The 72,089-nt window shown below is 39.3% G+C and overlaps 2 long non-coding RNA genes and 2 pseudogenes across 2 annotated transcripts in view; 2 read left to right on the plus strand and 2 right to left on the minus strand.

Annotated features, from left to right (window-relative positions):
• Positions 19,307-19,665, minus strand: LOC103694795 (60S ribosomal protein L35a pseudogene; annotated as a pseudogene).
• Positions 29,879-30,208, plus strand: LOC108353414 (glutaredoxin-1 pseudogene; annotated as a pseudogene).
• Positions 30,209-30,956: 748 nt separating this feature from the next.
• On the minus strand, positions 30,957-57,784 carry LOC134484348 (uncharacterized). The gene is made up of 2 exons (XR_010061756.1): positions 57,699-57,784; positions 30,957-31,092 (listed from the first exon to the last, which is right to left on the minus strand). It is a non-coding gene; the product is annotated as an uncharacterized LOC134484348 (long non-coding RNA).
• Positions 57,785-69,918: 12,134 nt separating this feature from the next.
• The window catches only part of LOC134484256 (uncharacterized), a 6,301-nt gene continuing 4,130 nt past the window's right edge, over positions 69,919-72,089 (plus strand). The window contains exon 1 of the long non-coding RNA XR_010061672.1: positions 69,919-70,056. This is a non-coding gene — a long non-coding RNA (uncharacterized LOC134484256). The remainder of the gene's footprint in view (positions 70,057-72,089) is intronic.

Genomic DNA, 72,089 nt, shown 5'->3' on the forward strand with positions numbered 1-72,089 from the left:
AACTCCTTTTGTAGATATTTCTCATCCCACAGTCTCTTTATTAGATAGAGTACTACTCAGAGAATCCTGCTCAGTTTTGGGAAATTCTAGCATCTCTCATGTATATGTGGAAAATTTTGGAGCCAATCTTTTCAGGACAGAATGACCTAGAATCCCCTGAGGAGGTAGGGGATATTTTATCTTCTCTGTACATTGTATAAATATGGAGTCTGCATGGCTCATTGAGTGTGCGGTGATAAACTTGTCACTTTTGGGACTGATGACAAGTCAGTAGAGTGCTTTTCAGTGGTAGAGAATATTTGAATAAATCTCCGTTGTATAGGGACATTGTAAGTACTGGGCTAGATGGTGAGTGTGGTAGAACATATATTTTATGTACAGAAGGCACAAGAGTTCCTTGGGTGGACTCAGAATTTTCTACCACATCCTGCGTGGGTGTGGAACTCTTAAGAGCCTCTTCTGAAACTGGCAGTGGTACTTCATCTAATGGTGTACATGCAGAAAGTTTTATCTCTACTTTGGCTGGTATGTGTGTTAGGAGGTTCACTTGGGGCTTTGTGACAGCATTTTGTCCCCTTGGACCACAAGTGTTTATTTAAGCCCATTTTTAATAGTGGAGGACTTTGAAGGTCCTCTTGGTTTAATAGGGAATTTCTGAAATCCCCTTTGTCAGCAATAATCAGTTTTCAAACTCATTTTACACGAAGCAGATTTATAAGGATCTTTGGTGGAGATGGGGGACATCTTTGATGTCTTTGTGAGTGGACATAGCTCTTTGCCCTGCTTTGGTAGTTGGAGAAGTTATTAAAGTCTCGTGTGGAGAGGGGTCAGGACTTAATCCATTTGTGGAATATGAGAAATCACTGGGAATACCTTTAAGAGAAGTCATGCTGCCCTCTTTATTTGAGGGGCTGGTTGTACCTCCCCTTGATCAAAGCGGTCTTATCCAACACACTTTGGAGGAGAATTAGAAAGATTGGAGACCTGTAGGATAGAGAATGAACATTTGAAACTCCTTTTGAAACTCTGTGGGACAGATCACCAGAAGAGTGGGCAATACTGAGACCCCAGGGAAGGAGAGACTGCCACTTATGCCCACCTGGGCCCACATCCCTAACCCAAGAGGAAACTGCATAATGCCTTTAGATAAATGTATATAGGAGCAGTCAAGCTGCAGGATTCCTGCAGTCCAAAGTGAATCTAGATCTGACCTGGTCCAAACCGCATCCTACTCCCAAATCTTGTGTAAGGTGGGGAAAACTTAGACCATCAGAGTGGCAGAAACCCCTGAGAACTATGCTAACATTCTGGACTCAAGAAAAAAAAATACCAAGCTCCATTTGAACCTTCTGTGCATAGGGACCTAGTAGCTGTAGGGGCTGGACATTTCTGGTTGCTGCCCTCGTGGAGAGCTGAAAGACAGCCCGAAGAGTGACTTCAGGCCTGAGAGCAGAGGTTAAACCAACTTTTCTGCTCCAAGTGTCCTGCCTGATGGACTCAGGACACAGAAAGGCAGAATTCACATTGGGACCAGGCACTTCCAGTTTCTAGTTGGAACCTGAACCTCACTGATCCTTGCCCAGAATTCCCTGCTCCTAGATGCTGTGGGAGAGAGAGCTGATCACCCAGGATTGTAGACTAAACTGAGACTACAGGGCAGGAGAAACTGACACTTATGCCCAACATTGCCCATATCTCTGGCCCAAGAGGAAACTGCATAGTGCCTTTGTACACAGGAATATAGGAGGAGTAAAGCTGCAGGACCACCATGTTCCAGACTGTTCCAGGATCTGAACAGAACTGGTCAAACAGCTCCCTGCACCCAAATCCTGAGGGTGGGGGAACTAGAACTTCAGAGGAGCAGACACTCTTTGGAAACCAGAGGAGACTATTCTCTGCCCAGATTCCTGACTCCACAGGAAAGCACTTTGTGCAATCTGTGTATCCCACTCACAGGGGAACCAAGGAGAATTAGGTGACGGTCGTGCTGGTTCCTACCCACAGGGACAGCTGAAAGCCAGTGGACAGGAGAAACTACACGCCTGAGAGAAGAATACTCTGTTTCCATAACTGGCTAAAATAAATCAGGAAAACAGGTCTACAATCGTCCTGACACACAGACCTACAGGACAGTCAAGCCACTGTCAAAAAGAGTCAGACAACCTAACTCCAGAGACAACCTGATGGCGAGAGGAATGCACAGGAAAGCAAGCAACAGAAATCAAGACTACTTGGGGTCATTAGAGCCCAATTCTCCCACCAAAGCAAACACTGGATATCCAAACACACCAGAAAAGGAAGATCTAGATTTAAAATCACATTTTATCATGACAATCAAGGATTATAAGAAGGTCATAAATAAATCCATTTAGAAAATAGAGGACAACAGAAGTAAACAACTAGAATCCCTTAAAGAGGAAACACAAAAATACCTTAAAAACTACTGGAAAAAACAACAAAACCGGAGAAGGAAATGTACAAAACCATCCAGGAGTTAAAAATGGAAATAAAAACAATAAAGAAAGCATGAAGGGAGACAACCCTTGAGATGGAAAACCAAGGGAAGAGACCAGGAGTCATAGATGCAAGAATCACCAACATGATACAAGAGATAGAAGACAGAATCTCAGAAGCAGAAGATTCTATAGAAAACATCCACACAACTGTCATAGATAATGCAAAACAGAAAAAGCTCCTAGCCCAAAACATACAGGAAATCCAGGAAACAATGAGAAGCTCAAACCTAAGGATAACAGGTATGGAAGAGATTGAAGACTGACAGCATCTAGGGACAGTAATATCTTCAACAAAATCATAGACAAAAACTCCCTAACCTAAAGAAAGAGATGCCCATGAAAACACAAGAAGGCTAAAGAACTCCAAATAGATTGGGCCAGTAAATAAAATTCTCCTGTCACATAATAGTAAAAACACCAAATGCACAGACCAAAGAAAAATATTAAAAGCAGTAGGGAAAAATGTCAAGTAACATATAAAGGCAGACCTATCAGAATCACACCATACTTTTCGCCAGAAACTATGAAAGCCAAAAGATCCTGGACAGATGTCATACAGATCCTAAGAGAACACAAAGGCCAGCCCAGGTTACTGTATCCTGAAAAACTCTCAATTAGCATAGATGGACAAACCAAGATATTCCATGACAAAACCAAATTTACACAATATCGTTGCACATATCCAGCTCTACAAAGGATAATAAATGGCAAAGCCCAACATAGGGAGGCAAGTAAAACCATAGATAAAGTAAGAAATTAAACTTTTTGCAACAAAACAGAGAAGAGAAGTACACAAATATAAACTAACCTCAAATTATGAAAAAAAAAAAAAACAGGAAGCAAACATCACTATTCCTAAATATAGCTCAACATCAAAGAACACAATTCCCCACTAAAAAGACACAGATTAACAAACTGGGTATGGAATGAGTAACCAGCATTTTCCAATACAGGGAACACAGCTCAGAGAAAAAGACAGATATTACCTCAGAGTGAAAGGCTGGAAAACAACTTTCCAAGAATATCGTCTGAAGAAGCAAAGTGGAGAAGTCTTTCTAATAACAAGTAAAATTGACTTTCAGCCAAAAGTCATCTAAAAAGATATGGAAGTACACCTCATATTCATCAATGGAAAAATTCACCAAGATAAACTCTAAATCATAAATATCTAAGCTCCAAATAAAAGGGCATCTACATACATAAAAGAAACCTTACTAAATCTCAAAGCACACATTGCACCTCACAAAATAAGACTAGGAGATTTAAACACCCCATTCTCATCAATGGACAGGTCATGGAAAGAGAAATTAAACAGAGACATAGACAAACTAAATGAAATCATGAACCAAATGGACTTAAAATATAATTATAGAAGATTCTATCCTAAGGCAAAAGGATATACATTCTTCTCACCACCTCATGGTACTTTCTCCAAAATAGGCCATATAATTGGTCATAAAACAGGCCTCACCAGATACAGAAAGATAGAAATAATCCCATGTATCATATCCATCCACCAAGGACTAAAGCTGGTCTTCAATGACAATAAGGGAAGAACGCATACATATACATGGAAGTTAAAGAATTCTCTACTCAATGATAACCTGGTCAAGGAAAAAAATAAAGAAAGAAATTAAAGACTTCTTAGAATTTAATGAAAATTTAGTACAACATACCCAAACTTATGGGACACAATGAAAGCTGTCCTAATAGGGAAACACACAGCTCTGAGTGCCTGCAAAAAGAAACAGGAGAGAGCATATGTCAGAATCTTGACAGCACACCTGAAAGTTCTACAACAAAAAAAGAAGGAAATACAACCAGGAAGAGAAGAAGGCAAGAAACAATCATACTCAGAGCTGAAAACAACCAAGTAGAATCAAAGAGGACCATAGAAAGAATCAACAGAACCAAAAGGTGGTTCTTAGAAAAATCAAGATAGATAAACCCTTGGGAAGACTAACTAGAGGCACAGAGGGTGTGTCCAAATTAACAAAGTCAGAAATGAAAAGGGAGAAATAACTACAAAATCAGAGGAAATAAAAAAACCATCAAGTCCTACTAAAAAGCCTATATTCAACAAAACTTAAAAATCTGCAGGAAATGGACTATTTCCTAGACAGATACCAGGTGCCAAAGTTAAATCAGGAACACATAAACCATTAAAAAAACCCATAACTCCTAAGGAAATAGAAGCAGTCATTACAGGTCCCCCAACCGAAAAGAGTCCTGGTCGAGATGTGTTTAGTGCAGAATTCCTTATTTATAATAGTCAGAAGCTGGAAAGAACCCAAATGTCCTTCAACATAGGAGTGGATGCAGAAAATGTGGTACATCTACACAATGGAATATTACTCAGCTATCAAAAATAATGACTTTATGAAGTTCATAATCAAATGGATGGACTCGAAAATATCATCCTGAGTGAGGTAACCCAATCACAGAAAAACACACATGGTATGCACTCATTGATAAGTGGCTATAAGGCCAAATTCCCTAATTACCCTAGAGGCACAGAACACATGAAACTCAAGAAGGATGACCAAAATGTTAATGCTTCACTCCTTCTTTAAAAGGGTAACAATAATACACTTGGGAGATAATAGGAGGCAAAGATTAGAACAGAAGCAGAAGGAACACCCATTCAGAGCCTGCCCCACATGTGGCCCATACATATTCAGCCACCAAACTAGATAAGATGGATGAAGCAAAGACGTGCATGCTGACAGGAGCAAGATGTAGATCTCTCCTGAGAGACACAGCCAGAATACAGCAAACACATAGGCGAATGCCAGCAGCCAGTCACTGAAGGAATCAGAGAAAGGACTGGAAGTGGCTCGGAACACCACATGAACAACAATGCCAACCAACCAGAGCTTCTAGGGACTAAGACACTACCCAAAGACTACATACACATGGACTGACCCTGGGCTCCATCCTCATAAGTAGCAATGAATAGCCTAGTAAGAGCAGCAGTGGAAGGGGAAGCCCTTGGTCCTGCCAAGGCTGAATCCCCAGTGAACGTAATTGTTGGGGGGAGGGCAGTAATGTGGGGAGGATGAGGAAGGGAACACCCACAAAGAAGTGGAGGGGGTGGGGTTAGGAGAATGTTTGCCTGGAAACCGGGAAGGGGAATAACAGTCGAAAAGTAAATAAGAAATACTCAAGTTAATAAAGATAAAAAAATGAATGTGAACAGATAAACACATACCAGTTTTCACTGCTTCATAATTTCAACAAGAACCTGAAATAAAATATATAATGTTCCAGAGACAAAATACGGGAATTTAAATTAGCCGGCATAAATATGTTGTTAAAATTTTCTGCCTTCTGTTATTTAATAATTCTGACTATTCCTGCTACGAATTAAAAAATGGTTGTGTAATGTCTACCAATCCCCAAAGCCTGAAACATTGTGAAAAACTGTCATATTTCTCTCTAATGTAGGTCTTTGATCACCATCCTTTTCATTGCCCATCTAAATTCTCTGTTTCTCTAGTAGATCAGAGGACTATGTGAGGGTGTCTCTCTCATGTAGAAGACCAAGGAACTTTCTGTACTTGCATGTATTTGCTCTTGTGAGCATGTAAATAAAACGTTCAGTTCCAAGAACAAATCATGGCTGTCCAATGGGAACCCTGTGAACCAAAATCTTTCTTTCTGCCATCAGTGAACTTTAGCACACTGGTAACAACGCAGACAATGATATAAAGGAATAATCCTGGAAAAAAATAATAATAATGGAATCATGCCCTCGAGGGATCACAGACAAAGGAAAGTAAATATTGAGCCGTGTATCCATGAACGCAAATTACCTCACACACGAAAATCACTCACCCTGTCACGGCTTCACAGAGAGAGTTGAGAACCAGATTGGTCTTTTCTAAGGACAAGAGAAAGATTCGCCAACCTTCCAAAAAGAAAACCAATCCAGATAGTCTGTGTGAGAATGGTTAGCTTATGCATGACTAACACACACACACACACACACACACCACACATCACACACACACCCACACCACACACATACACACACACACACACACCACAGACACACACACACACACACACACACACACACATCTCTGATATCTGCTTATTAGAGTGTCCAGGTGCACACCAGGTGTGAAAGGATGAAGTGGCCCCAGGAACCAATTGGTCCGCAGAATCTTGGTCTGCCTGCAAGTAAGTTAGTGGTTCCTCCAAGGAATTCAGTGTCACAGCTCTTTTAGAAGGTATTCGTGGATGCGCTATATGCATATATTTTACTCAGGGTGAACGAGGGCTACACAAACCTTGGAGAGCAGGAAGGGGTTTTCGGATGCATTTTCATTGATGGAGGCCTCATTTGGTTGAGCTTATTTATTCTCTGTCCCAGCCTCTTTCTGTGGTTCAGGGATCTCCATTTGACCTCCTCAGAAACCGACACCACTGAATGTGCCCCATCCCCACCCCGGAGGTTTTGCTTGCTCGATTTTAAAGGATTGCACGGTCAGACACTGCATTCTCCATCAAATAAAATTCTCAAGAAGGTCGCCCACTATATGCCATGAATTAACCAGTTCATCGAGTTTCTGCATTAGCCGTATGTCCCCTAATTCTGGCCGGTACTCTCTGCACCGCGCTATCCCTTCATCTTCCCCACCGACCCTCTGCTCCTGTCCTCAGTCGCTCTCACTCACCCACAAAATCTGTTCCACTTTACCTTTCAGAGAGGTCGATTCTTTCCCCCTCATGGGCCTTCTCCTTTCCTTGTCCTCTCTGCATTTGTACATTGTAGATAGAACATGATTTGTCTCACAAATGATACCATGCATAGGTAAACGCCCGCCATGTTTGTGTCTCTAGGTCTCAATTCGCTCTCGAGGTGATTTCTTTCTTCTAGTTTCATCTATCTTCTCTTAACCTTCATGATGTCATGCCCTACCCAATGGTGTCATACCCTGCCCCCATGATGTGATATCCCCGCCCCCATAATGTCATACCCCACCCCATGATATCATGCCCCGCCCCAATGATGTCACACCCCTGTCCCTGTGATGTCATGTCTCTGGTCTCCTCCTTGCCAGAATGGTTGTATAAACCAGGTAACATTCTGAATGCTGCCCTGGCATCCAGGCCCCCAAGATTTAGAGTACCTCCTTCTTTCCTCTCCCCTTCTTCTCTGAGAGAGTGGAGGATCCCTCCTCTGGCACATCAAGTCTCTTTAGGAATAGGTTCATTGTCTCCCACCAGGTCCTGAAAACGCAGCCCGGGTAGGAGAACAGGATCCACAGACAGGCGACGGGTTTAGTGACCAAACGTGAAGAACATTGTGCTCCTCTGCCTCTCTCAGCCCTTTCCTCTGCTCTTCAGTGAGACTCAATGAGCTCCGTCCGATATTTAGCCGTGTGGCTCTGCCTCAGTGTCAGTCGGCACAGAGCCTTGCAGAGGAAAATAATGCTACCCTCCTGTCTGCAAACATAAGAAAGGACCATTAATAATGTCAGGGTTTGACGTTTGCCCATGGGATAAGTCTCACATCTGGCAACTTATCCTGTCGCCATTTCCTCATTTCTTCTTCTATCTCTGTTCCTGTGTCTCTTATAGAGAGGGCAATTTCTGGGTCAAAATTTTGGGAGTGGGTGTGGGTCCTTATCTTTCCACCTTGGGTCTTCCGTGGCTATGGAAAGTGACCATTTCAGTATCTATCCCCACTGCTACGAGTCTCAGCTAAAGTCACCCTCATGGATGCCGGGGTAGCCTCAGCCATCCCAGATTGCAGGCAAATCATAGAGATAGCACCCACCCTGGACAGTCACTAATTTCTCTTTATTCTCTTGACCCTCTGTCCCTCTTGCTCGTCTCTCCCAAGAAATGATTCTCAAACCCCTTTTCCTGTCCCATCCCCTCAGGCACCCAATCCTTTCCTTCGACCTGCCTCCTCTCATTATTTTATTCCTCCTTCTGAGTGAATTTCAAGCATATTTCTTGGGTTTTTCTTCATGTTTAACATCTCTGTTTCCGTAGATCGTAGTGTGTGAATTCTGTACTTTATGGCTTATACCGTCTTTTAAGTGAGTATGTAAATGTTATTTTGGGTCTCAGTTACCTCATACAGAACAATACTTTCTCATTCCATATACTTCACAGCATCTTCATGATGTCCTTATTTTTCATAGCTGAGAATTACTCCATAGTGTAAATGAACCACATTTTCTGTAGCCATTCTTTGGTTGAGGGGCGTCTGTGTTATTTCTAGTTCCTTCTCATTATGAAGAAAGCAGTTAGGAACCTTATGGAGCACAAGTCCTTGAGGTATAGCAGAGGTCCTTTCAGATATAAGGCCAGGAGAAGTATAGCTTGGTCTTTAGGAAAAATATTCCCCATTTTCTCAGAATCCACTGGATAGTTATGCAAAGTGATTATTCAGATTTGATTTTCCCCCACCAAAAATTATTTGAATCCTGATATTTATCTGCTTCCTCAAAGGAGGTTACCCTTGACTAGACCTCTATCATGGATTAAGGAGATCACATGTGAACCTTCTGTCATTTTACCTGTTCAGTAAATGCTAGAGCCTATGACAGCGAGCCAGAGGGGAAAGATGATACTGGAGGGTTGAGGTTTGGAATAGGTAGAGAGGCAGAAGAGGGTAAGAGAGGTATAATATTATTACTTCATAATAATTTAATATACTAACATAATATCTTAATATTAATTATATTATTTCATGATAATAATATGTAATAATTTGATATATCAATACAATATATCTGTATTTTATTTATTATAATTATATAATTTAATATATTAATATGCTATATTGATATTTATATATATTATCAAAATATTGATATATAACAATTTAATATGTTAATATACTATATGAATATTAAGTATATTATCATAATGTTAGTACATAACAATTTAATATAGTAATTTATTATAATATTTTATATGTATATACACACACACACACACACACACACATATATTGTGTGATATGCAGCTTCCACAAATTTAACTCCAAGTGGAGCTCGCATGTTAATGGGAAATGCTGAGGGTAGAATATTTTTTTTCAGTTCAGTTTGCTTATATGGTGGATCACTTTGATGGGTTTTCATAGATTGATCCACTCCTGCAGCCTCAGGAGGAAGCCTATATGATGGCACTGAGTGATGATTTTCATATGCCCTTGGATATTATTTTTGAGCATTTTACCTAGTATTTTTTCCACCTATGTTCATAAGGGAAATTGGTCTGAAATTCTTTCTTTGTTGAGTCGTTTGTGATTTAGGTGTCAGGGCGACAGTGGTGTCATGGAATCTGTTTGGCAATTTTCCTCCTGTTTCTGTTTTTTGGAGTAGATTGAGAATTCTTTGAAAATCTGGTAGGAAAACACACTCAAACAATCTGGCTCTCGTGCTCTTTCAGTAGGGAAACTTAATTAATGTTTGTGTCTCTTTAGGTTTTGTAGAGCTATTTCCATAGTTTATCTAATCTGAATTTACCTGTGGTCAGTCTAATCAGTCTACACAATCATCCACTTCATTCAGAGCTTGTAATTTTGGAGACAGGATGTATTTGAAGTGAGACCTAAGGATTCTGTGACTTTCATCAGTGTCCATTGATACGGCTCCCTGTTCATTTCTGATTTTGTTATTTGGATGCTGTCTCTCCACCTATTACATTGTCTGTCTAATTGTTTGTCTGTCTGGTTGATATTCCCAAGGAACCAGCTCTTCTTTTTGTTGATCTTTGTATTCTCTTTGTTTCTAATGGATCACTTTCACCCTGAGTCTGATCATTTCTTGCTGTCTCCTCCTTTAATATGTATTTGCTTCTTTTTATTATAGAGATTTAGGGTGTGCTGGGAAGATGCTAGTGTGGGGGGTCTCCAGGTTCTTTATGAAGTGCCCTGTGCTGCATATGCATGTTCCACTTAGCCCTGCTTTCCTTATGTCCCTTAAGTTTGGAGAAACTGTGCCTTCATTTTCATTTACTTCTAGGAATACTTTTTCTTTTCATGTCTTGTCTGAGCTGATGGTTCTTCATTTTCGAGCTATTGAATTTAAATGAGTTTATAAACTTTTTCTTATTGTTGAAGGCCAGTTTTAATCCATGGTGATCTGAGCAGATCCAATTGTTTGCGCAGTCTTTATCTGTTGTGGCTCGTTTAGAGTGGGAGAACATATTCAGTTTAGGATAAGGTTCCATGAGGTACTGAAAATGGCATGTGTCGTTTTGTGTTCCTGTGAACTATTCTCTAGATATCAGTGAGGTCAATTTAATTGAACCGTGTATTAGTTACATCATTTATTTTTCTTAGTTTCTGTATCAATGGCCTGCCCTTTGTGAGAGAGGGAGATTGATGATCTCAACTATTAATATGTGAGGTTCGATGAGGTATTTAAGCTTCAGCAATATTTCTCTCACCAATGTTGCTGCTTTTGTCTTTGGAATATAGACATCCAGAATCGAGATGCCATTTTGGTGGATTTTTCCTCTGATGCATATGAAGTGTCCTTCCCCATCTCTTTTCATTACTTTTGGTTGAAAGTCTGATTTGCTGGATGTAAGAATGGCCACAACCAAGTTGTTTCTTGTGCCCATTTGCTTGGAAAACTTTTTTCAACCTCTTAGTCTGAATTGTGTCTATCTCGGTTGTTAGATTGTGTTTTTTGAGTGCAACAGAAGGATGGATCCTGTTTTTAAATCCATTGTGTTTACCTGTGTACTTTTACTGTTGAGTAGAGGCCATTAATGCTTAAAGGTATTAGTGAGAAGTGATATTTACTTCATGAAATTTTGAGGTTGCGGGAGCAGGGTTTTTTTTTTTTTTTTTTGCTTGCATGTTTTCTGGTTTTTGTTTTTTTGATTGGGATGTTTGAGTGTTTATGTGAGTATTAGATCTGATCTGTAGGGTGCATGGTTTTTTGGTTTGCATGTTTTTGTTTTTGTTGTTTGGGGGAGATGTTAGTGTATGCATGTGAATATAAGATCCCTTCTGTAGGTTATGCTATGTAATTATTAATTTCTAGTGGGAGGCAGGGATGGTTCAATTTCTGAAAATCCATCAATATAATCTTCTATATAATGAAATTGAAAGAAAAAAATCACATGATAATCTCATTAGATGCTGAAAAATTTGCAAAAATATTCCAACCCCCTTCATGTTAAAAGCATGAGAGTGATCAAGGATACCAGTCCAATGCAGAAACATAATAGAAGGAAAGGACAGCAAGTCGGTACCCAACCCAAACCTAAATGGAAAGAAATATAAATCAATTCAATTAATGTCTAGGAAAATGTAAGGCTGACTACTATCCTTATTCAGTATAGTATTTGAAATTCTATCAAGGGCAAAAGCATGGTTCCAATTTGGTTCTGACATGAAGTATGGCCAAGGCTTGTGAAGGAGGAATGGCACAGAGCTTTAGAACTCCTGGGGTATGGCCCACTCTTCAGCACATCCTCATTGGACCTTGGTAATTCATGAACCCACGAGGACTTCATGCAGAGTGTTGCTCAGTTATTGCACTCATATCTCTCTTAATCTAAGAAGTGCATGAAAATCCTCATGGAGCTTCCAACCACTCAGAGGGAAGCGCCATTGGCATTTGCAATAACAGTGGTATAGGTGTTTTAACAATTGCCTCTGGGGCAGATCAGTTTTTCCATCATTGTCCAAGGAAATGTAGAATGGTCAGCGACGACCACCAACATTAAAAAGCATTTGGAAAAAAAATGTTCGTGAAGCTGGCTAAGACCTATTGCCTACTGACTCTGATGTAAAAAACAATTTATGGAACAATTTGAAGTTCGGAAAGGCTGGGAACTTTAAGGTCAGGGATCAAGAACAATGGCAGTACAGGCTAATGGTGTGACTGTCACAAAGGCTGGACAGTTGATGACTGATTTATGACCCAGTTTTACCCTCAGCTTCGTGATAGGATTTAATAAGGATTGCCAATTACAGTTGTGAATTCTGATCATTTAAAGCAGATATGACATTTTTAAACAGATATTTACATTTCTGTTTTTCTAAAGATTCTTATGAGTACTTTTAAAGATAAATAATACAATACTTAAACATTTCTCTGTAAATTCAAATTGCTTATGTATGAAGATACATTGTCCTTGGGAGTAATTTGTTGTCTTTAGTGTAAAATGTAATATTTGTTCTAATACAGTATTGGGTATCACTTTTTTCAGCACAAAGCAAGAGAAGAAAACTAGAACATGATCACATTTGTGTAATACAATATTCAATAAATTAATGGTCTATAGGGAATATACTGCCTGTTGGGAAACAGAGAAAACCTAGAAAATTGAACTGTATGTTACAGGAATGAACTTAGGAATATAAATATCATCTAGAAGAATCTCCTATACTCCATGTTCCTAAATCTTTTCTACCCATGCTGAGCCCCTGACTAACTTTCTCCATTCAGAGCATCTAACCACTAATGAAGAAAAGAGAAGTCTCTAGATTTAGAGAGATGGAATACATAAAGGTTTCCATTGTGTCACAGGAGACTCTCCAGGAAAAGGCATTCTTGAAATTGGTCAATGTACGAAAAGCTGTTCAGCAGGTAGGCCATGAAGATCTCATAGACATCATCATTAGGCCTCCCTGAAAAATCCCTTGTAACCTGGAGAGCCCTAGCTCCTTCTGTGAGGTCACAAGTGTTTTTGTGACAGCACCTGCCTCTCAGATATTACTTCCGTACATCTAGGGCTTAATAGATGGCCTCTAATTCAGAGTAAACAGACATTTAGAAAGGAGAACAAATAAGATGAAGATATAAGAGATGGGGAGAAGGAAGCTGCCCTTCTGTCTTGGTATAAAAAAGAAGAAATATGTTGTCCATTGGAGAGTTCAGTGAGTCCTGAGTAGGTGTTTAGTGGGTTCCCTGAAGAGATACCCTTGATCTGAGCCTTCCACATATGGGAATCAGTAGATGGGAGCCTCTCAGAAGCATCTGGATTTCCCTGCTTGTTATGGTTACTGGAAGTGAGAGAGTTTATATCATTCATTTCTTTATTCCAAAACCAAAGTGTTGGGAAGTACACAGTTGTTTTCCTGAGAGCTCATGGTGTTTATTCTTTTTGTCAAGAGGAAAAAGGTCCTAAGGAAGAAGGGATGGAGGAGTATTGTGTCCTCAGCTCAGAGTAAACTCCTCCAGGATTTGGACCCCTATAGTGCAGTTTGTGTCTGACACTGATACCTGGGAGAGAGAAGTGCTTCTACTTGAGATTTCATCATCTCAGTCTTTCCAATATTATTCCTATGACTATCATTCCCTGACAGTGACCCATTAGATTTCTGTGTCAATAGCTCTGATTAGCTGTCAGTTTTCTTTTCTTTTATTTCTTATATATTTTTTTATTTTTTTACAAATTGTATTTGTTTTTTAATGTATATTTCTTTATTTACATTTATAATATTATTTCCTTTAAGAGTTTCCTCCCATAAGATCTGTAACAGGTCCCTCTTCTCTTCTTCTATAACCCCACTTACTGTCCCTTCAAATTCTCTTTAACTGTTAGTCAATCCAAGGGAGGACCAAGGGCTTCCTCTTCCATGGGTGCCCATCAAGGCCATCATCTGCTACATATGTAGTTGGAGACATAGGTCTGTTGACGTTCAGTCTTTCAATATTGGTCTCATAACAGAAAGCTTTGATCATTAGCATTGTTGTACTTATGGGGTTGAAAGCCCCTACAGCTCTTGCTAGCCTTTCTCAAAATCTACCAACAAGAGGTCCATTTTCAGTTCAATGGTTTGATACAAGCATTTACTTTGGTATTTGATATGCTCTAGCTGTGTCTCTCAAAACATATTTATATCCATTTTCTGCCAGAATGCACTTCTTAGCTTCATCAATCTTATGTATTTTTGGTGGCTGATACACACACACACACACACACACACACACACACACACACACACACACTTTTGGTGCCTCCTGCAGCTAATTGGTTAGGTGGAATGTGAACAGGGATTCTGTGCAACTATGTCAAGAATTTAGAATTTACAAAGGACAATGATAAATAGATTCCCTTCTGTACTTGAAGTTGAGGTTTCACTGTTCCTCAAGATTCCTTTTCCCTACCCATCCTCCTGTTTCTTATATTTGGGCTTAAGAAAGAATCATGGTAAAACATTTAAACCTTTCAAGTCTGGCAGTGGGAATACAGGAAGGTAAATAGTGTAGTACAGATATCAAATGGGACTAGAGAAGAGAATTGTATAGTAATTGTATAGGAAGTGGGAATAAAATTAATCACCAGAAGAATCTCCTTCACACCTTGTTCCTAGATCTTTTCTACCCATGCCAAGCCCCTGTAGAACTTTCTCCATTCAGAGCATGCAATCACTAATGAAGCAGAGAGAAGTCACTAGCTTTAGAGAGATGTAGCATGTAAAATTTCCACTGTGTCACAGGAGACTCTCCTGGAAAGGGCACCTACAAATCTGGTAAATGTAAGGAAATCTGTTCAGCAAGTAGGCTATGGCCCTCCCTGAAAATTCTCTTGTATCCTGGAGAGCCTTAGCTTCTTCTGTGATGTCACAAGTGTTGTTGTGGCTGCAAATGCCTCTCAGATATTCCTTCAGTACCTCTAGGTACATGGTTGTATGCCAGGATGTTTTTGTTGGGAATTAAACTCATGACCTATGGGAAAGCAGTCAGTGCTCTTAAATGATGAATCATCTTACCAGCCTAAATTACTTTTGAAGGTGATGGTGATTGTATTGATGATTATGATGGTGATGCTGATAATCATTATTATTAGTAGTAGTATTAGTATTAGTATTATACTGCAACTGTAAATGGATCAAGACTTACCCTCCTCTAATGCTCTTCCCCCTCTCCTGTCTCAAAATGAACCTACAATAAGGAAGACATCATCAGAGCTGCCCATCCTCCCCAGCAATAAAGAAAGAAAATATTTACTTTGTCTTGGTTATTGAGATTTACTTGTTGACTGGGCTCATAGCTTCAGACCTGAAGACAGGTAGAGTATGGAAATGGGAGCTCCTTTTGGAGGATTCTGCTTATCTTGGAGTAATGGAGAAATACTGAGGAAGCATAAGATGTTGGTCCACCACCTTATCCCTTGCTGAGAATAAAGTTTCCTTGGAACTGGATAAGCAGGGTAAGCAGGCATGGCGAACAAGTCAATCAAGGTGGGTAAACAATTGTCCATTAGGTATACAGGGGGAGCATTTCATTAACTAAGCTGACTGTATCTCCTCTCCACTGTGTTCTAATCCCATGTAAGGAAAGTTTTGTTGATTTTGTCTATCCTGTGGCCCAGCAAGTGTTTTTTCACATTCTGTATGCAGTTTCTTCACTGATATGAACCTTGCGAGAATGGAGGGAGCCAAGGAAAGCCACAGACAACAACATTCTACATTCTAGAAGATCTAGTCCAGAAAGACAATACCCAAAAGTATATTATTCTTTCTGCAGTACAGTGTTGCAACTACTTCACATCACACATTTGTATGTGAGGCTGAAATTAATGTTCTACATAGATGAAAGCATTCCCTCAATCCTTGTCTTAGTAATTTTTTTAATATAGAGAATGTCTGAGAATTCATCAGTTCCACACCTGAACTGAAGTAACTGTTCTTTTGACAGTAAACATAGAGGATATCTGGGTAGTAGTTGACATTTTTAGTCAGTGTAATCTCCTCATGGATCTGTTTGAGCCTGAATAAGAATGCATAGTCATATATTAGCTAAGGGAATCATGTAGTATCCAAAACATTACAGGATTCATCTGCTGTAAATATTTTTCTTTCACACAGGTGAAGGAATGTGCATAGAGGTCTGTATATCAAAGTTTGTAGATATTACACCATCCATAGATGAAAATATTTTCATTTACACAGGTGAAGGAAGGTGTATCAAAGGCAGTATATCAAAGGTTGTAGATATTACACCATCCATACATGAAAATCTATCAAGAAGAATTGCGTAAGGGCTACACAGAGTGATCTAAGTATCCTGAAACAATTCTAAGCCAGGAGGGACAAGAAATCACTTTACATGTAAATTTAAAATAATCTGATGATATGGTATGTAGACTGTTAATAGATAATGAAAAACAACCTAAACGCACATGCATTTATCCAAGATGCTATTCAAAAAATATCCAGAGGCAGTTTGCAACCTACGTCTAGCACAATGAGATTGATTCCCACTTTACAGCTTCTGATCAAATCCACTGTGTATTAAGAGAACTATATTAGAACTCATTTGCATATCATAAGACTATATAACTAGGTAGTCACAGAAAACATTACATTCGGGAAGCAGAGCATGAAATTGCCAAGAATGGAGGAAATGCATTTAACTTATGATTTCTGGCCATGAAACTCAAATGTCCAAAATACCAGCTGTATTTGCATTTACAGAACAATAAATACTTAATGAGTTTTAGGACAAAATTTGAATTTAAAGTCTCCAAAAATTATTTATCATTGAGCTCTGAATCCCTATGGATATTGTAGAATATTATGTGTTTAATCTGTGGCGCATAGGTATAAGTAAATGTTGCAATTTGAAGTGATTAGATATGTTAAAGAGTCATGCAAACAAAGGAGGCCATGGTATCTTTGAAGAAGTTTGCTTCTCCAACACGCAGCAGGAGTTACCATGGAGTGACACACACACACACACACACACACACACAAACAAACACACACACACACACACTCACACACACAGCCTACAGATAAGTGACATGCTCTGTGCTGTTGGGGCATGCTGGTGTGATCCAAGATATGAAGTGTACAATCCACAAGTAAGTCAAAGTCAATGTCAATGAAAGAATTCATAATTCCTCCTCCTTTCTTGAGAAAGAATTCTGTGCATGAGCATTGCTTACATTTTAAAGTTTAAGAGGAATGATTTGAAAACAGTAACAACTGAATCCCACTTTGAAAACAACATGTCAGAGAATTCTAGTGACTCAATTTTAATTTTATGGAACTCTAATTGCTCAGTTATCATGATTGTAGGATGGAACCAGGACATTACTACTCATAACTCTGTAGGGATAGTAAGAGCTTTGACAATTCTTCAAGTTGAAAAACCTAATAAACCATACTGGGAACTGCTTAATTCAAAAGGGAGAACTTGTGCTTGGGTAAATCCAGTACCTAAGACTGAGCAGCTGGTTCAAAGCCAAGGAGAAACATTGTATGTGAATAAGGCCTTCTTGATGCAGAACCTGCTACTAAAATGAGGAAAGCTAAGGGCTTCAGGAAATATGCATTAGGAAGAATTTGAATGGTAGAAATTATATGCTATTAATATAGTGGTACAAATTGAGAGAACGAATTTTTAAAATCTTTATCTCCTTGGGAGTGAAAATGTTTGAACTGGGTAAATGCTGTAGCCCAGGTAGGAAAGGGAAGTGAGTTTCCATTCAGATATTGGAATTCCCTTCACACTGAACTTGAACATGAGAGGGTTTCAAAGAAGTGTTGAAGCACATCAAATACTGCTAGGCATACAGGAGGTGTCTCATAGGGTTAATTCATTCTTGTTCTGAGGGATTTTCATGTTTATTATTGGAAATCAGTCAAGAGAAATTCAAAATCTAGAAACCAAACACTGTACATGTCTCATATTAGCCTTGGAAGTCCTTGACTTTTAAAGGCCCCAAAGAGGCATAATTAGATTCATCTTTAAAACTTTATTACAATTGGTGACTGACTGCCTTCCCACTATGTTGCCAAGGCCAGCCACAGGGTACAACGTTAATGCTAAATCTTCCACAAGAGAATGCTGATTAGCTTAGCTACTCTGTTTTGTTTTTGTTTTGAGTTTTGTTTTCTTCGAGTATTAGCTTTATTTGGTTTTGTTGGAAGTTTTGTTATTCATTCTTTTTTAATTTTTTTCTTCTGGTGAATTTTCATTTCAGTTAAGGTCATGAACTTTATATTATGATTGTATCATTTAAACAATTTTTGTAAATTTAATATATATTTATCAGAATAAATTGTGTTTTTCAACTCTTTTTTTTTTGGGTTTATATCATGACTCCCATGATAGATATAGATATATTTTGTGAGTTTTTTTCTTTTTCTGTTTTTTTTTAATTTTTTATTAGATATATGTCTTTACTTACATTTCAAAGGTTATTCCCCTTCCCTTCCTGTGCATAAGCCCCCATTCCCTCCCCTCCCCCTCACCCATACGGGTATTCCCCTTATACATCCCCCTTTTCGCCCCCCCATATTCCCTTGCTTTGGGGGTCCAACATGGGCAGGACCAAGGGCTTCCCCTTCCCTGATGCCCCAACAAGGCAATTCTCTGCTACATATGCAGTTGGAGCCCTGGGTCAGTCCATGTACAGTCTTTCAGTAGTGGTTTAGTCCCTGGAAGCTCTGGTTGGTTGGCATTGTTGTTTTTATGGGGTTGCAAGCTCCTTCAAGTCTTTCAATCCTTCCTCTAATCCCCCCCAGGGGGGTCCTATTCTCAGTTCGGTGGTTTGCTGCTAGCATTGACCTCTGTACTGGACATGCTCTGGATGTGTCTCTCAGGATAGATCTATATCCGGTGTCTTTCAGCATGCATTTTCTAGCTTCATCAATTTTATCTAGTTTTGGTGGCTGTAAATATATATATGGGCCACATGTGGGGCAGGCTCTGAATGGCCATTCCTTGAGTCACTGCTCTAAACTTTGCATCCTTATCCCCTCCTATGGATATTTTTCCACCTTTTAAGGAGTGGGAACATTCGCATTTTGGTCATCCTTTTTTTCTTTTCTTTTTTCTACTTTTATTTATTTACTCTCCACTAGTTTAAATCCGGGATGGGTACAGCATCACATGGATTCTGGGTCCGATGGCCTTTGCAGGAAGGTTGTCGGAATTTGGCACGAACCATGCCACTGTTTCCATGGGCCCAAGTTACTTTTCCCCAGATCACTCTGGTTTTGTTTGGTTTGCCTCCAGGAGTCACTGTATTACTTTTTGCTTTGTACACATAAGCACACCTCTTGCCTAAGTAGAACTCAGTTTCATCTCGGGCATAAACATTCAATTTTAAGAAGAGCCGTGTACTCTCTTTGGTTCCGGAGGCCTTGCTTGTAGCCAGCAAAAATGGCCTTGCACCACAGCCTTCCAAACATACTTGTTTTTGTTTTTGTTTTTGTTTTTTGTTTTTTTTTTGTTTTTGTTTTTTTTTTCTGGTGCATTTTTTTTGTTTTTTTTTTGTTTTTTTTTTTTTTTATTAACTTGAGTATTTCTTATATACATTTCGAGGGTTATTCCCTTTCCCGGTTTCCGGGCAAACATCCCCCTCCCCCATCCCCTTCCTTATGGGTGTTCCCCTCCCAACCCTCCCCCCATTGCCGCCCTCCCCCCATAGACTAGTTCACTGGGGGTTCAGTCTTAGCAGGACCCAGGGCTTCCCCTTCCACTGGTGCTCTTACTAGGATATTCATTGCTACCTATGGGGTCAGAGTCCAGGGTCAGTCCATGTATAGTCTTTAGGTAGTGGCTTAGTCCCTGGAAGCTCTTGTTGCCTGGCATTGTTGTACTTTTGGGGTCTCGAGCCCCTTCAAGCTCTTCCAGTTCTTTCTCTGATTCCTTCAATAGGGGACCTATTCTCAGTTCAGTGGTTTGCTGCTGGCATTCGCCTCTGTATTTGCTGTATTCTGGCTGTGTCTTTCAGGAGAGACCTACATCCGGCTCCTGTCGGTCTGCACTTCTTTGCTTCATCCATCTTGTCTAATTGGGTGGCTGTATATGTATGGGCCACATGTGGGGGAGGCTCTGAATGGGTGTTCCTTCAGTCTCTGTTTTAATCTTTGCCTCTCCCTTTCTTGCCAAGGGTATTCTTTTTCCTCATTTAAAGAAGGAGTGAAGCATTCACATTTTGATCATCCGTCTTGAGTTTCGTTTGTTCTCGGGATCTAGGGTAATTCAAGCATTTGGGCTAACAGCCACTTATCAATGGGTGCATACCATGTATCCCTTTCTGTGATTGGGTTAGCTCACTCAGGATGATATTTTCCAGTTCCAACCATTTGCCTACGAATTTCATAAACTCGTTGTTTTTGATAGCTGAGTAATATTCCATTGTGTAGATGTACCACATTTTCTGTATCCATTCCTCTGATGAAGGGCATCTGGGTTCTTTCCAGCTTCTGGCTATTATAAATAAGGCTGCGATGAACATAGTGGAGCACGTGTCTCTTTTATATGTTGAGGCATCTTTTGGGTATATGCCCAAGAGAGGTATAGCTGGATCCTCAGGCAGTTCAATGTCCAATTTTCTGAGGAACCTCCAGACTGATTTCCAGAATGGTTTTACCAGTCTGCAATCCCACCAACAATGGAGGAGTGTTCCTCTTTCTCCACATCCTCGCCAGCATCTGCTGTCACCTGAGTTTTTGATCTTAGCCATTCTCACTGGTGTGAGGTGAAATCTCAGTGTTGTTTTGATTTGCATTTCCCTTATGACTACAGATGTTGAACATTTCTTTAGGTGTTTCTCAGCCATTCGGCATTCCTCAGCTGTGAATTCTTTGTTTAGCTCTGAACCCCATTTTTTAATAGGGTTATTTGTTTCCCTGCGGTCTACCTTCTTGAGTTCTTTGTATATTTTGGATATAAGGCCTCTATCTGTTGTAGGATTGGTAAAGATCTTTTCCCAATCTGTTGGTTGCCGTTTTGTCCTAACCACAGTGTCCTTTGCCTTACAGAAGCTTTGCAGTTTTATGAGATCCCATTTGTCGATTCTTGATCTTAGAGCATAAGCCATTGGTGTTTTGTTCAGGAAATTTTTTCCAGTGCCCATGTGTTCCAGATGCTTCCCTAGTTTTTCTTCTATTAGTTTGATTGTGTCTGGTTTGATGTGGAAGTCCTTGATCCACCTGGACTTAAGCTTTGTAGAGGGTGATAAGCATGGATCGATCTGCATTCTTCTACATGTTGCCCTCCAGTTGAACCAGCACCATTTGCTGAAAATGCTATCTTTTTTCCATTGGATGGTTTTGGCTCCTTTGTCAAAAATCAAGTGACCATAGGTGTGTGGGTTCATTTCTGGGTCTTCAGTTCTATTCCATTGGTCTATCTGTCTGTCTCTGTACCAATACCATGCAGTTTTTATCACTATTGCTCTGTAATACTGCTTGAGTTCAGGGATAGTGATTCCCCCTGAAGTCCTTTTATTGTTGAGTATAGCTTTAGCTATCCTGGGTCTTTTGTTATTCCAGATGAATTTGCAAATTATTCTGTCTAAGTCTTTGAAGAATTGGATTGGTATTTTGATGGGGATTGCATTGAATCTGTAGATTGCTTTTGGTAAATGGCCATTTTTACTATATTAATCCTGCCAATCCATGAGCATGGGAGATCTTTCCATCTTCTGAGGTCTTCTTCAATTTCTTTCCTCAGTGTCTTGAAGTTCTTATTGTACAGATCTTTTACTTGCTTGGTTAAAGTCACACCGAGGTACTTTATATTATTTGGGTCTATTATGAAGGGTGTCGTTTCCCTAATTTCTTTCTCGGCTTGTTTCTCTTTTGTATAGATGAAGGCAACTGATTTATTTGAGTTAATTTTATACCCAGCCACTTTGCTGAAGTTGTTTATCAGCTTTAGTAGTTCTCTGGTGGAACTTTTGGGATCACTTAAATATACTATCATGTCATCTGCAAATAGTGATATTTTGACCTCTTCTTTTCCGATCTGTATCCCCTTGATCTCCTTTTGTTGTCTGATTGCTCTGGCTAGAACTTCAAGAACTATATTGAATAGGTAGGGAGAGAGTGGGCAGCCTTGTCTAGTCCCTGATTTTAGTGGGATTGCTTCAAGTTTCTCTCCATTTAGTTTAATGTTAGCAACTGGTTTGCTGTATATGGCTTTTACTATGTTTAGGTATGGGCCTTGAATTCCTTTTCTTTCCAGGATTTTATCATGAAGGGGTGTTGAATTTTGTCAAATGCTTTCTCCGCATCTAAGGAAATGATCATGTGGTTCTGTTCTTTCAGTTTGTTTATATAATGGATCACGTTGATGGTTTTCCGTATATTAAACCATCCCTGCATGCCTGGGATGAAGCCTACTTGATCATGGTGGATGATTGTTTTGATGTGCTCTTAAATTCGGTTTGCCAGAATTTTATTGAATATTTTTGCGTCGATATTCATAAGGAAATTGGTCTGAAGTTCTCTTTCTTTGTTGTGTCTTTGTGTGGTTTCGTTATAAGAGTAATTGTGGCTTCGTAGAAGGAATTCGGTAGGGCTCCATCTGTTTCAATTTTGTGGAATAGTTTGGATAATATTGGTATGAGGTCTTCTATGAAGGTTTGATAGAATTCTGCACTAAACCCGTCTGGACCTGGGCTCTTTTTGGTTGGGAGACCTTTAATGACTGCTTCTATTTCCTTAGGAGTTATGGGGTTGTTTAACTGGTTTATCTGTTCCTGATTTAACTTCGATACCTGGTATCTGTCTAGGAAATTGTCCATTTCCTGAAGATTTTCAAGTTTTGTTGAATATAGGTTTTTATAGTAAGATCTGATGATTTTTTGAATTACTTCTGAATCGTAGTTATGTCTCCCTTTTCATTTCTGATTTTGTTAATTTGGACGCACCCTCTGTGTCCTCTCGTTGGTCTGGCTAAGGGTTTATCTATCTTGTTGATTTTCTCAAAGAACCATCTTTGGTTCTGTTGATTCTTTCTATGGTCCTTTTTGTTTCTACTTGGTTGATTTCAGCTCTGAGTTTGATTATTTCCTGCCTTCTACTCCTCCTGGGTGTATTTGCTTCTTTTTGTTCTAGAGCTTTTAGGTGTGCTGTCAAGCTGCTGACATATGCTCTTTCCTGTTTCTTTCTGCAGGCACTCAGCGCTATGAGTTTTCCTCTTAGCACAGCTTTCATTGTGTCCCATAAGTTTGAGTATGTTGTATCTTCATTTCCATTAAATTCTAAAAAGTTTTTAATTTCTTTCTTTATTTCTTCCTTGACCAGGTTATCATTGAGTAGAGCATTGTTCAATTTCCACGTATATGTGGGCATTCTTCCCTTATTGTTATTGAAGACCCGTTTTAGGCCGTGGTGGTCCGATAGCACGCATGGGATTATTTCTATCTTTCTGTACCTGTTGAGGCCCGTTTTTTGACCAATTATATGGTCAATTTTGGAGAAAGTACCATGAGGAGCTGAGAAGAAGGTATATCCTTTTGCTTTAGGATAGAATGTTCTATAAATATCCGTTAAGTCCATTTGGCTCATGACTTCTCTTAGTCTGTCGACATCACTGTTTAATTTCTGTTTCCATGATCTGTCCATTGATGAGAGTGGGGTGTTGAAATCTCCCACTATTATTGTGTGAGGTGCAATGTGTGTTTTGAGCTTTAGTAAGGTTTCTTTTACGTATGTAGGTGCCCTTGTATTTGGGGCATAGATATTTAGGATTGAGAGTTCATCTTGGTGGATTTTTCCTTTGATGAATATGAGGTGTCCTTCCTTATCTTTTTTGATGACTTTTAGTTGAAAATTGATTTTATTTGATATTAGAATGGCTACTCCAGCTTGCTTTTTCTGACCATTTGCTTGGAAAGTTGTTTTCCAGCCTTTCACTCTAAGGTAGTGTCTGTCTTTGTCTCTGAGGTGTGTTTCCTGTAGGCAGCAGAATGCAGGGTCCCCGTTGCGTATCCAGTTTGTTAATCTATGTCTTTTTATTGGGGAGTTGAGGCCATTGATATTGAGAGATATTAAGGAATAGTGATTATTGTTTCCCTTTATATTCATATTTGGATGTGAGGTTATGTTTGTGTGCTTTCATTCTCTTTGTTTTGTTGCCAAGACGATTAGTTTCTTGCTACTTCTAGGGTATAGCTTGCCTCCTTATGTTGGGCTTTACCATTTATTATCCTTTGTAGTGCTGGATTTGTGGAAAGATATTGTGTAAATTTGGTTTTGTCATGTAATATCTTGGTTTCTCCATCAATGTTAATTGAGAGTTTTGCGGGATACAGTAACCTGGGCTGGCATTTGTGTTCTCTTAGGGTCTGTATGACACCAGTCCAGGATCTTCTGGCCTTCATATTTTCTGGCGAGAAGTCTGGTGTGATTCTGATAGGTTTGCTTTTATATGTTACTTGACCTTTTTCCCTTACTGCTTTTAATATTCCTTCTTTATTTTGTGCTTTTGGTGTTTTGACAATTATGTGACGGTAGGTGTTTCTTTTCTGGTCCAATCTATTTGGAGTTCTGTAGGCCTCTTGTATGTCTATGGGTATCTCGTTTTTTAGGTTAGGGAAGTTTTCTTCTATGATTTTGTTGAAGATATTTACTGGTCCTTTGAGCTGGGAGTCTTCACTCTCTTCTATACCTATTATCCTTAGGTTTGATCTTCTCATTGAGTCCTGGATTTCCTGTATGTTTTGGACCAGTAGCTTTTGCCGCTTTACATTATCTTTGACAGTTGTGTCAATGATTTCTATGGAATCTTCTGCTCCTGAGATTCTCTCTTCCATCTTTTGTATTCTGTTGGTGAAGCTTGTATCTACAGCTCCTTGTCTCTTCTTTTGGTTTTCTATATCCAGGGTTGTTTCCATGTGTTCTTTCATGATTGCTTCTATTTCCATTTTTAATTCCTTCAACTGTTTGATTGTGTTTTCCTGGAATTCTTTCAGGGATTTTTGTGTCTCCTCTCTATGGGCTTCTACTTGTTTATTTATGTTTTCCTGGAATTCTTTCAGGAATTTTTGCGATTCTTTCAGGCATTTTTGCGATTCCTCTCTGTAGGCTTCTACTTGTTCTCTAAGGGAGTTCTTAATGTCTTTCTTGAAGTCCTCCCGCATCATGATCAAATATGATTTTGAAACTAGATCTTGCTTTTCTGGTGTGTTTGGATATTCCGTGTTTCCTTTGGTGGGAGAATTGGGCTCCGATGATGCCATTTAGTCTTGGTTTCTGTTGCTTGTGTTCCTGCGCTTGCCTCTCGCCATCAGATTATCTCTAGTGTTACTTTGTTCTGCTATTTCTTTCAGTTGCTAGACTGTCCTATAAGCCTGTGTGTCAGGAGTGCTGTAGACCTGTTTTCCTCTCTTTCAGTCAGTTATGGGGACAGAGTGTTCTGCTTTCAGTCGTGTAGTTTTTCCTCTCTACAGGTCTTCAGCTGTTCCTGTGGGCCTGTGTCTTGAGTTCACCAGGCAGCTTTCTTGCAGCAGAAAATTTGGTCTTACCTGTGGTCCTGAGGCTCAAGTTCGCTTGTGGGGTGCTGCCCACGGGCTCTCTGCAGCGGCAGCAACCAGGAATACCTGTGCCGCCCCTTCCGGGAGCTTCAGTGCACCAGGGTTCCAGATGGTCTTTGGCTTTTTCCTCTGGCGTCCGAGATGTGTGTGCAGGGAGCAGTCTCTTCTGGTTTCCCAGGCTTGTCTGCCTCTCTGAAGGTTTAGCTCTCCCTCCCACGGGATTTGGGTGCAGAGAACTGTTTATCCGGTCTGTTTCTTTCAGGTTCCTGCGGTGTCTCAGGCCGGGGTCCTGCCGCTCCTGGGCCCTCCCCCACGGGAGCCCAGAAGCCTTATACATTTTCCTCTTGGGCCAGGGATGTGGGCAGGGGTGAGCAGTGTTGGTGGTCTCTTCCGCTCTGCAGCCTCAGGAGTGCCCACTTGACCAGGCGGTTGGGTCTCTCTCTCACCGTGTCTGGGAGCAGAGAGCTGCTGCGGGCTGGGATCCGCGGGTCGTTTTTCAACTCTTAAGAAACTTGTGTTTTCATGTGTCGTGTAGCCATCCTGTAATCTGACGAACCGTATGCAGAGGTAGATCACTGAAACATTCAGTGTCCTTGGGATTGATAATTTGTTCCCAACAAGTCAGAGTTAAACATGTGGAGTGGACTTTCGATGGCGCTAATATGGTCCACTGTGGATACCAATTTCATGATGGAAAAGATATCCATGAGGCATTCTTGTGGAAATATATTAAGGTTCTCCTCAAATATAGTACTCTAGGGATGGTCGTATAGAACAAACTAGTGAGAAACCCAATTGTTTTGCTCTAATGACTCTCAGGAAATGAAAACTTTCACCAATGGAGTAAAAATAGAAATCAGGAAAACCAGACCTATCTTTCTCAGATGTCATGAAATATAGTCACAGTGGGACCCACTTGGGAGAGATAATGAATTCCATGTTTCTAAAAACTTTTTTTATACTTAGTTTTTATGTTTTTGGACTTGAATATGTATTTGGTGCCTATTTTGAATAGTTGTTTGTGTCAGTTTATTATCATTAAAATTATTATTCCTATTATTTCGTTATTTATTTATTTTTTTAAATCTTTATTAATGAGTATTTCTTATTTACCTTCCCAATTGTTATTCTCCTTCCTAGTTTCTGGGCCAACATCCCCCAAACACATCCCCCTCCCACTCAATATGTGCTTCCCCTCTCCATCCTCACCCCATTAAACCCTCACTCCAACAATCATGTTCACTGGGTGTTCAGTCTTAGAAGGACCAAGAGCTTCCCCTTCCACTTGTGATCTTACTACCTATTCATTGCTACCTACGATGTTGGAGCCCAGGGTCAGTCCATGTATAATCTTTGGATAGTGCCTTAGTCCCTGGAATTTCTGGTCGGTTGGCATGTTGTTCATATGGGGTCTCCTTCCCCTTCAACCTCTTCCAGTTCTTTCTCTGATTCCTTCAACAGGGGTCCCGTTCTCAGTTCAGTGTTTTGCTGCTGCCATTGGCCTATATATTTGCTGTATTCTGGGTGTGTCTCTCAGGAGAGATCTATATCCGGGTCCTGTTGGTCTGCACTTCTTTGTTTCATCTATCTTATCTAAATGGGTGGCTGTATATGTATGGGCCACATGTGGGGCACACTCGGAATGAGTGTAATTTCTGCCTCTGTTCTAAATTTTGCCTCCCTATTCCCTGCTAAGGGTATTCTTGTTCCTGTTTTAAAGAAGTGAAAAATTTGAGATTAAGATCTGTTTGGTAAGAACTTCAAGCCTCTGAAGAAAGCAATTGAAGAATAAGTCAGAAGGTGGAAATATTTCCAATGCTCATGGATTCACAGGATTAATATAGTAAAAATGGCCATTTTACCAAAAGCGATCTGCAGACTCAATGCAATCCCCATCAAAATACGAATCAAATTGTTCAGAGAGTTAGACAGAATAATTTACAAATTCATTTGGAATAAATAAAAACCCAGGATACGAAAACCTCAACAATAAAATGACTTCTGGGGGAATCACTATCCTTGAACTCAAGCAGTATTACAGCTCAATAGTGATAAAACTGCTTGGTATTGGTACAGAGACAGACAGACAGACAGACAGACCAGTTGAATAGAATTGAAGACCCAGAAATGAAACCACAAACCTATGGTCATGTGATTTTTGACAAAGGAGCATAAACATTTAATGGAATAGATTTCTTCATATTTCGTCAAATTCACCATATCTTCAAATCGTGCTGGTTCAATGTGAGGTGTGCATGTAGAAGAGTGCAGATTGTTCCGTGCTTATCAGCCTATATAAAGCTTAATTCCAAGGGGATTAAGGACCTCCACATCAAACCAGATGCACTCAAACTAATAGAAAAGAAAGTGGGGAAGCATTTCGAACACATGGGCACTGGAGAAAATTTCCTGAAAAAAACACAAATGGCTTATGATCTAAGATCAAGAATCCACAAAGGGGATCTCATAAAACTGAAAAGATTATGTAAGGCAAAGGACACTGTTACTGTTTCTTTTTTACATAAGTGTTTTGCCTGCTTTAAGTGCTATGCACCATATGCATGCAATTCCCACTGAAGCCAGTTGAGTGAGAGAATTCCACATGGGTTACCCTTTTGGTTCTATGCTTAGGAAATGCTCAAAATGCATAAGCTATGTTTCCATCCCATGTGGATGACTTTTTTCCTTCCTTTTTTACTGTCTTAGTTGAACTGTATCAAACTCAACCAAAGAGAGAAGTTTTGTGATACCTACAGGAGTACATATATGGTATTGACATGGTCATTGTCCAAACTGCCAGTCATCCATGTAGATTATTTGTAGATACTGCATTATACCTCAGCATCTCTAAACTCTCAAATCTCATCATTGGTGAAAATGTAGATTAGACCCATCAGATGTTATGAAGAATTAACATTCTTCATGTGCTGAAAGTTGAAAGGAAATCACATTGATGTATCATAAATGCACTGCTAAGAGCAAGATTCAGACTAGTCTGGGGGGAGGTAGCTTGCAGCGGAGACAACAGACATTTGGAGGAAAATGATTCAGTTCAAAGTGGGAAGGAAGAAAGGTAGTTGATATTATTCTAATAGATTTAACAATATTTAAAATGCGTTTCTTCCAGATCAGTAAATGACTGTTGTAAAGCAACTCTTGAAATGAACTTTGAGACCAAACATCAGCCTGAGAATTAATGTGTGAAAGTATTAATTCTGTTTCTCCACAGACTGTTGCTTTGAAACTAAGAGTCAAAAGTACCCATTCTATGAATGATATATAGATATATACACATTACACCAGGATGGATACAGAGTTTCTTCATTTCCAATAATGAGGTATTCAGCAGGTGAGTTGGGTCAGCAATAAAAGTAATTCTTGCTGGCTCTTGATACCTGAAATCCTTCCCTAGGAACCCCGTTATTGAAAGAAAGAACAAACTTCAGACAACGTGTCTCAAATTTTTTTATAGTTCAGTTTTCCTCATCTTGGTCCACAAAAGGAAAGACATCTGGTTTCCAATTATTTTTTATCCTGTAATTCTTCTACATGATGCACTCATGCAAATATATTACTATCCATTGACAGATTACTATTTCCATATTTATTCTGTTGCCAAGAACTATAGAAAATAAAAAGTACTGTATCAAAGCATCATATGAAATCACGCTAAGGGAATGTGGCCATTGGAACTTTGTAACTGATCTGAACCTCTTACTCGACACAAACTGCTCTAAAAGGTCTTCTCTAGATTCCTGGTGCCGAAGCCGGTTTTCCCTAACGTAAAGGATGAATCTCTCTGTAGAGAGAAAAGCCGTTTCTCACAATGATCACAGGCTATGTACCACACAATTGGACAATGGGTAGAAAGTCCTAGAACCCATTAGTTTATTGATACAAAAGTCTAGATGTCTCATCTGGTAATTAGTGTATGGATAAATCTTCAGAATGCAGGTTCTAATGTCTGTGAGTGTTTGGTAGCAATGTGAGTGCAAGGAGGAAAAAGGAAAAGCTTCTTTCCTCAATGTTTTCTATGGACTTCAAGTAGGATGCATGGTTTAGAATACATTGGGATTGAAATTCTCAAAAAGACCAGTATCTTCAACTGAACTTTCTTTTCTGGGAAGCTGCAGCCTGTCAGCATGTCTCACGTGTATGTGAACTGCAAGATCCAGTTTGGGAAGGCGGTCCTGTTCATCGATTCCCACCTGTACCTTTTTGCAGAAATATTCAAGAAATTCTCAATCATCTCCCATTCAAACATCGTGCTCTGGGTCTTGTAGACATCATAGCCACTAACAACACAAATGCGATTCAAGATTACTTAAAACAGCTCACTGGAGTGAGAACAGTTCCTTGGGTCTTCATAGGTAAAGAAAGACTGTATAGGCAGATGCAGTGATCTAATCTCCCTCTAACAGAATGGAGAGCTGATGACATGGCTGAAGCAGATTGGAGCTCTGCAGTTATGAAAGGGTTGGCAATAAAAAGCCATGCTGACAGAAGACATTCGGCCTGCTGAGTCCAGTGCACCTGAGAGATTATGTGCATCATGAAGGATGTCAGTATTTTCTTATGATAGGGATTTTCAACAAATTATTATTATTCTATAGCTCATTGCTAAAATCTGATGCTGTTTCCCTGAAACCATGGAGTAGGGAAGCTTAACAGATCACACAGGATTGACTCTCCATTCTTAATTGGCTGATATGTCTCTACCTATTAGCCCATATTTAACAATCCAGTGCATCTAAATCTCCAGTGAATCAGTTACTGTTTTTCTACCATGCAGTTCTGCTGAGGTCATTTTGCACAAGTCCACTTCCTAATGATAATTAAAACAATGAATATTGTGAAGTTGTTTATGATTTACATACTGGCCTTTTCCTCCCTCAATCATGTACTTCTGCATTTACAGCTCTCAGCCAGTGTTCTCAACCTTTCCCTACTACAACCCACCCAAGTCCACACTTGTATGAGGATGCTGTATGAAAATCAGATGAAGAGTTTTAGCAGAATTGTTCCTCACTTTAGCAATACTAACATAGAGAGCAGACCATATGATGAATTCAGCTCTCTTCACAAACTGGTTAATTGCCAAGAAAATCCCAAACAGTTGTGAGTACATTCTAGTCAGTGTACTAGAGAAGTCAAATATGAAATTCAAAATTTCAGGGCTCTCCTTCAAAGACTGTCTATGAAAGAAGTTGCTTGCAAAACACTGTCCTAAAATATTTATTCCATTCACACTTTTACATTTTGCTTTGATGTCTTGCAATGACGTTTATTAATCATGGAACTGCAGGTCTCTTCTCTGGTCTCCAATGAGAAATATTCATTCCTAAAGAAGTTGTATCTGCAGATGAGTAAAAAAAAATAAAAATAAATAATAGATCTTGATTAAAGTTCTGTGTTAAAGATATAACACCCTACCACAAAGATCAGATTAGAAGTAGATTTGAGATATATATGCTTCTGTGTGTGTGCGTGTGTGTGTGTGTGTGTGTGTGTGTGTTTGTGTGTGTGTTAAATCAGACTTGTATGTTTGGTATTTTAAGAAAGCTTACCTTGCAGAAGATTATTTTTAATGTCGTCTTGAATCTGTTCACAAAAATTTTACTGAGAATATTTCTGTATCGGTGTAAATTACTCTGTAATACTCAGTCTTCCTCTTTTTCTCTCAGTCATCTGTAATTCTTTCTCCCTCTCTCTGTACCTTTCTGTTTACCTCATTTTTCCCCTTCCTCACTCTCTCTCATTTGTTCTCTGTCAATTGTTGGATAATACAAGAATCAAAACAGAATTTTAATGTATTCAATCATTTTGTCTTCTTTATGGAATCGTCTAAGAAACTTTCAATGCTTTTTAAATGTCTAATCAAAATTGTAAACTGAATACATATGGTACTATGATATTTTAGGAGGGAGATATTAAATGCCCGACTCTTTATCATTGTTCAGTATAGTGCTGTTTAAATTATGCATATTGAGGTGATTTAATATTGGTACATCCAATACATCCAGTAAATCATTAATGGTTTAAAAAATATTCTACATTTGGGACTGTAAATATAAACAGTCTTTTCTCCACTCTCCTCCCTTCTCTTTAATTTTGTTAATTCTAACCTTTCTTTAACTAACTTGGCCAGAGGTTACGACAATCTTCTTAATACTTTCCATGAATGAACTCTTCCTTTCATTCATTTTATTGTTGTTCTCTTTTTATTGATTTCGGCCATGGTGAGTTGGATATACATGTTATACCCCTTCCACAAGGCTCAAAGCCCACCCTGAAACAAGGTGCAAAGAGACTGTAGGTGCCCAAAATGTGGAGTGATCATAGGGAAATCCTTTTTTCTGGATACACAGAGTTTTCACCTCATGACACATAGCAGCTGTGGTTCCCTGCACAGCATCAAATGAGTCAACAGTCCAGAATGCAGTGTAAATTCGTGAAACCTGTTACTCCTAACTGACAGACAATGCGCAGTTAGTGTCTTCTGCTGGAGGGTTGAATGATTTTTGTAAGGGATCATCATGGGCTTGTTAAACAGTATTTTAATGTAGAAGATATACAAAGGTAGGATTCAAAGAAATATATTTATGTAGGTAAAATAAATGGGAAAATTATCGTCAAAAATTTTGGTGGAAATTCTCAAAAAAATAAAAAAATTAAAATACATTCCTCAGTATTATGTACATAGAGAATGTTTTATTATATAGGGATGTTTCATAAAGTAATCTAATGAATTCTGTTAGTTACAACAGGTCTGCCAATACTGTGAGTTTAGTGAGAGCACATTATCTGATTTGACTTAAGTAAATTAAAGTGGCTATTTTCAAATATAGTAAACATTTTTCCATGTACACATTCAACAATGGGCTTCTTAATATCATAATGTAAAAACTAAAACACTGTATATCCAGAAAAAAAATTAATTGGGTACATATCTAAATGAAATATTCACAATTGAAGAAACTTAAATGACTAAGAATCTAATGCAAAATACCTATCATCCTTATAAATGACAGAAATGCAAAACGAAATTTTTCTGAAATTTTTCATCCCTTTCAGAAACCTTACTTTAATAACACATGAGCCTACTTATCTCTACTGTGATATGGAGAGAGGAGAACATTGCTATTCTCCCTGTGGGAACACAGACTTCTACAGCAACTTTAGAAATCTGTATGATATTTCTTCATGAAAGTAGAAATGGATACACCTAAAGATATAACTCGAGGACATATATCCAGATGTTGATTTATTCTAGTATAGAGATCCTTGATAAATTGGAAATGGGCAAGTTGTTCTTTAACAAATGAATGCATAAGGAAAATATAGTGCATTGACAGACTAGAAAAAAGAAAGCATGTAATTTTCAGGACAGTGAATGGTTCTTGTGAAAGTCATCATAGATGACTTAACCCAGATCAAAAAGGGAAAATGGGATACTTATTCTCTTTAACCTGAATATTAATTCAGAAAACTGTGTATCTGTATGATCAGTTTAGTGTGCGCTGCCCTCAATATGGGAAGTACACATGTACTGATGAATTGCTGAAGGATACTGTCAGGAACAGGAATGTCAAATGTGAAGAGACAGGGAAGAGTGCGACAATGGAGGGAAGATAGAGATGTACAGCTAAAAGTGAGAAAACTTTGAGTCATAGAATGGAAACCTAATGGAGTAGAAACCCTTTTTTAAAATTTTTATCAAGGTTAATAACAATTTATTATAGGTACAGGGACAGAAGATAAAATATTGATTGGGTTTATCTATGTAAATTTTCAATAGTAAGTACATCTCAAAAATTATGGATTTCGGCTTTCAGTAAACCTGTATTACAGATAATGACTGTATAGACCTTAAGGAGTGAGATGTGAATGTCCCTCTTGGAAACATAAATGTATTATATTATAAACATTATATGTGTACAATAATCTATTTATTTGTTTACATTTCAAATGTCATTTCACCAATTTGTCTTTCTTCCTTGAATCACCCAAGCCATTCTGATCCTCTTTGTTTATATGATGGTGCTTCCCCATCTACATGCCCACTTCCACTTTAGTCCTCTACCATCCCCCTTCTCTGGAATGTGACGTCTCCACAGGACCAATTGACTCCCTTCCCAGAGATGGAAGATGAGGCAGTTGTCTTCTCCATATGCTCTACGATCTATGTAGCAGAAGCCATGGACTGGCCCAAGTGTACACTTATTTGAGGTAAATTTCCTGAGCCACTGATTGGTAAATTTAATTGATAGTGCTGTTCTTCATATTGGGCTCCATCCCCTTCAGATCCTTCAGGCAATCCCCTAACCATGCTTTTCTGGCTCTCAGTTTCTGTCAAATGGTCATCGAGTATGTGAATCTGTCACCGTCAGGTGATGGCAGAGCCTCTCAGAGGACAAACTTATTAGGGTCTTATCTGCAGGTACATCTTGACATCAGGAATAGTCTGAGGATTTGGAGTCTGTGGATGAAATTGTTCTTCTGGTCGGGTGGTCTCTAGATATCCTTTCCCTCAGTCTCTGCTCCTTTTTTGTCTTTCCAATTTTTTTGGAATTTGGACATTTATAACTTAAATATTTTGAACTGTGTGGGCATCACCTGTTCTTCACAGGTGGGCATATCTAGGTACAGAAGGCAGACTCTTGTGGTTCTATCTCTTTGCTGCTTAGTATTTCAACTACCATCATCCCAGGAAATGTATGGGACCCTCTTGCATCACTGGCATCTGTGACATTCCTGTGGGATACCCAAGTTCACCACGCACCACTGATGCTTATTAATATTTACACCAATTTTCCTCTAGATTTCTCTCTTTTTGCTTTATATTGTTTCTACTCCTCCCATTTTGTCCATCCTTCTCTACTTCTAGCAAGGTCCCTCCATTCCTCTGTCTTCCATTATCATTTTGTTCTCACTTCTAAGTGGGTTGCAAGAATCCGCAGTTTGGCCTTCTAACATTTTACCCTCCAAGTGATAAATGATTTGTGTGTTGTCTATACTGATCTTTAGGGGCTAACATCCACTTCTCACTAAGTACACCCCATGTTATGTCCTTTTCGATCTCTTTTACTTCACTAATTTCCAGGTCCATCCCTTTCCCTACAAAGTTCTTGGTTTCATCATTTTTAATACCTGAGTAGTATTTCTTTGTTTAAATATAGCACACTTTCTGTATTTATTCCTAAGTTGAGTTGACATATATCACGATTGTTTCCAGCTTTTGACTAATATAAGTAACGCTGCCATGAACATGTTCAATCACATGTCAATGTTATATGTGGATCCCATGAACATGTTAAATCACATGTCAATGTTATATGTGGATCATGTTTGAGTATTTGTGTTGAAGTGAGCGGTAAAGCCGGGTCTTCAGGCAATGCTATTTGCAATATTCTCTGAACCTCCACATTGATATCCAAAGTGGCTATATAGCTACCAATCCCACCAGCAGTGGAGGAGTGTTCCACTTTCTCTACATCATAGCCTATTCTGCTACTGCATTAGTTTTTTGTCTTAGTCACACTGAATGGTGTAATGTAGACTCTCATGTTCATTTCAGTTTGCATTTTCCTGATAACTAAGGATGTTGAACATTTCTCTACGTGTTTCTCAGCTACTGAGATACCTCAGTTGAGAATTCTTGCATTAGCTCTCGAACCCATTTTAAAGGTTGGGTTACTTGGTTGTGTGGCACTTTACCTTTCTGAATTGTTTCTATATTTTTTATTATGGCACTCTACCAGATATAGTGTTGGTTAAAGTCTTTCCCAAATGTGTATATTTCTGTTTTGTCCTAATGGCAGTTTACTTTGCTTTAAAGAAAATGTTCAGATTGATGAGATTTCATATATTGACCTGAACCATTATTAGAGCCTGAACCATTGGTATTTTGTTCTGAAAATTTTCTCCTGTGTAAATGTGTTTTAAGCACTTTCTAACACATTCCCTTCTGTTGATTTCTGCATATATGGTTTTATATAGATTTCCTTGATGGTCTTGGACTTGAACTTTTAAGAAAGAGATAGAAATGGATCAATAGGCATCAGCTATATCCAGACCAACAGTTAGGGTAGCATCATTTCTTCAAATGCTTTATGTTATGTAAAACATACTTAGTCATCAGGTAAATGCAAATCAAAACAACCCTGAGATTCCACCTCACATCAGTCAGAATGGCTAAGATCAATAACTAAAGTGATAGCAGATGCTGGAGAGGATGTGGAGAAAAAAGAGTAGTCCTCCATTGTTGTTGGGATGGCAAACTGGTACAACCTCTTTGAAAATCTGTCCTGAGTTTCCTCAAAAATTTGATATTGCACTGCCTGAAGGCCCAGCTATACCTCCCCTGGGGATATAACCAAAAGACTCTGCAATATACAAGAAACACACATGTTACACTATGTTCATATCAACCTTATTCATAATATTCAGAAGCTGGAAAGAACCCAGATGGCCTTCACCAGAGGAATGGATTCATAAAATGACATATATTTACACAAAGTATTACTACTCAGCTATCAAAAACAATGAGTGCAAGAAATTCATAGTCAAATGGATGGGCCTAGAATGTGTCATTGTGAGTGATGTTTCCCAATCACAGAAAAACACACAAAGTATGCACTCACTGATAGGTCGATATTAGCCCCAATGTTCAAATTACTTAACATATAATGCACAGACCACATGAAACTCAAGAAGGAGGGCAAAATAGCAGATGATTCACTCCTTCCTTAAAAGGGTAACTAAAATATCCATAATAGGTGTGGGGAGGCATTGCTTTTAAGAGACTGAAGAAATAGGTCATTCAGAGTCTGCTGGAAATGTGGCACACACACACACACACACACACACACACACACACACACACACACACATATATACCAAAACTTGATAAAATTGATGAAGCTAAGAAGTGAATCATGGAAGGATTCACTGTATATAGATCCCCCCTGAGAGACACAGCCAAAGCATGTGAAACACAGAGATGAATGCCAGCAGCAAATCACTGAACTAAGCATAGGACCCACTTTGGAGGAATTAAAGGAAGGAGTGAAGAAGCTGAAGGAACTGCAACCTCAAAAGAAAAAAAAAACTGCCAGTAAACCATATCTTCTAGGTACTAAACCACAAACCAAAGACCATAAATGATCTGACCCTGGGCTCCAACTCCGTATGTAGCAGTGAATAGCCTTGATGGGTCACCACTGTGAAGTCCTTGGTCCTACTAAGGTAGGAGGCTTCATGTAGGGGAAAGTACAGAGGGATGCTTTAAGGAAAGGAATGGATGTGGAGGGGACAACCACATTATAGAAGGGAAGGGGGAGAGGTTCGGGCTGAAGGACTGGAACACCAGAAAAGGAATAAAATTTGAAATGTAAATAGTGAATACCCAATTTAATAAAAATAGAAAAAAAGTGTAATCTTACACGTCAAAAATCTTACTCTTAAATAAATATAGCCTTTCATATTTTAAAACATATTTTCCTATAGAGATTAACATTGTGTATGCACATGGAATACAAGTACTTAGCACTATATTAGCTAGTTATATGGAGCCTGAGAACTTAACTCAGATGTTCTACAAATATCTTTCAGAATAATTTTAAAAAGTTTTTAATTATTTCTACATTTATCTGACACTTCTTTATTGACTATATCCAATTGCTGTTAAAAAAGATACAGAAAAGTTACTTATTCTTTTTACAAACATTGTTACACATATTCCAGCACTGACACAATATGAATTAGGGTGGATATTATAAGGTATTATTAACCTACTGTCTTCATATATCAGTAAATTCTGTACCAATTTATTTATTGGATCATTGATTATTTTTATTGTATGAAATATCAAAATCTACATTTGCATTCCATTATCATTTACTTGAGATATTAATTTAATTGATTGTAATATGGCCCACATATAGTGGACCATGGGAGAAATGTAAGGATTGCTGAAAAGCGTCCAGTCTCCTCTTTGTTAAGCTTGGTATGAATCAAACCGAGAAGGGTAGAGGGACTGATATTGATATGTAAAAATGAAGTAATTACATATGGTGTCCTATGCTGTGAAAATGATAAGCCAGCTCAATATTTAAGATTTTTATGTTTAAAAGAAACAAAATTATGTTAGATTCATTTTAATGGATATCCTTCTGAGGAGATGATTGGTTCTTAGTAATGAATGCCCAGAAATATGAAACACTGCTATGCTTATTATTTTAAATTAATAATACCTGGAGGAGGCAAATGCTATATGAAGTTTCATCCACTATACCCCTTTTTAGAGATTGGATATTTCAGAGATGAAAAGGGTTATCTTCGGTTCCTTATTGAAATTTATTTTATTAAATGAATGTTTTCAAAAGGAAATAATAAATAACATAGCCATACCTGAACAGATTTTTTTGTAACATGTTTTTGTTATTGTTCTCACTCTGTGTAATTTGACTATAAGGGCAAGTCATATTGTTAGTATTTATGAGTCATTCATCACATTTTATCATCCACTAACCTTAAGCATGGTCAAATTAACAACATCCATATTGAAACTTGCACCAACTTTTAACTTTTTTTCCTTTTCTGCCCTATTACAAATTGATGCCATTTTTCTAGCATTTACCATGAATCTGTAAATAAATCTGCTTATGTAGTCCACTCAGAATCACTTGTAAATATTTTTACAAATTTCACTCTATATGAAAGTTCAGGTCTTTTACGCTTTTTGTTTACAATTGCATGACCCACTTCCCTGCATGAGGTCTTATACAAGCTCTACTTTTTCTTCCAGAAGTGTTCTTCCTATGCTTCCTGTCACATGAAGCTGTCGCCCACTCCACCCCCAGTCTACCAGACCTCTCCACTCCCCGGGGACTCAAGTCTCTTGAAAGTTAAGTGCATCCTCTTTTGTTGTGTCCAGAACCAGCACTCCAGTCTTAGTGGCCTCATATTAGCTGGTGCATAATGCCACATTGATGACTCAGTGTCTGAATGAAACACTGGGGTCCAGGTTAGTTAACACTGCTGGTCCTCCAATAGGGATTCTCCCCTCCCCAGTTTCCTCCAGCTTTTCCCTAGTTCGACCACAGGGCTTAGCAGCTTCTGTTCATTGACTGTGTGTAATTGTCTGCATCTGACTCTCTCAGCTGCTTGTTAGGTCTTTCAGAAGGCAGTCATCTCAGGTCCGTTTTGTGAACATGACAAAGCATGAGTTATAGTGTCAGGCCTTGGGGGCATTTACTTAATCTGGTTACCAAATATGGCGGGTCACTGGAATTTCATTTTTTTTTTTTGGCTTTTTTTTTTTTTTTTTTTGGAGCTGGGGACCGAACACAGGGCCTTGCGCTTACTAAGCAAGCGCTCTTCCACTGAGCCAAATCCCCTACCCTGGAATTTCTTTTACTCAGGCTCTTTTTCTGGTTTTGTCACTGAAGTTCTTTCAGACAGCAACAGATATGGGTTAGAGTTTTGATTTGTAGATGGCAACTTTATCCCTTACTTGATGCTCTGTCTTCCTCATTGAGGTAGTCTCTACAAGTACCCTCTACCCACTCCCGGACATTTCACTAAGTCCTGATAGTCGCTTACCTCTTAGGTCTCTGGAATATTCTGGAGCCACCCCCCACCTCCCAACTTTTAGTTCCTGAGGTTGCCTGTTTCCATTCATTCTGCTGGCACTCAGGGCTTCAGTCCTTCTCTACATCAATTCCTGATCATGTTCACCTCTTTCCCTTACTGTCTCCTTTCTCATCCAGGTCCCTCACTCTTCCGTACTGTGGTTCATTTCTTCTCCCTCTCAAGTGGGATTGAGATTCTTCACTTTGCCTGTTCAGCTTCTCATACTTTTATTTTTCCTTTTATAAAAATTGGATATTTTTGTTTATATTTCAAATATTATTCACTTTCCCAGTTATCCAGTCATAAGACTCTTATCCCTTCCCCCACCAGTTCTTCTATAAAAGTGTTCCCTCTCACCAACCACTGCCTTTCCCATCACCCCCTGACATTCCCCTACACTAGGGGTCCAGCTTTGTTAGGCCTAAGAGCTTCTCCTCCTATTGATGTCCAACTAGTCCATTCTCTGCTACATAAGCAGTTGGAGCCATGGTTCTTCTATCTACAGTCTTTGAGTATTGGTTTAGTACCATAAAGCTATGGGTCATTGGCATTGTTGTTCTTATGGGCTTGAAAGCCCATTCAGTCCTGGTAATCCTTTCTCCAAATATACTAACAAGAGGTTCGCTTGCATTCGACTGCTTTGCCAATAAACTTCACTTCTGTAGTTCGCATTCTCTACCTGGGTCTCTCAGGAAATATCTATATCCATTTCCTGGCAGCATGAACTTCTTAGCGCCATCAATCTTATGTAGTTTTTTGGCACATCTATGTATGTAAGTATGTATGTATGTGTGTGTATATATATATATATATATATATATATGTATATATATTATGTATATATATGTATATGTATATGTATATGTATGTATGTATATATTTTGTGGATCCTACTCCTATGAGATTAGGTGGAATTTCAGGTTGGATTCTGTGCAACTAGGTCAAAAATATAGAATAAGTAAAGGCCAATGTCAATCAGACTCCCTCCTTTTATTATGAACCTATTGAAGTTGAGGTTTCTCTGGACATCAAGCCATTCTTCTTCCTGCCCATCCTCCTGAGTCTTGTGTTTGGACAGAAGAAAGAATCATGGTAAAACCTCCAAAACCCTTAAGTCTGGCCCTGCGAACACAGGAAGGTAGCTATTATAGCACTGATATATAATGGGAATAGAGATCTGCTTTCTATAGTCCATGATGTCCTTTTCTTTACTGATATCTCATAATTTTAGCTAAAATAAGGATTTAGGAGTTTATCATTTGAATTAGGTACACAATACTTACACTGTTATATTAACTCTATAGCAGGGCACGCTTTGTTGATCATTCATTGCAAAATGGAATTGCAAAACAGAAGTTTTGAGTACACATTCAGGTATATATATATATATATATATATATATATATATATATATATATATATATATATATATATATATCTTCCAGCTTCTGTCTTTTACACATAAGGCTGCTATGAACATAGTGGAGCATGTGTCCTTGTTGTTGGTTGGAGCAAGTGTTGGATATATGCCATTGAATGGTACAGCTGGGTCCTCAAGTAGTAAATATTATGTTCAATTTTCTGCAGAACCTCCAGCCTGGTTTCCAGAGTGGTTTTAAGAGCTTACAATTTCAACAGTGACAGAGTGTTCCTTTCTCTCCACATCCTTTCCAGAGTTTTTTGTCACCTGACTTTTTTATCTTAGCCATTCTGACTGGTATGAAGTAGAATCTCAGAATTGGTTTGATTTGCTTTTCCCCAACAACTAAGGATGTTGAATATTTCTTTAGGTGCTTCTCAGTCATTCAGTATTCATCAGTTGAGAATTTTTTGTTTAGAACTGTAGCCCACTATTAAATAGTGTTATTTGATTCTCTGGAAGATAGCATATAGAGTTTTTTGTATATATTGTATATTAGTGCTCCATCGGGTATAGGATTGGTAAAGATCTTTTCCCATTGTGTTAGTTGCTGTATGGAAGTAATGACAGTGTCCTTTGCCTTACAGAAACTTTGAAATTTATGAAGTTTCATTTTTAAATTTTTGATCTTAGAACAAAAGCCTTTTTTGTTCTATTCAGGAAATTCTCCCCAGTACCAATGTGGTCAAGGCTTTTCCCTGCTTTTTCATCAGTTAGTTTCAGTGTATCTGGTTTTATGTGGAGGTCTTTAATCCACTTTTACTTGAGCTTTGTAGGAGATAAGAATGGATTGATTTGCATTCTTCTACATTATGCCCTTCAGTTGAAACAGCACATTTTTAAAAAAATGCTATCTTTTTTTCCACTGGATGGTTTTAGATCCTTTGTCAATTTTCAAGAGGCCATAGCTATGTGGGTTCTTTTCTGAGTCTTCAATTCAATTCTATTCCATTGATCTACCTGCCTGTCTCAATACCAATACAATACAGATTTTCATAACCATTGCTCTGTAATACAAGTGGAGGTCAGGGATGGTGATTTCCCCAAATTTCTTTTATTTTTTAGAATAGTTTTCTCTATCCTGGGATTTATTTTATTCCAAATAAATTTGCAAATGCCATTTCTATGTGTGTGAAGAATTGAGTCGGAATATTGATGGGGATTGCATTGAATCTGTAGGATGATTTTGGCAAAATTGCCATTTTTACAATATTAATTCTGCCAATACACGAACATGGTAGTTCTTTCTAATTTCTGAGATCTTCAATTTTTTCTTCAGAGACTTGTGTTCTTTCATATATATCTTTCACTTGCTTGGGTAGAGTCACACTGAGGTATTTTATATGGTTTTCACTATTGTCAAGGGTGTCATTTCTGTAATTTCTTTCTCAGCCTGTTTCTCTTTTGTATAGAGGAAGGCTACTGATTTGTTTGAATCAATTTTATACTCTGCCACTCTGCTTAAGTGGTTTATCAGGCTTAGTAGTTCACTGGTGGAATTTCTCGGGTCTCATCATCTGCATATAGTGACATTTCGAATACTTCCTTTGCAATATGTATCAATTTACCTCCAATTGTTTCTAATTACTTAGGCTAGGACTTCAAATACTATATTGAAATGGTAGGGAGAGAGTGGGTATCCATTTCTACTTCCTGATTTTAGTGGAATTGCATTAAAAGTCTCTTCATCTAGTCTGATGTTGGCTACTGGTTTGCTGTATATTGTTTTTACTGAGTTCATTATGGTCCTTGAATTTATGATATTTCCAAGACTTTTTACATGAAGGGGTAGGTTCTGTATAATGCTTTCTCAGCATCTAATGAGATGATTGCTTGTTTTGTTTTCTTTGAATATGTTTTTATATTGGGATTAGATTGATTACTGCTCAGGTTCTGTATATTGAACCATCCCTGTATCTCCAGGATGTAGCCAACTTGTTCATGATGGATCATTGTTTTGAAGTGTTCTTGGATTTGGCTTGCAAGAAATTTACTGAGAATTTTTGCAGGGATATTCATGAATAAATAGGTCTGAAATTATCTTTCTTTGTTGGGTCTTTGTTTGCTTTAGTTATAAGCAAAACTTTGCCATCAGAGAAGGAATTGTGTAGTGTTCCTTCTATTTATAGTTTGTGGAATAGTTTAGAGAATATTGGTATTAGGTGTTCTATGAATGTCTGGGAGAATTTTGTACTAAACCTTTCTGGTCCAGGGATCTTTTTGTTGGGAGACATTTAATGACTGCTTCTACTACTTTACAAGTTATGAGAGTATTTAGATGGTTTATCTGATCATGATTCAACTTTGGTACCTTGTATCTGTCTAGAAAATTATCCATTTAATCCTTACTTTCCCGTTTTGTTAAGTATAGGCTTTTATAGTAGGATCTGATAATTTTTGTTTCCTCATTTTCAAGGGATATATCTCTATTTCACTTCTGATTTTGTTAATTTTAATTTGAATACTAAGAATTTACCTATCATCTGGATTTTTAAAGAACCAGCCCCTGGTTTTGTTGATTCTTTTTATAATTCCTTTTGTTTCTTTTTGGTTGATTTCAGTCCTGAGTTTGATTATTTCCTGTGGTCTAGTCCTCTTAGTGTATTTGGATTTTAATTGGTTCTTAGATTTCAGGTATTCTGTCAAAGTAATAAGTACTAGTGTATGATAGCTCCTATTTCTCTGTGGAGGCTCTCAGAGCTATGAGTTTTCCTCTTAGTATTGCTTTTTTTGTGTTCCCAAGTTATGCCTTCCTTTTCATTAAATTCTAAAAAGTCTTTAATTTTTTTCTTTCTTTCTTCTTTGAATAAGTTCTCATTGAGTAAATCATTCTTCAGCTACCATGTACATGTGGGACTTTGGTTGTTCTTGTTGTTATTGAAGACCATTCTTAGTCTGTAGTGATCTCATAGGATGCATGGGATTAATTAATCTTCTTGTATCTGTTGAGGCCTGTTTTGTGATGGATCATATTGTCAATTTTGGAGAAGGTACCATGTGGGGCTTAGAAGAAAGTGTGAGGACCACAACAGGACAAGCTAATAACTAGCAGGTGATCATCCTCAGATGGACAGCCTAGGATTCTTGGGCCCTAAGTTATTGTTACCCTGCCCCCTCACTGAGCCTTTTAGCCAGCTCTAGCAAGAAATTGTTTACACCCTTGGGAGCTGCCCTTAGTCCCTGATTTGGGGCTGGGATTTCCATGGCACCCTTCCTCCCCACTGAGCCTTCCTGCTTGTTGTGGTTAAGAAGTTGTTTATTTCCCTGATTGGGCCTGAACTTTAACCACATAGACTTTTCCTGTTTGGGGATTTTCACCTGCCTTGTTGTTTTCCTTGTCTTTTGCCTGGGATATAGAAGGAGATCTCTGAAAAGCCTTGGTGGCACTCGCTGAAAACGGATGACCTGTGTTCTTGGTTTATTTCAATCCTGCAGACCTACACCCGATATTCAAACATGTTGGGTGCAGGCACCGACATCATATTATTTTATAATCCACAACTGGTTTGCCCTTATTAAGCAAGGCTGTAAGGGATTCATTTTCGGAATGTTTCCTGCTATTGAAATGTTATTCCTTTTGTTACTATTAGACATATATAACAATCATTGAGTAATTGCACACCACTTTGGAGCAGATCTCTTCAGGCCTACAAAGTTGTACTGTACAGTAGTGATGCTATACAGACAAATAGATGAATTCTTTAGTCTTAATAAGGATCCTACAATAATTCCTAAAATTATATCAATGATTATTAAGCTCTTTTATAGTGGGGCTGGTATAAGTCTCTTTATAATAATCAAAATTGCAGTGACAACTCTGCCAGTCTCCCAGGTGGCACCAGTTAATTGTTCTGAGATAGTAAACAGAATTTCTCCTACTCAGAACACATTCCAAGAGGTTGCAAAACAGCTATCAAGAGTCATAAAAAAAAGAACAAACGATTTGTTACAGGTGCAAAGACAGAGGATAAGATATTGACTGGGTTTAACTATGTAGAACTTCACTAACAACTATGGTTTTGGATCTTCAGTGAACATGTGGAGCTGACACTGGTGATGAATATATGTATATGTATATATATATATATCTATATATATATACACACATATATATTTATAACAACAAAGTATTTTATAAAAATATTACAGTTTAGTGGAAATATCACTTAGTGATGGACAATTTTATAAGCATTCTTTAAAGTATTGAATATTCTACATTTTTAATTAGTGTAAAATATTATAAATACCACATCCTTTATTAACTTTAACATATACCGCTCTAGTTAATATAACCACAAATATGTTAGTTATTTTTATCTTTGAAAATTTTTTCTTTGTTTGTTAGTAATTAATCTTGACTTCTCTATCGAGCCTTCTCATAGTTATTCACAAAGAAATCTATTGCTGTTTTATTGAGAATAGTAAGGAATGTTCATTTATATGTAGATACACAAGAATGTGACAATATACAGAATAGTATTTCATTCTCCTCTAGGAAAACTAAACTATGATGGTTTCAGGAAAATAGATGTAACTAGAAAATGTACAGAGAAAGGCTCAGAAACAAAGGCTCAGAAAGGCAAGTACCATGTGTTCTTTCTCATATTGATCATAGAATCTCCTTTAAATATACTTGTATTTATGTGAAGCTGTGGGTGGTTTGAGTTCATTTAACTAGAATACGTCGCAGAGATTTAAATGTAGGGTTTAAAATGGTGTGGTATGGAAGATATTGTACATGTGGAATATGAATGTAGAAGTAAGAATAATGAAGACAGACTAGTATAAGTGGTGAGGGACATAGGGCAGGTGGGAACAAAGAACGGAGGAAGTGAGGATGAAGTTGAATGTCTACAAATTAACATATGGCAACCTGTTACTTTATAGGTTAGGTTAAAATAAATATCAAAATTTAAAACTAATACCATAATGTTTAATGATATATACATCATGTTTTAAGAAAAATGCCAGCAAGTGATATCAAAATGAAAACAATATATTTATCTTATTTGATCTTAGTCACATTATCCATAATTATTTGGGAAAAACATCTTTTGTCTGCCAAATTTATGGTACCACTTAAAAAATTGGCTGTGATATAATAATTCCTTATGATAGTAGAGAATTTTTATTATTAGGTCAATATTTAAAATCTGTGATTTGATCTATGTTTTCAGTTTGTTTTTTTTTTTTACTTAAATTTGCTTCTCCTGACATTCTCTCATACTAAATTATAATTTTCAATTTTAACATACTAATATAAAAATATGATTCATCAGGGTTGTTGAAATTCCTCAATTATAAGTAATATTATCCATAAACCACAGGACATCCTCCACAAAGCACATAGATACAAAGAAGATAAACAAGAAGAATGGCCCAAGTTCATATGATTGACTCTCATGTAGAATGGGGAATACAATAGTCTAGGAGGCAGATTGAGGGAAGGAACTATATGGGAGAAGGAAGGAAAAGGAGAATGGATTCTGTGTGGGAAGTGACATGAGATATGACCCGATAGTCAATAGAAAGAAAGTAAATCTTGAACTTTTAGAGATGAGGAGGTGGGAGAAACCTCCAGGAAGAGAAAGAGACCTTGGTTAATGGAGGTACCCACAATAGGGTGACCTTGTAAAGGGCCGCAATAACATTCGCCACTGGCTTCCACTGTACTCCAAGTGGAAGGCCGACTCAGACAAGATGGCGCTAGCCTTCGCCTTGCCAGCCGACTCCCTATCGGGAAATTAACTGTGAGCATGTGCAAGAGTGCCTTCGTGCCAGGTCTTTGCCCATTCCAGGGCGTGCCTGATGAGGTCATGAGTAAGCAACCAATCAGGTGTGGATGTGCCCTGCAAAGTGTGTGTATATAAGCGCACCATGTTGGTGCGGCAGTGCTTCTCTTTAAGATTAAAATAAAGGTTTGGGCATAGCAAGGATTTCTATGTGCCAGCGTGCTTCTTCTTGCGTGTGGAACATTTGGTGCTGAGAACCCAGGACAAAAAAAACACATCATCGCCGGCGCTACGAGAAGCCTCCGTTTAACAGAGAAATCCAGAAGCTGTGAGTGGGGGTAAGACTCTGAGAGACTATGTTTAGCCTTGATCTGTTCCAACTCAGTCCTCTGCCAGACACGGCAGGAGCCGCTATGGTTTCTCTGGCAGCCCTCAGGTTGTTTCTATTGACCTTTGAGTTTCTAGTTACTGCCAAATGGCGTCAGAGGTCGCATGAGAACTGCCCAGCTGTAACAAAAAAGTGGAGAGCATTGGGGAAAGGGCGAGACAGCGCATCAGAAACATTGTTAGATAAGGAATTAAAGAGCTTAAAGGGAAAAGGTGCACCTAAGAAAATAAGCCCTTCCACTACGGAAGCGAGAGATTGGGGAAAAAACGCCCCAGGAGAGATAAAAGAGAGGAGGGAGAAAAAGGTCTTGAAAAGCAGAAGTCTTTATCCGGTAAAGGATACAATGACGTCACAGCTTGATAGTTCAGAGACAGACGAGCTTAGCTCCTCTGAGAGAGAGGATTTAGAAAATGAGGCAGCTCACTGTGAAAAAGAAAGATACTACCCAGATGAACAATGAACTAACAGCTTGGGTAAACAAAAGGAAGTGGAAGTCGGAAACCATAAATCCCAGCGCCTCTCCATCTTATATGGAGAGATATGGAGAGATTCCACTCAGATTCCTTCCTCACTAAAGAGGAACAGAAAAAAAATACAGCAGATATTCCCAGTGTTTGAGGCCGCCGATGTAGGCCGTGTTCATGCACCAGTAGAATATGTTCAAATTAAAGAACTTGCCGAGTCGTAACAATGGAGTTAGTGCCAATTTTACTATTGCTCAAGTTGAAAGGCTTGCTACTCTGGCCATGACTCCAGGAGACTGGCAGACAATAGTGAAGGCTGCGCTTCCCAATATGGGGCAATACGTGAATGGAAAGCCTTATGGTATGACGCCTCTCAGGCACAGGCCAAAGTCAGTGCCACTGCTGAAGGCAATCAGAGAGACTGGACGCTTGATCTGTTAACAGGACAAGGGCAATATGCCAATAATTAAACTAACTATGACTGGGGAGCATAAGCTCAAATTTCCGCTGCCGCCGTTAAGGCGTGGAAGGCACTTTCCAAGAAGGGAGTGTCCGGGGGACACTTAACAAGAATCATACAAGCCCCCCAGGAGCCATTCTCAGACTTAGTGGCTAGGATGATGGAGGCAGCAGGCAGGATCTTTGGAGAACCTGAACAGGCAATGCCTTTAGTGGAACAGTTGGTCTATGAGCAAGCCACACAGGAATGCAGAGCAGCTATTACACCTAGGAAGAGCAAAGGATTACAGGACTGGCTGAGAGTTTGCCGAGAACTTGGAGGCCCGCTTACTAATGCCGGCCTCACGGCTGCTACCTACAGGGCCAAAAGTGCTCAGGTACAGGTGATCGCAAGGTCTGCTATAACTGTGGCAAACCAGGGCATTTGAAAAAGGAGTGTCAAGCCCTAACTAGGAAGAGAGCACCAGGACTGTGTACTAGGTGTGGGAAAGGCTATCATTGGGCTAGTGTGTATTGCTCAGTTAAAGATATCAGAGTTAGGCTTATTCAGCCCGGGCCTCCCCAGGCAGGAGGGGGTGAAAACATTCAAAAAACGGGTACTGGGCCCCACGTCTCAGGGCCCCAAAACATATGGGACTCCAGTTTACAACAACCGGACACCATGGTTCACAGAGCCACAAGAGGCTCAGCAGGAGTGGAACTCTGTTCCACCACACAATTCATATTAATGCCACTGATGGGTGTGCAATCTGTCCCCACTGACTACAAAGGCCCCCTACCCGTGGGAAGTGTCGGCCTTATTATGGGACGGTCCTCCTTAACTTTAAAGTGACTTATTGTTCACCCTGGAATAATAGATCAAGATTACACGGGAAAACTTCAAGTTCTCTGCTCGTGCCCTCAAGGCGTTTTTTCCATTTCCCCAGGTGACAGGATTGCTCAGTTGATTATTCTTCCAAGCTTACATGATCATTTTCCTTCTTCTGGGGTCCCTAGAGGCACCGCGAAGTTTGGCTCTTCCGGGACTGATTCTGCTTATCTAATGATGGACCTTAATTCCAGACCCTCTTTAGAGTTGATTATAGAAGGGAAAACTTTTAAGAGAATTCTAGATACATGGGCTGATAAGAGCATTATCTCCTCTACGTGGTGGCCTAAGGCATGGCCAGTCTCTTAGTCATCCCATTCCTTACAAGGACTAGGGTATGAGGCCAGCCCCACTATCAGCTCACGCTCCTTGATCTGGCATGCTCCAGAAGGCCAAACAGGAAGGTTTATTCCTTATGTCCTCCCTCTTCCTGTTAACATGTGGGGGAGGGATGTCTTACAGGGTCTAGGTTTGACATTGACCAATGAGTACTCTCGACAAGCTGTCGAGATTATGAAGGGATTAGGAAAAAAGGAACAAGGAAAATTAGAAGAAGGAAGAAGTCAGGGCCTGGGTTTTTCCTAGGTGCCATTGAGGGTTCTATGCCCATACCTTGGTTCACGGAGGAGGCAATATGGGTTCCTTAATGGCATCTATCCTCTGAAAAATTAGAAGCTGCCACTAAATTGGTTAATGAACAATTGCAGCTTGGTCATTTAGAACCGTCCATTTCACCATGGAATTCTCCTATTTTTGTGATAAAGAAAAAATCTGGAAAATGGAGACTTCTCCATGATTTGAGAGCCATTAATGCACAGATGCGTTTATTTGGCTCGATCCAACGAGACAGAGGTTTGCATTTACTATACCAGCTATTAATCATCTTGAACCTGATAAGAGATTTCAGTGGAAGGTCCTGCCTCAAGGCATGGCCAATAGCCCCACTATTTGCCAACTATATGTGCAACAAGCCCTTGAACTTATAAGAAAGCAATTTCCTTCCTTGCTGCTGGCTCATTACATGGATGATATCTTAGCATGTGATAAAGATTTAACCACCTTACAGACCTCATATCCCATCTTAATCAAAACAGTGGTACAATGGGGACTACAAGTCGCTGCAGAAAAGATTCAAATTGCAGAAATTGGCTTATTTCTGGGATCGGTCAATTATCCTGAAAAAATAACTCCCCAGAAATTAGAGATTCGCAGAGATCATTTACATACCTTAAATGATTTCCAAAAATTTTTGGGAGATATAAACTGGCTGAGACCATTTTTAAAGGTTTCCTCTGCTGAGTTGAAACCTTTATTTGATATTTTGGAAGGGGACTCTCATATCTCCTCTCCGAGATCATTGACGCCAGCCGCAAACCAGGCCTTACAAGTTGTAGAAAAAGCCTTACAGGATGCTCTATTGCAGCGCATTGATGAAACCAAATCTTTTGAGTTATGTGTTTTCAAAACTATGCAATTGCCGACAGCTGTCTTGTGGCAGGATGGGCCTTTATTATGGGTCCATCACCATGCATCTCCTGCTAAGATTATTGTCTGGTATTGACTAGCTTGCACTCCGGGGGTTGAAAGCAGCTATTACTCATTTTGGGAAAGAACCCAAAACTTTGATAGTATCATATACAGCCATTCAGGTTCAAACATTAGCTGCTACCTCAAATGCTTGGGTAGGGTTAGTTTTTTCCTTTGCTGGACAGATTGTTAATCATTATCCAAAACACCTGATCCTACAATTTGCTTTAAGCCAAGCCATTGTGTTCCCACGCATAATGTCTCAGAAACCACTTGCTGATGGGGTTGTAGTGTATACAGATGGGTCAAAAACTGGTATAGGTGTTTATGTGGTCAATAATAAGGTAGTATCTAAGCAGTATAATGAAACCTCACCTCAAGTGGTGGAATGTTTAGTGGTGCTAGAGGTCCTCGAGACCTTCCCAGGCCCGCTTAACATTGTGTCAGATTCCTCTTATGTGGTTAATGCAGTTAAGGTTCTTGAGGTGGCTGGATTAATCAGGCCTTTCAGCAAACTTGCTCAAAATTTTCAACAAAATCAATCTACCCTTCTCAACAGGAGATCCCCTGTATTCATAACACATATTAGAGCTCACTCGGGCCTTCCTGGGCCAATGTCCCGTGAAAATGACCTAGCGGACAAAGCTACAAGAGTGGTTGCAATTGCCTTGTCCCCTCAATTAGACGTAGCAAAACAATTTCACAGACAATTTCATGTGACGGCTGAAACTTCACGCTGCCGATTTGCTTTGACTACAAAAGAAACTAGGGAGATAGTTACCCAATGTCAAAATTGTTGTCAATTCCTGCCTGTACCAAATGTGGTTGTTAACCCACGAGGAATCCGACCGCTACAGGTTTGGCAAATCGATATTACTCATATCCCTTCTTTTGGAAAACTTCAGTATCTGCATGTTTCTATTGATACATGCTCTGGCATTATGTTTGCTACACCTCTAACAGGAGAAAAGTCCTCACATGCAATTCAACATTGCCTCGAGGCGTGGAGCGCTTGGGGTAAACCCAAACTCCTTAAGACAGACAATGGACCAGCTTATACTTCTCAAAAATTTCAACAATTCTGCCACCAGATGGATGTGACTCATCTGACGGGTCTCCCGTATAATCTTCAGGGACAGGGCATTGTAGAACGTGCCCATCGCACTCTCAAATCCTATTTAATTAAACAAAAAGGGGAAGTCGAGGAGGATCTAACCTCAGTACCGAGTAGCTGTTTCCATGGCACCCTTCACCCTTAGTTTTTTAAATCTTGATGCCCAAGGCCATACTGCGGCCGAACGTCACTATTCAGAGCCTGATAGACCAAAAGAAATGGTAAAATGGAAAGATGTTTTGACTGGTCTATGGAAAGGCCCGGATCCTATTTTAATAAGATCCAGGGGAGCAGTTTGTGTTTTCCCACAGGATGAAGACAACCCATTCTGGCTACCGGAACGACTGACACAGAGAATTCTGATGCCTAGAAATGACTCCCGGATGGATTGCTCAGAAACTACCTCTAGCCCTCACACTGCCTCTTTGGATTTGGATTCCTAGTACTTCAAGGAACGGGTGGGGGTGGCTCTGTTTGGTGCAGCCCTATGCTGTGGATTAGTGTTCATACTATGGTTGGTTTGCAAACTCAGATCTCAACAGAAACGTGACAAGGCCGTTATCACTCAAGCACTTGTGGCCATTTGTACAAGGGGCCTCCCCTAAAATTTGGTAATCTATCTTAAAAAATTAGTCGGTATCTGAGGTCTCTGCTCTTGCACCCAATGGATCTGTGGATCCATTGCACTGGGATGAGAGAGACTCAAGATACCTTTGATCAGCCCTTCTACATCGCTGAGGTTTCCTCATTGCACGTGATAGGGTGATCACGATCTCCCCAGTAACTCGCCTTCTGGCTGGCCTCCTTTTAGAGTTCGCCCTAGGTCATTATCAGTTACTGTCACACAGCACTGTGGTATCCAGAGAAGGGCATCTTTCCTCAAGCACAGACCAATCTAAGACACGGGGCCCGGTGTAGATAGGGTTACCCTTCGAAGGATAAGGCTGTGACATAGAGGAACGACCTAAGACAGGAGCCAGAGCAGATGGATGTAACTGCAGGGACCTAGACCAGCCTAGACAATAATTTGCTGCTATTAATTAATAAAAATATAAGGGGGAGATGTAAAGGCCTGCAATAACATTCGCCACCACTAGAAGGCGCTGGCTTCCACTGCACTCCACGTGGAAGGCCAACTCAGACAAGATGGCACTAGCCTTCGCCTCGCCAGCCGACCCCCTATCGAGAAATTAACTGTGAGCATGTGCAAGAGTGCCTTCGTGCCAGGTCTTTGCCCATTCCAGGGCGTGCCTGATGAGGTCATGAGTAAGCAACCAATCAGGTGTGGATGTGCCGCACTAGGTGTGTATATAAGCGCACCATGTTGGTGCGGCAGGGCCTCTCTTTAATATTAAAATAAAGGTTTGGTCATAGCAAGGATTTCTATGTGCCCGCGTGCTTCTTCCCGGCAAGAGGTTGCGCGTGGGACATGACCTAAGCTGTGAATTACATTTGTGATATGGAACATTAAGAGGACAACTCCTGGAGCCCAGAAGGACCACCAGTTGAGGGATAAACACAAAAGTACACCAACAAAACTTTGTAGGAAAAATTTTTCAATCCTAAAGAAATTCAGAAGCGCATTCTAGGGTCCATGTTGTCCTTTGCTTTACTGATGGCTGGTAATTTTTTTATAAAATAAGGATTCGGGAGATTATCATTAGACGTAGGTATACAATAATTATACTGTTATATTTATGCTTTAGCTGGGCCCACTTTGTTGCCTATATCATTGCAAAAAATAAAATTGGAAGACAGATTTTTTGAGTACACATTCAGGAACATATATAAAGTTCCCTTTAAAGAATGTACAGTAAGAAAACGTAATACAATATTCATTCAACTAAACGTCTGGTGGGAAAATATTGGATTTTGGGAAACAGAAAAAACCTAGGAACTTGTACTGTATGTCACAGGAATGGACCTGAGAGTGGAATTAGTATCCAGAAGAATCTCCTCCACACCATGTTCCTAGATCTTTTTATCCATGCCAAGCCCCTGACCAATATTCTCTATTCCGAACATATAAGTACTAATGAAGAAAAGAGAAGTCTCCAGCTTTAGAGATATATAGTATGTAAAGGTTTCCAGTGTGTCACATGAGACACTCTTGCAAAGTGCACCCTCAAATCTGGTCAATGTAAGGAAAGCTGTTCAACAGTTAGACGATGGCAATTCTCAGTGAAATCTTCAATAGGCCCTCCCTGAAAATTCTCTTGAATCCTGGAGAGCCCTAGCTTTTCTGTGATGTAACAAGTGTCGTGGTTACAGCAACTGCCTCTTGGATATTCTTTGAGGACCTCTAGGTTAACACACTGATCTCTTATTCTAGATAAACAGCCATTTGGGAGGGAGATAAAAGAGAAGGAAGCTTCCCTCCTGTCTTTGTATAAAAAAAGAAAGAAAGAAATGGTCCATGGAAAGCTCAGTGATTCCTGTGTAGGGGTTGAGTTAATTCACTGAAGAGATATCCTTTATCTGAGTCTTCCACACATGGGAATCAATAGCTGTGTTCCTTTCATAATCATCTGGACTTCCCTGCTTGATATGGTTCCTGGGAGTCAGAGAGTTTATATAATCAGTTTCTTCATTCCAAAAGCCAGTTGATGGGAAGGGCACAGTTGTTGTCCTCAGAGCTCATGGCTTTTACTCTTTTTGCCCTGAAGAAAAAGGTCCAAAGAAAAAAAGGAAAGACAAGTATTGTGTCCTTAGCTCAGTGTAAACTCCTCCATGCTGTGGATACCTATCATGCAATTTGTGTCTGACACTGATATCTGGGAGAGAAGAGCTTCTAGTTGAAACTTCATCATCTCAGTCTTTCCACTAGTATTACTCTGACTACCACTTCAGATTTACGAGTCAATATGTGTGATTACTTGGCAGCTTTTTCTTTCTTTTATAACTTTCATTTTTTTTCATTTTCTTAGTAAATTTTATTGCTTTTTTTAACTGGATGTTTCTATATTTACATTTCAAATATAATTTCCTTTCCCAGTTTCCTGCCCATAAGATCCTTACCATTCCCATTTCCTTCTTCTCTAACCAGCCTTTCTCCAGGATGATATTCCCTTGAACTGAAAGATGTACAAGGGAGGACAAGGGTTTCTCTTTCCAATGTTGCCCAAAAAGGTCTTCTTCTGCCACACACGCATTTGGATCCATAGCTCAGTCCATGTACATTCTTTGTATATTTGTATAGTACGAGAAAGCTCTGGTTCATTGGCATTTTTGTTCTTAAGGGGTTGAAAGTACCTTCAGCTCTTGTAATCCTTTTTCAAAGTTTACCAAAAAAAGGTCCGTTCAGTTCACTGGTTTTCTACTAGCATTCACTTCTGTATTTGACATGCTGTATCTGGGTCTCTCAGGAAATATCTTTTTCCTGTTCCTGGCAGAATGCACTTCTTACATTCATCAATTTTATGTAGGTTTGTTGGCTGTTGTATACACATGATTTTGGTGATTCCTAAACCTATGTTAAGTGGAATGTTAACATGGATTCTGCCCAGCTATTTCAAGAATGTAGAATTCACAAATGACAATTTCAAATAGACTTCATCTTTTTTTTATGAACCTATTGAAGTAGATGTTTAACTGATCCTCAAGCTATTTTTCTCCCTCTCCATCATCCAGTATCTTAGATTTGTCCTGAAAAAAGGATCATAGTAAAACATCCTAAAACCTCAAGTCTGGCCATAGGAACACTGGAAGTATCATTGCGTAGTACTGATATCAAATGGGAGAAGAAACGGAATTCAATAGTCCATGTTGTCTTTGCTTTCCTGATGTCTAGTAATTTTTTTAATAAAATAAGGATTTGGGAGTTTATCATTTGAAGTAGATACACAGTATTTACACTGTTATACTCACTCTATAGCTAGACTCACTTGTGACCAAAATCATTGAAGAAAATGGAATTGGAAAACAAAATTTATGAGTACACATTGAGGAATATTTACAAAGTCCCTTATCAAGGAATTTACAATAAGAATACAATATTCATTGTATTCAAGGTCTGTAGGGAAAATACTGACCTTGAGAAATGGTCAAGAAAATTGAACTGTATGTCACAAGAATGAACCTGTGATATATAGAATAAAAATATTATCTAGAAGAATCTACTACACTCCATGTTCCTAAATCTTTTTTACCCATGCCATGCCCCTTAATAACTTTCTGCATACAGAGCATGTAACCACTAGTGAAGCAGAGAGAAATCTCTACCTTTAGAGAGGTGGAGTACATAAAGTTTGCCACTGTGTCACAGGAATCATACCTGGAAATTGCAAACTTGAATTTGGTCAATATAAGGAATGGTCTTCAGCAGATAGGCCATGGCAGTTCTCAGTGACATCACCATTAGGCCCTCCCTGAAAACACTCTTATAACCTGGAGAGCATTAGCTTCTTCTGCGATGTCACAAGTGTTGTTGTGACTGCAACTGCCTCTCAGATATTCCTTCAGTAACTCTAGTGTTTACTAATTGGCTTCTAATTCAGAGCAAATTGGGGAGTGATAACAAAGAGGATTAAGAGATCAGAAATAGGGAGAAAGAAGCTGGCTCTCTGTCTTGGTATAAAAAAGAAGGAATAAATCTGTGATCCTATGGAAAGCTCAGTGAGACATTTATAGGGGTAGAGTGCTATCGCTGAAGAGATAGCCTTGATCTGAGCCTCCCACATAAGGGAATCAGGAGCTGGGAGACCCTCTGAAGCATCTGGACTTCCCTGTTCTTATGGTTCCTGGAGAGATTACATCATTCATTTCTTACTTCCAAAAGTCAAGTGTTGTGAAGGACACAGTTGTTTTCCTGAGAGGTCATGACCTTTACTCTTTTTGTCAAAAGAAAAAGTCCTAAGGAAGAAGTATAAAACACGTATTGTGTCCCTAGCTCCGAGTAAACTCCTCCATGCTTTGGATACCTATAGTGCAGTTTGTGTCTGACACTGATATTTGGAAGAAAGAAGTGCTTCTATTTGAGACTTCATCATCTCAGACTTTCCACTAGTATTACGCTGACCATCACTTCAGATTTCTGAGTCAATATGTGTGATTACTTGGCAGCTTTCTTTTCCTTTATATCATTCAGTTTTTATTTTTTAGCGAAAGTTATTAATTTTTTTAATTGGATGTCTATATTTACATTTAAAAATTATTTCCTTTCCCAGTTTCCAGCCCATAAGATCCCTAACCGTTCCATTACTTTCTTCTCTAGCCAGCCTTTCTGCTGCATGACATTACCTTAAACTGGGAGACAAACTAGGGAGGACAAGGGCTTCCCTTTCCAATGTTGCTCAAAAACTCATCTTCTGCCACATATGCATTTGGAGCCATAGGGTCAATATTCGTTCTTTGTATATTGGTCTAGTATGAGAAAGTGGTGGTTCATTGGCATTGTTGTTCCTATGGGGTTGAAAGCACCTTCAGCTCTTCTAATCTTTTTTTCAAAATTTACCACTAAGTGGTCCGTTTTCAGTTCACTAGTTTGCTGCTTCCAATCACTTCTGTACTTGAAATGCTATATCTGTGTCTCTCAGGAAATATCTATATTGTCGGCTGATGTATACATATATAATTTTGGTCGATCCTACAGCTATGCAGTTAAGAAGAATGTTAACATGGATTCTGCCCCACTATTTCAAGAATGTAGAATTCACAAATGACAATTTCTAAAAGACTACCTCCTGTTTTTATAATCTATTGAAGTAGACTTTTAACTGGTCCTCAAGCCATTCTTCTCCCTGCACATCATCCGGTATTTTACTTTTGGCCTTCACAACACCGGAAACTAGATAGTGTAGTACTGATATCAAATGGGACAAGAAACTTAACTCAATGTCCATGTTGTCCTTTGCTTTCCTGATGTCTGGTAATTTTTCAATAAAATAAAAAATTTGGGAGTTTACCATTTGAAGTAGTTACACAGTATTTACACTTTTATACGTTCTTTTTTGCGGGGCCCCCATAGTGACCAAAATCATTGCAGAAAATGGAATTGGAAAACAGAATTTTCGAGTACACATTGAGGAATATTTCCAAAGTCCCCTAACAATGAATTTTCAATAGGAAATTGAAATACAATATTCATACAATTAAACATCTGTAGGGAAAATATTGGCCTTTGGGAATCAGAGAATACCTAGAATATTGAACTGAGTCACAGGAATGAACCTGGGAATATAAGTATTATCTAGAAGAATCTCCTACACTCCATGTTCCTAAATCTTTTCAACCCATGCCAAGACCGTGACTAACTCTCTCCATTCAGAGCATGTAACCACTATTGAAGTAGACAGAAATCTCTAGCTTCAGAGAGATGGTGTATGTAAAGGTTTCCTCTGTGTCAATGGAGACAGACCTGGAATGGGCACCCTCGAACCAGTCAATGTAAGGAAAGCTGGTCAGGATATAGGCCATGGCAGTTCTCAGTGACATCACCATTAGGCCCTCCCTGAAAACTCTCTTGTAACCTGGAGAGTCATACCTTCTTCTGTGATGTCACAACTGTTGTCATGACTGCAACTGCCTCTGAGATATCCTTCAATAACTCTAAGGATTACTAATTGGCCCCTAATTCAGATAAAATTGGGTAGTGATAACAAAGTGGATGATGAGATTGGAAATGGTGTTAAGGAAACTGGCCTTCTGTCTTGGTATAAAAAAAAAAAAAACAAGGAGTAAATACGTGGTCCTTTGGAAAGCTCAGTGAGTTGTTGGTAGGGGTTGAGTGCTATCACTGAATAGATAGCCTTGATCTGACCCTTACACATAAGGGAATCAGGAGCTGGGAGCCTCTTAGAAGCATCTGGACTTCCCTGTTCTTATGGTTGCTGGATGTCAGAGTGCTTATATCATTCATGTCTTTATTCCAAAACCAAGTGTTATGAAGGGCTCAGTTGATTTCCTGAGAGCAAATGACCTCTACTCTTTTTTGTCAAGAATAAAAGGTCCTAAGGAAGAAGGGAAAAACAAGTATTGTGTCCCTAACTCAATTTAAACTCTTCAATGCTTTGGAAACCTATAGTGTACTTTTTGCCTGACACTGATACTTGGGAGAGAGAAGTGCTTCTAGTTGAGACCTCAGCATCTCAGTCTTTATACTAGTATTAACCTGACCACCACTTCACATTTCTGAGACAATATGTGAGATTACTTGGCGGCTTTCTTTTCTTTTATATCATTCATGTTTTTTTTTTTTTTACTTTTTAGTTTTTTTTTCTTTTTTAACTAGATATTTATATATATATATATATATGTATATATATATATATGTATATTTAAAATATTATTTTCTTTCCAGTTTCTTCCCTAAAAATCCCTACCTGCTCCATTTCCTTCTTCTCTAACCAGTCTTTCTGCCGCATGACATTTCCTTGAACTGGGAGACAAACTGTGGTGGACAAGGCCTCTCTTTCCAATGTTGCCCAAAAAGGCCATCCTCTGCCACATATGCATTTGTAACCATAGGTTAGTCCATGTACTTTGTTTGTATGTTGGTCTAGTCCGAGAAAGATCTGGTTCATTGGCATTGTTGTTCGTATGGGTTTGAAACCACCCTCAGCTCCTTTAACCTTTTTCAAAATTTATTAACAAGAGGTCCGTTTTTAGTTCACTGGTTTACTATTAGCATTCACTTATGTATTTGACATGCTGTATCTGTGTCTCTCAGGAAATATTTATATCCAGTTCCTGGCAGAATGCACTTCTTACCTTCATAAATCTTATCTAATTTTTTGACTGATGTATACATATATACTTTTTGAGGGTCCTACACCTATATAGTGAAGTGGAATGTTAACATGGGGTCTAACCAACTATGTCAAGAATGCAGAACTGACAAATGACCATTTCAAAAATACTCCTTCCTGTTTTTATAAACCTATTAAGTAGATGTCTAACTGGTCCCCAAGCCATCCTTCTCCCTGCCCATCATCCGGTATCTTATGTTTGGCCTTAAGATAGAATCATGTTAAAACATCCTAAAATCTCAAGTCTGGCCATTGGAATACTGGAAGCTCGATAGTGTAGTACTGAAATCAAAGAAATCAAATTCAATAGTCCATGTTGTCCTTTGCATGCCTGATGTCTGGTAATTTTTTGATAAAATAAGGATTTGGGAGTTTATCATTTGAAGTAGGTACACAGTATTTACACTGTTATATTCACTCTATACTTGGGCCCCCTTTGTGACCAAAATCATTGCAGAGAATGGAGTTGGAAAACAAAGTTTTTGAGTACACATTGAGGGATATTTACCAAGTCCCTTGTCATGCCCAACCTCGACTAGCAAGGAAGACATGGCCAATGAAGATCTTCTTCAAGCAGTTTTACTCAGGAAACTTGATACAATCTTCTGATCCCGGGGAACCCCTGGATTACACTTTAATAGCTAGTGCTGGACAATCCCAGCAAGCTATGTGGGTCATGCCGATAGGCTGTCACTATGCAGAAGCTAGAAGGCCAGGCAGGAATAGCAAAATAAGGACTTGCTTACTACAAGGAGAGCTCACCATTGGGAGGGTGGAAGGCAGAAACCAGAGCAATCTTTGAGGCATGCCACATCACAGCTGCCTATAGTTCCCCCTTTTTGTTTAATTATTCAAGCAGGCAAAGGCACCATTGAGTGTGGAGACCCTGCCCAAACCCCCTGTCTTAGGAACATCTGTTCATTAAACTAGTCTTAGGACACCTCATCTCCCACAAGGTTCCATCCCTTAGACAGAAGGAAGGTTGCCCATCACTGGGCAGGGTCACTCACACATACTCAGGCGTGAGGTACAACAAGGTCTTCTGAATGACCTTAAGCCAGGATTGAGGGGACTGTCCTGCTTCAATGGCTGCAAATACGTGTACCACCATAACCACGTGCCGCCTCTAAACAAACCTATTCTACAGAGACCCCACAGGCACACTAGGGAGACTAGCAGCAAGAGGTCAGCTAGGGTTCCCATACATGCCCACTCCCTCAGATGATTCATAGCAGCAGCAATCCAAGATGACATTCCCATAGCCAGTCTCGTATCTGCACATGTAGAGTTCACGGTCAGGATGGCTACATGTACCTGATCCATTAAGAAATCGAATTCTCCCATCCAATTGCCTAGAAGATAACTTGACAACTGTTTAGACAAATTAGAGGAGTGGGATTAAAGTCATGACGTATCGACATGGGTCTTGGGAATACCGATCCCCCACCGGGGCTCTGTTTGGAACAGCATTTGGTTCACACCAAGAAGTGTCAGCAACAGCAGGATCTTCATTCTTGTTGCACCTCCTGGTCAATCATTCAGGGACCCACAATGGATCTTGCTGGTCCTGAGGAAACACACAAACAGACCCTCTTGCTCATGCCAACATGGGATCTGGTCCATTCCATAAGCCAGTGATCACGTCTTTCCATTTCACATATCCTTTCAATGTGCCCACCTGACACTGATGTCGGTCAGCAGCAGAATGGCCATCATCAACCAAAATTAAAAAAAAAAATTAAGAGTAAAAGGGGCTAAGGATATCTGTTCCTTTGGGGTTCTACCATGGCCTATTCTCCCTTTTTGTTTAATTACACATTCCTTCAAGGTACAATGTGCTTGCTCAACAACACCTTGACGTTGGGGATTATAAGGCGGGTCATGCGTTAAGTGCACATCCACCTTTTATAAAAGGATTTGAAAGTTTGGCAGTTTATGCTGGGCCATTATCAGTTTTTAAGTGTTGAGGCTTTCCCCAAGCAGCCCAGGCTTATAGGCAGTGTCCAATAACATTGCATGCATTTTCTCCACTCATATGGGTAGCAAGAATGACACCTTAACAAGTATCCACAGAAACATGAATGTATTTTAGAGTCCCAAATCCAGATATGTGAGTTACATCAATTTGCCAAAACTTTAGGGGCAAGAGTATTAACCCCTACACTAGGGGGATGGTGAAAGGTGATACTCTATTGACATCTTTAAACTATCTTTGGAGCATCTGCTCAAGACAGATGAAACTTCTTCACTAAGGTCTTAGTAGGCATATGAAATTTTTGATGAAACTGTCGGGCTTGATCCAATGATGAGCTTAGGAAGATGAAATCCATTCGGGTCCATCTATCCACAAGATCATTTCACTCAGTGAGAGGAACAGGCAAACATTTATGAGCTCTAATATTTGGACCTTTATGAGTTCTAATATGTTGGACAAAAAACGTGTGACCTCTTTCTCAGATCAATTCCTGAAGTTCCCTCAGCAGCTGGCAAACCGTGCTGCTAATTTTGACAGGGCAAGCAACTTCTAATATCTTAACTATATTAAGAAATATGATGAATCAGAGAGCAAATTAAAGGCAAAGGAACAATTTTTACACATTCCTGCACAATCTTGATTTCAATTATTTGTGGAGAGCTGGTTTGATATTGACACAAAATTGGCTCTTGATGGTTAATACCATAAGCTCCACAGCCACATTTGGATCTATCTGTAAAAATGTTTGGCGCCCCCTTATAGGAAGACTGGAGGTAACCTTAGAAAGATCACGGGATATTCTTTAAAGAAGGATAGCAAAGAGTGTTTTGGATAAGGATTATCTATCTCTCCATGGAATCCACAACATAATATAGCCCAATCATCTACACTGCTACACAAGATCTTCATCTGCTGTGCTGTATAGGGCACTGTGATCAATGTTGGGGAAACACCAAAATATTGTATGCACTGTTGGATCCCATTCAAGGCTAATCGTGTAAGTGCTGTAGGATAATACTTTACTGATCTAGCTCGAGAAGCCTTGGGATAAACACAATGCAGAGGGCCATCTTGCCACAATAATCCTGTGGGCTGCATGTAGGTGGCTAGAATGCATATATGGCACAATGTCTGCACCCTCCTTCCATTGATGTAAAATTGTGCCTTGTAATCCTATTTCAACATTCTTTAAAGCTTCCCTTGCTTCATCAGTCAATTGTCTAGGAGAATCCAAGGCCGAATCACAACTAAAGTATTATACAATGGTTTTAACTCATAATTTGGTAATTTTAAATGACATCTGACCCAATTAATATCTCCTAGTAATTTTTGAAAATCATTAAGAGTCTTTTTTTTTAACCATTGAACAACTAAGTTTTATTTTCTTTTCTTTTTTTTTTTTATTAACTTGAGTATTTCTTATATACATTTCGAGTGTTATTCCCTTTCCCGGTTTCCGGGCAAACATCCCCCTCCCCCATCCCCTTCCTTATGGGTGTTCCCCTCCCAACCCTCCCCCCATTGCCGCCCTCCCCCATAGACTAGTTCACTGGGGGTTCAGTCTTAGCAGGACCCAGGGCTTCCCCTTCCACTGGTGCTCTTACTAGGATATTCATTGCTACCTATGGAATCAGAGTCCAGGGTCAGTCCATGTATAGGCTTTAGGTAGTGGCTTAGTCCCTGGAAGCTCTGGTTGCTTGGCATTGTTGTACTTTTGGGGTCTCGAGCCCCTTCAAGCTCTTCCAGTTCTTTCTCTGATTCCTTCAACGGGGGACCTATTCTCAGTTCAGTGGTTAGCTGCTGGCATTCGCCTCTGTATTTGCTGTATTCTGGCTGTGTCTCTCAGGAGCGATCTACATCCGGCTCCTGTCGGTCTGCACTTCTTTGCTTCATCCATCTTGTCTAATTGGGTGGCTGTATATGTATGGGCCACATGTGGGGCAGGCTCTGAATGGGTGTTCCTTCAGTCTCTGTTTTAATCTTTGCCTCTCCGTTCCCTGCCAAGGATATTCTTTTTCCTCATTTAAAGAAGGAGTGAAGCATTCACATTTTGATCATCCGTCTTGAGTTTTGTTTGTTCTAGGGATCTAGGGTAATTCAAGCATTTGGGCTAATAGCCACTTATCAATGAGTGCATACCATGTATGTCTTTCTGTGATTGGGTTAGCTCACTCAGGATGATATTTTCCAGTTCCAACCATTTACCTACGAATTTCATAAACTCGTTTTTGATAGCTGAGTAATATTCCAATGTGTAGATGTACCACATTTTCTGTATCCATTCCTCTGTTGAAGGGCATCTGGGTTCTTTCCAGCTTCTGGCTATTATAAATAAGGCTGCGATGAACATAGTGGAGCACGTGTCTCTTTTATATGTTGAGGCATCTTTTGGGTATATGCCCAAGAGAGGTATAGCTGGATCCTCAGGCAGTTCAATGTCCAATTTTCTGAGGAACCTCCAGACTGATTTCCAGAATGGTTTTACCAGTCTGCAATCCCACCAACAATGGAGGAGTGTTCCTCTTTCTCCACATCCTCGCCAGCATCTGCTGTCACCTGAGTTTTTGATCTTAGCCATTCTCACTGGTGTGAGGTGAAATCTCAGGGTTGTTTTGATTTGCATTTCCCTTATGACTAAAGATGTTGAACATTTCTTTAGGTGTTTCTCAGCCATTCGGCATTCCTCAGCTGTGAATTCTTTGTTTAGCTCTGAACCCCATTTTTAAATAGGGTTATTTGTTTCCCTACGGTCTAACTTCTTGAGTTCTTTGTATATTTTGGATATAAGGCCTCTATCTGTTGTAGGGTTGGTAAAGATCTTTTCTCAATCTGTTGGTTGCCGTTTAGTCCTAACCACAGTGTCCTTTGCCTTACAGAGGCTTTGAAGTTTTATGAGATCCCATTTGTCGATTCTTGATCTTAGAGCATAAGCCATTGGTGGTTTGTTCAGGAAATTTTTTCCAGTGCCCATGTGTTCCAGATGCTTCCCTTGTTTTTCTTCTATTAGTTTGAGTGTGTCTGGTTTGATGTGGAGGTCCTTGATCCACATGGACTTAAGCTTTGTACAGGGTTATAAGCATGGATCGATCTGCATTCTTCTACATGTTGCCCTCCAGTTGAACCAGCACCATTTGCTGATAATGCTATCTTTTTTCCATTGGATGGTTTTGGCTCCTTTGTCAAAAATCAAGTGACCATAGGTGTGTGGGTTCATTTCTGGGTCTTCAATTCTATTCCATTGGTCTATCTGTCTTTCTCTGTACCAATACCATGCATTTTTATCACTATTGCTCTGTAATACTGCTTGAGTTCAGGGATAGTGATTCCCCCTGAAGTCCTTTTATTGTTGAGGATAGCTTTAGCTATCCTGGGTTTTTTGTTATTCCAGATGAATTTGCAAATTGTTCTGTCTAACTCTTTGAAGAATTGGATTGGTATTTTGATGGGGATTGCATTGAATCTGTAGATTGCTTTTGGTAAATGGCCATTTTTACTATATTAATCCTGCCAATCCATGAGCATGGGAGATCGTTCCATCTTCTGAGGTCTTCTTCAATTTCTTTCCTCAGTGTCTTGTAGTTCTTATTGTACAGATCTTTTACTTGCTTGGTTAAAGTCACACCGAGGTACTTTATATTATTTGGGTCTATTATGAAGGGTGTCGTTTCCCTAATTTCTTTTTCGGCTTGTTTCTCTTTTGTATAGAGGAAGGCAACTGATTTATTTGAGTTAATTTTATACCCAGCCACTTTGCTGAAGTTGTTTATCAGCTTTAGTAGTTCTCTGGTGGAACTTTTGGGATCACTTAAATATACTATCATGTCATCTGCAAATAGTGATATTTTGACCTTTTTTTTTTCCGATCTGTATCCCTTTGATCTCCTTTTGTTGTCTGATTGCTCTGGCTAGAACTTCAAGAACTATATTGAATAGGTAGGAAGAGAGTGGGCAGCCTTGTCTAGTCCCTGATTTTAGTGGGATTGCTTCAAGTTTCTCTCCATTTAGTTTAATGTTAGCAACTGGTTTGCTCTATATGGCTTTTACTATGTTTAGGTATGGGCCTTGAATTCCTTTTCTTTCCAGGTCTTTTATCATGAAGGGGTGTTGAATTTTGTCAAATGCTTTCTCAGCATCTAATGAAATGATCATGTGGTTCTGTTCTTTCAGTTTGTTTATATAATAGATCACGTTGATGGTTTTCCGTATATTAAACCATCCCTGTATGCCTGGGATGAAGCCTACTTGATCATGGTGGATGATTGTTTTGATGTGCTCTTGGATTCGGTTTGCCAGAATTTTATTGAGTATTTTTGCATCGATATTCATAAGGGAAATTGGTCTGAAGTTCTCTTTCTTTGTTGTGTCTTTGTGTGGTTTAGGTATAAGAGTAATTGTGGCTTCGTAGAATGAATTCGGTAGGGCTCCATCTTTTTCAATTTTGTGGAATAGCTCGGATAATATTGGTATGAGGTCTTCTATGAAGGTTTGATAGAATTCTGCACTAAACCCGTCTGGACCTGGGCTCTTTTTGGTTGGGAGACCTTTAATGACTGCTTCTATTTCCTTAGGAGTTATGGGGTTGTTTAACTGGTTTATCTGTTCCTGATTTAACTTCGATACCTGGTATCTGTCTAGGAAATTGTCCATTTCCTGAAGATTTTCAAATTTTGTTGAATATAGGTTTTTATAGTAAGATCTGATGATTTTTTGAATTTCCTCCGAATCTGTAGTTATGTCTCCCTTTTCATTTCTGATTTTGTTAATTTGGACGCACTCTCTGTGTCCTCTCGTTAGTCTGGCTAAGGGTTTATCTATCTTGTTGATTTTCTCAAAGAACCAACTTTTGGTTCTGTTGATTCTTTCTATGGTCCTTTTTGTTTCTACTTGGTTGATTTCAGCTCTGAGTTTGATTATTTCCTGCCTTCTACTCCTCCTGGGTGTATTTGCTTCTTTTTTTTCTAGAGCTTTTAGGTGTGCTGTCAAGCTGCTGACATATGCTCTTTCCTGTTTCTTTCTGCAGGCACTCAGCGCTATGAGTTTTCCTCTTAGCACAGCTTTCATTGTGTCCCATAAGTTTGAGTATGTTGTATCTTCATTTTCATTAAATTCTAAGAAGTTTTTAATTTCTTTCTTTATTTCTTCCTTGACCAGGTTATCATTGAGTAGAGCATTGTTCAATTTCCACGTATATGTGGGCATTCTTCCCTTATTGTTATTGAAGACCAGTTTTAGGCCGTGGTGGTCCGATAGCACGCATGGGATTATTTCTATCTTTCTGTACCTGTTGAGGCCCATTTTTTGACCAATTATATGGTCCATTTTGGAGAAAGTACCATGAGGAGCTGAGAAGAAGGTATATCCTTTTGCTTTAGGATAGAATGTTCTATAAATATCCGTTAAGTCCATTTGGCTCATGACTTCTCTTAGTCTGTCTACATCTCTGTTCAATTTCTGTTTCCATGATCTGTCCATTGATGAGTGTGGGGTGTTGAAATCTCCCACTATTATTGTGTGAGGTGCAATGTGTGTTTTGAGCTTTAGTAAGGTTTCTTTTACGTATGTAGGTGCCCTTGTATTTGGGGCATAGATATTTAGGATTGAGAATTCATCTTGGTGGATTTTTCCTTTGATGAATATGAAGTGTCCTTCCTTATCTTTTTTGATGACTTTTAGTTGGAAATTGATTTTATTTGATATTAGAATGGCTACTCCAGCTTGCTTCTTCTGACCATTTGCTTGGAAAGTTGTTTTCCAGCCTTTCACTCTGAGGTAGTGTCTGTCTTTGTCTCTGAGGTGTGTTTCCTGTAGGCAGCAGAATGCAGGGTCCTCGTTGCGTATCCAGTTTGTTAATCTATGTCTTTTTATTGGGGAGTTGAGGCCATTGATATTGAGAGATATTAAGGAATAGTGATTATTGTTTCCCTTTATATTCATATTTGGATGTCAGGTTATGTTTGTGTGCTTTCATTCTCTTTGTTTTGTTGCCAAGACGATTAGTTTCTTGCTTCTTCTAGGGTATAGCTTGCCTCCTTATGTTGGGCTTTACCATTTATTATCCTTTGTAGTGCAGGATTTGTAGAAAGATATTGTGTAAATTTGGTTTTGTCATGGAATATCTTGGTTTCTCCATCAATGTTAATTGAGAGTTTTGCTGGATACAGTAACCTGGGCTGGCATTTGTGTTCTCTTAGGGTCTGTATGACATCAGTCCAGGATCTTCTGGCCTTCCTAGTTTCTGGCGAGAAGTCTGGTGTGATTCTGATAGGTCTCCCTTTATATGTTACTTGACATTTTTCCCTTACTGCTTTTAATATTCTTTCTTTATTTTGTGTGTTTGGTGTTTTGACAATTATGTGACGAGAGGTGTTTCTTTTCTGGTCCAATCTATTTGGAGTTCTGTAGGCTTCTTGTATGTCTATGGGTAAATCTTTTTTTAGGTTAGGGAAGTTTTCTTCTATGAGTTTGTTGAAGATATTTACTGGTCCTTTGAGCTGGGAGTCTTCACTCTCTTCTATACCTATTATCCTTAGGTTTGAACTTCTCATTGAGTCCTGGATTTCCTGTATGTTTTGGACCAGTAGCTTTTTCCGCTTTACATTATCTTTGACAGTTGAGTCAATGATTTCTATGGAATCTTCTGCTCCTGAGATTCTCTCTTCCATCTCTTGTATTCTGTTGGTGAAGCTTGTATCTACAGCTCCTTATCTCTTCTTTTGGTTTTCTATATCCAGGATTGTTTTTCATGTGTTCTTTCTTGATTGCTTCTATTTCCATTTTTAATTCCTTCAACTGTTTGATTGTGTTTTCCTGGAATTCTTTCTGGGATTTTTGCGATTCCTCTCTTTAGGCTTCTACTTGTTTATTAATGTTTTCCTGTGTTTCCCTAAGTGTGTTCATGTCTTTCTTGAAGTCCTCCAGCATCATGATCAAATATGATTTTGAAACTAGGTCTTGCTTTTCTGGTGTGTTTGGATATTCCATGTTTGTTTTGATTGGAGAATTGGGCTCCGATTATGGCATGTAGTCTTGGTTTCTGTTGCTTGGGTTCCTGCGCTTGCCTCTCGCCATCAGATTATCTCTAGTGTTACTTTGTTCTGCTATTTCTGACAGTGGCTAGACTGTCCTATAAGCCTGTGTGTCAGGAGTGCTGTAGACCTGTTTTCCTCTCTTTCAGTCAGTTATGGGGACAGAGTGTTCTGCTTTCGGGCGTGTAGTTTTTCCTCTCTACAGGTCTTCAGCTGTTCCTGTGGGCCTGTGTCTTGAGATCACCAGGCAGCTTTCTTGCAGCAGAAAATTTGGTCTTATCTGTGGTCCTGAGGCTCAAGTTCGCTCGTGGGGTGCTGCCCACGGGCTCTCTGCAGCGGCAGCAACCAGGAAGTCCTGTGCCGCCCCTTCCGGGAGCTTCAGTGCACCAGGGTTCCAGATGGTCTTTGGCTTTTTCCTCTGGCGTCCGAGATGTGTGTGCAGGGAGCAGTCTCTTCTGGTTTCCCAGGCTTGTCTGCCTCTCTGAAGGTTTAGCTCTCCCTCCCACGGGATTTGGGTGCAGAGAACTGTTTATCCGGTCTGTTTCATTCAGGTTCCTGCGGTGTCTCAGGCAGGGGTCCTGCCGCTCCTGGGCCCTCCCCCATGGGAGCCCAGAGGCCTTATACAGTTTCCTCTTGGGCCAGGGATGTGGGCAGTGGTGAGCAGTGTTGGTCGTCTCTTCCGCTCTGCAGCCTCAGGAGTGCCCACCTAACCGGGCGGTTGGCTGACTTATACATATATACTTTGGTGGCCCCTACACTAAAGTGTTTTAGTGGAATGTTATTGTGGATTCTGCCCAAATATGTCAATAATGTAGAATTCACAAATGACAATTTCAAATAGACTCCTTTTTTTATGAACCTATTGAAGTAGAAGTTTAACTGGTCCTCAAGACATTTTTCTCCCTACACATCATCGGGTATTTTATGTTTGGCCTTAAGAAGAATCATGGTACATCATCTTAGCTCAAGTCTGGGCATGCAAACACTGGAAGGTAGATAGACTGTATTGATATCAAATGAGACTAGAGATCCGATTTCAGTAGTCCATGTTGTCCTTTTCTCTCCTGATGTTTGGTAATTTTTTGTAAAAATAAGGATTTGGGAGTTTATCATTTTTTTCTTTTTCTTTTTTTCGGATCTGGGGACCAAACCCAGGGCCTTGCGTTTGACAGGCAAGCGCTCTACCACTGAGCTAAACCCCAACCCCGGGGGAGTTTATCATTTGACGTAGGTATACAGTATTTACGCTGTTATCCTTACTCTATAGCTGGGCCCCCTTTGTGACCAAAATCATTGCAGAAAATGGAATTGGAAAACAGAATTATTCAGTACACATTGAGGAATATTTACACACCCCCTTAACAAGGAATTTACAATAAGAAATTGAAATACAATATTCATTCTATTAAAGGTCTGTAGGGAAAATACTGGCGTTTGGGAAACATAGAAAACCTAGAAAATTTAACTGTATGTCACAGGATGACCTGTGAATACAAATATTATCTAGAAGAATCCACTACACTCCATGCTCATAAATATTTACTACCCAAGCCAATACCCTGATTAACTTTCTCCATTCAGAGCATGAAACCACTACTGGAGCAGAGAGAAGTCTCTATCTTCAGAGAAATGGAGTACGTAAAGTTTTCCACAGGGTTACAGGAGATAGATATGGAAAGGGCACCCTCGATTCTGGTCAGTGTAAGGAAAACTATTCAGCATGTAGGCCAAGGCAGTTCTCACTGACATCACCATTCGGACCTCCCTGAAAACTCTCTTGTAACCTGGAGAGCCTTAGCTTCTTCTGTGATGTCACAACTGTTGTTTTGACTGCAACTGCCTCTCAGAAATCCTTCAGTGCCTCTAGGGTTTACTAATTGGCCTCTAATTCAGAGCAAACTGGGAAGTGATAACAAAGAGGATGAAGAGATTGGAAATGGAGAGAAAGGAAGCTGGCCTTCTGTCTTGGTATAAAAAACAAGGAAGAAATATGTAGTTTTTGGGAAAACTCAGTGAGTCCTTGGTAGGGGTTGAGTGGTATCACTGAAGAGATAGCCTTGATCTGAGCCTTACACATATGGAAATCAGAAGGTGGGAGCCTATCAGAAAAATCTGGCATTCCGTGTTCTTATGGTTTCTGTAATTCAGTGGGATTATATCATTTCTTTATTACAAAAGTCAAGTGTTGTGAAGGGTATATTTGTTTTCCTGAGAGATTATGACCTTTATTCTTTTCCTCAAGAAGAAAAGGTCTGAAGGAAAAAGTGAATACAAGTATTGAGTCCCTAGCTCCGAGTAAACTCCTCCATGTTTTGGATACCTATAGTGCTGTTTGTGCCTTACACTGATATATCAGAGAGAGAAGTGCTTGTTGTTGAGACTTCATCATCTCTGTCTCTCTACTAATATAACTCTGAATACCACTTCAGATTTCTGAGTCAATATGTGCGATTACTTTGCAGCTTTCTTCTCTTTTATATGTTTATCTTTTTAGCAAATTTTATTGGTTTTTATAACTGGATGTTTCCATATTTACATTTAAAATACTATTTTCTTTCCAAGTTTCCTGCCTTTCAGATCCCTACTTGTTCCCTTTTCCTACTTCTCTAACCAGTCTTTCTGTCTGTTGACATTCTCTTGAACTGGGAGACAAACTAGAGAGGAACAAGGGCTTCATTTCCATTGTTGCCCAAAAAGGCCATCCTCAGCAACATATGCATTTGGAGCGATAGGTCAGTCCATGTACTTTCTTTGTATATTGGTCTATTAAGCAAAAGCTCTGGTTCACTGGCAGAGTTGTTCTTATGGGGTTGTAAGCACCATCAGCTCTTCTAATCCTTTTTTTTCAAAATTTAACAGTAAGACGTCCGTTTTCATGTCACTTGTTTGCTACCCACATTCACTTCTGTATTTGATATGCAATATCTGTGTCTCACACTAAACCTTTATATCCAGTTCCTGGCAGAATGCACTTCTTACCTTCATCAATTTTATCTAGCTTTGTTGGCTGATGTATACACACACACACACACACACACACACACACACACACACACACATATATATATATATTTGGAGTCTCCTACACCTAAGTGGTTAAGTGGAAAGTTAACATGGATTCTGCCCCACTATGTCAAGAATGTAGAATTCAAAAATGACAATTTCATATAGATTCTCTCATGTTTTTATGAACCTACTGAACTAGATGTTTAACTGGTCCTCAAGATATTTTTCTCCCTACCCATCATCGGGAATTTTATGTTTGGCCTTAAGAAGAATCATGGTGCATCATCCTACGATCAAGTCTGGACATGCTAACACTGGAAACTAGATAGATTTCATTGATATCAAATGGGACTAGAGAACTGAATTCAATAGTCCATGTTGTCCTTTCCTTTCCTGATGTCTGGTAATTTTTTGATAAAATTAGGATTTGGGAGTTTCTTATTTCAAGTAGGTACACAGTATTTATACTGTTATCCTCACTCTATAGCTGGGCCCCGTTTGTGATCAAAATCATTGGAGAAAATGGAATTAGAAAACATAATATTTGAGTATACATTGAGGAATATTGAAACACCCCCTTAACAAGGAATTTACAATAAAAAATTGAAATACAATATTCATTCAATTAAAGGTCTGTAGGGAAAATACTGGCCTTTGTAAAAGATAGAAAACCTAGAAAATTGACCAGTATATCACAGCAATGAAGCTGGGAATAAAAATATTATCTAGAAGAAGTTTCTACACTCCATGCTCATAAATATTTTCTACCCATGCCTAGACCCTGACTAACTAACTAGATTCAGAGCATGTAACCACTACTTAAGCAGAGAGAAGTGTCTAGCTTCAGAGAGATGGAGTATGTAAAGGTTACCACTGTGTCACAGGAGACATATCTGGAAAGGGCACTCTAGAAACTAGTCAGTGGAAGGAAAATTGTTTAGCAGGTAGGTCATGGCATTTCTTGCTGACATCACCATTAGGCACTCCCTGAAAAC

Source organism: Rattus norvegicus, chromosome Y (assembly GCF_036323735.1).
Source record: "Rattus norvegicus strain BN/NHsdMcwi chromosome Y, GRCr8, whole genome shotgun sequence".
NCBI classification, from domain to species: domain Eukaryota; kingdom Metazoa; phylum Chordata; class Mammalia; order Rodentia; family Muridae; genus Rattus; species Rattus norvegicus.